Below are 64,719 nucleotides of genomic sequence, written 5' to 3'. Positions count from 1 at the left end.
TATGTTCTTTAATAGTATTATTTTGTTCTGTGGGAAGGGTAAGATAAAATTTTCAGTGTGTTTACCATTTAACTGTACTTTGCTAAACTGCACTTCACTGAACTAAGCACATGCAACTCTGCACATAAGCCTCAGTGAGAGGACTTTAGCAAAGCCCTAAGTAAATAATCCTGCAGTTATTGTTCCTTTTATATACTGTTGCACTTGTCTGGAAAGGCAAACTCAGATACCGGGAAAGGACAGAATAGACTTACAAACTCTGAGATCATAGGAAAAAACATTTTTGTAGTTTCAGGTCTGACAGAAAATGAAGTACATTTAAATGACAGCAACACTGATATACAATTTCTGAAATTTCAACCTCCCAGTGGAAGCTTTGAGGGATAGGGCGGTAGTTAAAGCGGAACAAGTTCTTAAAGTTGAGCAGTCCTCTTCCAGGGCCAAATTTCCAAAATTAACTCACTTTTTTCAGGCTATCACAAACACCCATGTTCTTAACTGGCAACCTCCCAGACTAAGGTCCAAACACATCCAAGCAGGTTACCTAAGCCATATTTCCATCGCTAATATGGAAAATCCCCTAAGTTATTTTTCAGCATCATGCTTCTAAAATCTAGTCTGTACAAACTTTATTCCCTTTAATATTCCAGTTTTTCAGCACTCTTACATAAAAGGCTTGAATTCTTTTCACAAACTAGTCTCTAGAACAGTAAAAATCACCACTGTGATGTTTTCATTACCTTAAGACTTTGAAAAAACTCAAGCAGAGAGAAAGTATGGCAGAGCTGGCACTTGAGAAGGAGCACCTGTGCTCCATGCAGCTTTCCTTTAAGCAGTAACAAAAGGCAGCAGGAACAGTGATCAAGGAATGTGGCTTTACACAGTGCCTGTGTCCTGATACAGTAGTTAAATTTCAATAGCCTGTCCATTTGGACTAGTGTAGCTGAGCATTTCTTGCTAGAATCTATGGGATCTATATTCTATATTCTGTATTCTTCTCCTTAAAAGTACAGGGAGTCTGAGCAAAACATACGGGCAGGTTGTTCTTGGGTGGCTAATTCTACCTTCCACACAAAAACCCCTAGGCTAAGGTTGCCTAGATTCCCACCTTAACTTGTTTTCTGCCCCATCTCTTAGCCTTTCTTTTGGTTTGCAGTAACTTTCAGTCATGGTGGACATGGTTACTGGGTATGTATTTCATGTAATTTCAAGGTTATAGAGGCTTCAGTATTAAGCATGCAGTGGCCTCTTCTGAAGAGGCACTTATCTTGGCACCACTTATCTTGGCATCCAGGAAGTGGGTAGATTCACCCAGGTAGAATCTGCTCTATCCTAAACTCCATAAAAGTTCTAAATATTAAAGCAGAAAACTCATATGCTTCCCTTTGCTCTGCTACCCCATATTTTTCCACCAGGAAGGTTGTTTAAAGTAAAACCTTTCAAGTAGAAAATCTCTAGGACCCAACCTCCTGATGAGATGACTTTCTATGCAGGGAGTCTCTCTTACGTGAGGAAGTGCCAATAGGTCAAAGAGACCTGTGTGCACGAACACCAATCAGCCGTGTCATTACTCCTTGTACATGGATTTTGAAAGATCTACATCTTCTTAAAGAAAAACAGAAAAGAGCAGCTGGACTCATTCCTTGCAAACAGGAATAACTAATGCCCTTGATTTGTTCACAAAAAGTCACGGAGCCCTATGGCAAGATGAGAGGTTAAGGAGATTTGTGTCCTTTCTAAGGCAAAATTTAAGAAAACATTTAACCACCTCCTACCAGAACTGAAATACTGAAGGCATTTGTCATGTATTTTAATGGACAATTAATGGCAGATATCCATTCCTTCCTTTCCCACTGCCTGCTACAGATCACCTTATATTAATGACATCTGTTTCAAACTGTGTGGTAGACACAAATCTGGTAGATTAAGTAAATCTTTAATGTATCTTTCCTAAATTCTATGATACCATGCAAAGGATTAAAAAGGATAATTCATGTTGTGCTTGAATTCTACTGGCAAGTACTGATTGTTATAACTACCAGTTATGTAAAATATTTTGCCAAAATCACTTTGGATGTTTTTTATCATGTGGATTATTGGCACAAACCTGCTTGACAAATGAAATTTTTTCCAAGCTAATATTACTTTGTTAATGGAGCACATACAATTTCTCTAGGGCTATTTTCTAGGCAGTGCTTGTAAAAAAACACCTTATAGTAGATACTCCTTTCAAGAAGCAGTACCAGTTTTGCCTAAAATGTACTGGGTAGTTAGAGGATTTCCAAGCTCAACCTCCCAGTGTTGAACTGACTCAGGATGGCCATAACTCTTTACAGCACATATGGGATCATCATACCCTTTTGACAGAAGGATATGATACAAACATAACTTCCAAACTTTAGTACAGTAGCTGGCTATGAAGGGCACTGATCCACCAGATACCTCCTACTTGAGTGTGCCTTTTACCAAGTTTGTAGCAAAAATATATTTTTGTGAGTCACCGGTCTATTACATTAGCTTCATGATGGCTTATTTTCAGTGAGTCAGTGGTGATAAAGAAACTGAGTTAATATTTACCTATTGTATTTACTAAAATCACATACCCTTTAATGGCAAATGATCCATGAAATGGGCTGTAAAGAGGCCAAGAGGAATTGTTCTTTTTGCTAATACAGCTGCAGAAGAGGGAAGGCCTCTTATCCTGCAGGGTCCAATAAAGGGAAGAGTTATTAATTCCAGTTTGTCACTGCGGGGGGAATAGTTATAACTTGTGTGCCAATAGCAATGATTCAGTGGTAAGTGATCAACACAGCCTGTAAGCTCCCTGTCAGTCTGCATTTCCTTCTGAAAAGCTTCCATGTATTTCTCCTGAAAACCTCAGTGTTTCCACGCTTGAATATAAAAACTTCATTTGAATTCAAATATCCTTCCCCTGTCAGTAGCCCTGCAATCATTGCAGAGGATTGAAGCAACCAGTGATTTCTAAGGAGTGTAGCCCGCAGTATCTGTGGAGAAGCCAGGAGCAGCAGCTCTGGTTATTGACAGAAACTCTGCTCCCCAAGAAATGGCAAAGGAATGGCACAAATGACAGAGGAGACAAGCAGAGGTAAGAAAATGGCTAGGTACAGAGCAAGAGGACTGGGTTTCCCATTTCTCTGAGTAGAGTTTTGCTCTTGCTTTTCTCAGGGGAGGATCCCAAATGACTGACACTACTATCTCTGCTGAGTAGAGCATAAGTGAATGTTGGTTCAATGAATCATTTGTTTTATTCTATCTTTTCCTTGAAAAGTTTTAACATGTGCTGTTCATGTTCTTCCCAGGCCCCTAAGTGCTAAGTGGGGCTTACAGGGGGAAATCATGCCTTAGTTCATTCCTCCTGCCCATCCTTGGATTACTTTGAATCATCCCACATGTAGAACACAAAGGGCTGGAAGTTGCAGAGGTCAACCTCACTATGTCTTTGTCATCAGAGAACTACCCCAGCCTGAAGGGTATCTTTGGCAAGTAGTTATTACATGGCTCCTGCTGCTTTTGTGCAGCTCAGTGGGAATAAAGGGCTTTTTTTCCAGAGTCAGGAATCATACTCCTAGAGTCTGATTCTTCCTTCTACTCTCATACCAAAATGAATGAAATAGGTACTTTGATTTCCTGGATGGGAATGGGAAAGGAAGAGGACAGTGACTAAAGAAACATGGACTTTATCTCAGCAGAGTTCTGCATTTGGATTTTGGCACTAGCATTGGTTTTGGAAAATTAGTGTGTTTCAGCTATCCACCTTTACCCTCAACTAAGCTGTCTTAGTCTGTATCTGTGGTCTACTGACCTATATGCTTTTCCTCCTGGGTATCCCAGCCCTTCCCCACACTTGCCATTAGCCCTGTTCTGTGGCCTGAACAGGAACTCAGTATAACATTACCAGGAGAATCTGTTGTATTTGAGTGTTGATATTTCACTGTATTCAATTTCAGATCATCCTCATATTTCCAATGTCATATTCTCATGGTTAAGTTTATCTACTAGATATTCTTCTAACTTACTTTGTACCTATTTGGAGAGAGATCAGGAGGGAGATGTGTTGTGATTAAAAGGAAAAGTAGCAGCAGTTCATGACTTCCATCACCAGTGCCATAAAGTCTGTTGGTTCTGTATTCCAGCCAAAATGGCAGGGCTTCAAGAACTACCTTCCAGTAGTGCCCTGCCTCAAGTGCGACTGACAATGGAATTAATGGGACACGGGCAGTGGCAAAGGGGTAACACGAACTCATGTTTCATGTCCTGCACAATGCTCACGCACGCTGGTGCAGACTTTTCTTTAGAGCAAGGGCAGCAGCAAATCTTCATCTGGCAGACACTGTCACCTGCAATTCTGCAAAGCACCTTGTGCCTGCATAGGGCTGCAGCAGCAGGCCAGCTTTGGGACATTCCACTTTGGCAATAGCACAAAGTCTGGCAAAGCAGTGAGCAAGACCCTGTTCCCAAGGCCCAGCTTGCTGCCTGCCAACCAGATAAAAGTCATTCATATTCATATTCCCCAATGGGTGCATAGGCAGGCTGGACCTGAGGCCTTGCAAAGCTATGCTGACCTTACACTGTATCTGTGCCCACTTAACTACTGGCAATCACTCTGACTTTGCTGGTTTCCCAAAGTGGGTGGAGCAGCTGGAAGCATGGAATGTCTGTTATCTGTGTTTGATTTTCTGTGAATAAGTGAGAGGCTTCCTCTCTTGTCAGGAGCAGTTCCTTCATGGCACAGATGAGGAAAAGAAATGCAAGGTCAGTTTGTGTCAACAAAGCAAGTAAATCTCCAGAAGGGATTCTAAAATTACTGATATCAAAATATCCTTGTAGGGTGTCCTACAAGGGGCTGTAGAGCTCATGACTGAACTCACTGGACTTTTTAGGGGTATGTGGTAAGATATTAAAGTACTTTGAGAGCACCAAGGGACTCTTTTACAGCAGCGTAAGTTAGGTGGTGAAGGAATGAACTGTGCTCTACATTATGACAGGACTTGGGCACTGGTCCCTTATGATGTTTGGAGAATCCACCACTTCTGTGTGCATAAAGAATAAGTGAAAACTGCCATTTGTGCAGTTGAGGTGAGAAGTTTTGCACTTTTGGTTTTGTTTCTGGTTTATTGAAGCAGTAAATCTGGCCTTTTTTTGTAAAATATTTTGAGTACACTTCTTAAGGGACAATGCCCTCCTGCCAAAGATTTTGCTCTAAATAAACCATACATTATGCTTGACCTGATAATACTTTTTTCTCTGTTTAGAAGTTGCCATTAAAGCTGGTGAAGGCAACAAACACATTTGCTTGGGCTGGGGGATTCTGCTGATGTGCAAGACAGAGAAAAACTCTGAAAGAGGACAGTGATTGCTTGTAATTAATCAGATGTTATAAAAAATAAAAACTATTGCTGCCAAAGAAATAACAGCTGTAGGAGGAGGGTGAGGGGACCTGTCTTCAAAGGAGGAAATTTGAAACAGACAGCTCTCTGGCCCCATAAAGCAATAAAGAACTGGATACCTGTTCAGGTTCTGGGTTTGAATGGGAGGTTTCTGGGTGTAAATAATGAATGACTGAAAGAAAATGTAATGAAGCTCCACCTTTCAGGGACCCTGCCATCAGTGTTCTGTTCTCATGCCAAACTCCTGGACTATAAAAAATCTGCCTATAAGCCAAGAAAAAACACTTCCCTGAAAGGATTTTCAAGTTACAACTTCATGGCAAGATGGAAATAAAAAACGGGAGATCATTTTGGATCTTCTGCCTAATTTGGAGTTTTTGCAAGGGCAAAGAACCAGTTCAGATAGGTAAGAAAAGAATCTAATTCTTGCATTACTTGCTCTCATATGGCTCTCCATAGGTGAGAAATAGAATTGACAAATGAAAATTTGTAATATATTCATATAAGAGATGTAGACATGCCAGATACTGTTAAACATGGTACATTTTTATCCTGATTGTCAACCATTTATGTCTTTTTTTCCTTCATTACTAGGTAGTGTTTTATGTTTTATGCTTTAAGTGATTAATCTTAAATAGGAGACCCTCTGAATGCAGTTTGCACAAAAAAAAAAAAAAAAAAAACCCAAAAAAAAAAAAACCAAACAAAACAAAATGGTGACACCCTTTTTAACACATTTCACACATATTCTTCCTAAAAGAAGTACTTACCATATCACCAGCTAGGCTTGATTGACCAGTATGAAATGCTGCATTAGCAGGAATCGCATTTTTTGTGGTCTGGTGCACTGCTACCTCCTAGTTTGATTTTTAATGTCTTACACTTTCTCCAGCTGCTTAATACAATTGATGTACCAATTGCTGCCTTAGTAATTCCAGCAGTTTCACTTCCAGGATAGCTAAACTTTCTCACTTGCCCTTACTCTTGTGTAGAAAAGTGCTAAATTTCCCTACTCCACTTCAGTGCTGCAACCATTTATGACACTAGCAGTCCCTTTAAAAAGCTGTTTCTGCAAGGACTTAGGAGGCACTTGAGTTTGGGCTGCACATTTATAACATAAGGATCTGAGTTTCTCAGTTCTTCCCTGCTGATTCTTAGGCAGGAATATTTAATAAAATTTTAGAGTTCACTGAGTAAATGAGTAACTGTTTTTGATTTGATCTGTGGGGGATGTTGCTGTGTTGATAGTCCTAAACATGCTACCTGAACAACACAAAGAAATTTGCCTGTTTCATTTGTCATTTTTTCAAAAGAAATGTTGAAAGTATTTTGTAGTGGGCATATATAATTTAATTCAATGTGATTCGTGTTTTCCTTGTGAAGCTCAGTGGTGTGAAAACTGCTTTCTGAAGTAATATCTTATATGCACTTAGACTATGTATCTATACCTTTGACAGAGGTAGAGCTTAGAGGTCCAAAACATGAGTTTTGGTTTAGAAGGAAAACCAAATATCTCTTAGCCAACAGCAGAAGCTGGTAGCAGCCTCAACCACTGAGATCAGCAGCTGCCACTTTGCTGTAAATTCATGCCACCTGTGATATCTCCTGGAAAGCACTCAACACAAAGTCTTGCCTGAGTTAAATGAGATTTAGACATCCAGAATGGAATTCTCATCACTTCACTTTAGATATCTGCAGTGCAAATATGTCTACAGCATGAATATAGACAGCCTTTCTAGACAATGGAGAGATGAATGTGGTTTACAGCATCTCCTTGCTAGGCACATATGTAAGATGAGAAAGCTGAACCTCTTCTGCTTTTCACTGTTAACTTCAAAGGAGACTGGGCTAATCTGCTCACATTGCAGGTGTCTCTGTACTTCAAAAGTCATGGACTTCAAAAGTTCAGTGAGATGAAACTGCTTCCCAAATGCTAGTATCTTGCAGGAGTTATAATTTTTGCCTTTGAAAATCTGCCCCTTTAATGTTTTTCAGCAAAAAAAAAAAGACAAGCACCTCATATGGGTGAATTTCTAAGCTCCCCTATTATGATTTTTCTTTAGTCCAGGTCTCTACTGTCAGTAGGAGCGAATGTGTCACCTGGGGCAATTTCCACTTCCATACATTTGACCATGTAAAGTTTACTTTTCCTGGAACCTGCACGTATGTCTTCGCTTCGCACTGCAATGACAGCTACCAGGACTTTAACATTCAGATCAGGCGCAGTGCCAAGAACAGCTTCCTGATCTACTTCACTGTCACCATTGATGGAGTGGTCCTGGAGGTGAAGGAGACGGGAATCACGGTGAATGGGAAGAAGTGAGTAAAGACTGAAATGTTGTTTTGAGCTGCATTTTTGTTGCTACATGTTAGGTGGTCTGACTGGAAAGCAGTGGCTGTGTATGAGATGTTCACAGCTTTTTGAACAGGGTATTGTGAAGAGTTCCCCCCATAGTGCTTGAGAAGGCAAGAGGCATTTAAACTAAACTACACGTCCCAGAGACCAACACCATCAAGTTAAGTAGAGAGCAATGTGTATATTATAAAAACAGAAGGTGTTTTAAGGTTTTCTTAATATTGCTTTGATTTGAGAGGGAGGGATAGAGGAAACCAACCATAAACCCCAACACCTTATTTAGATAAGGTTAGATCTGTAGAAGTTTGGTGGTTGTTCTTTTTTCTCAAAACATTATTTCTGTGGTACTAACCCTACGGTTTTATGTTGCTGTTCAGGAACAGATGGTTCTTTTAGGGATAGTTTTCCATTTCCAGATAGATTAGTCTAGAAAACTGCTGTGCCTTGCAGATCATAACTTACCCAAGGATCTTCTTATAAGAAAAGACAGAATTTTTAGAAGTCAAAATTCACACCTTTAATTCCAATTCAAAGTGAGCCACAAAGGAAACTGCAAAGAGATGGGTAAAAATATTCCCTAAGTAAAAATCATATGCAACAACAGCTGAAAGTTGAGCACAATATTAAGGGCAGTCCTTGTGAGAAGTGCAGAGTCCTGCTCCTAGCAAAGAATTATGAAGGGCCTAGGCAACCTTTGACTCTGGGAAAACCCCTCACATTTTGTTGAAGAGAAAATTGCAAGCATATGGGCTGTCTTGACAGCCTTCTAGAAACAACCAAATATAGAATAGCACCACTCTGTTGTAATTATAGCACCAAAGCCCATGTGTGTCTCCTAAATCAAAGGGGCAAGAAATCTCCTATCTTCTAGCCATTTTCTGAATTTCTAAGTTTTTAGACTGTTGCAAACTGAATGGTAATTGTCTTGGTAAGATGGAAAAGTAATGTAGGTCTGAGTTGCATGAGTGCATGTGTAACAGAACGGAGTTGTTTGCGAATCCCAGATATCAAGGAGGTCCTGAAAGAATTATGCTAACCTGCAGCGTTCTCATGTTGAGGGCCATTTTCCCAATATTGTCATCTTGCTCTTTATAAAATTTTGGGTTAGGTCCTTGGATTTGGCTGCTTTCTCTCAGCTGAGTGACTGATGTAGTACTGACACAAGACCAAAATGCATTGTGTAATGGATTAAGGTTAGTAAAAGGATACAGTGGACAATGTAATGCATTATGTGGATGAAGTCTGACCTTGCAAAGAGTATTCCCATGTCTTATTTAGTTCCTTTAACTCTAGTTTTCCTTCCTATATATCTGTAAGCATTTAATCAGTCTTTTTTTCACTGCAATCTGTTTTGTCCCCTCAAATTTCCAGGATTGCCATGCCTTTCAGCTTGAAGAGCATTCTGATTGAGGACACCTGTACTTACTTCCAAGTCACTTCCAAGCTGGGCCTGACACTCAAGTGGAACTGGGCTGACACTCTCCTAGTATGAACAGTCAGTTAGTTGTTTTCCTCCTGGTGAACCTCATCAGTAATGAAAAACAGGGCTGGATGCAAGCACTGTGTTGATATATGAAATTATGGGTGGGAGGTATCACTGTCCATAAAATTATACAAAAATACCAAACTGGGCAATAGTTTCACAGGGCAGGGGCATGGGGGCACAACCCTATGGTATTTCCAGCTAATTTTATGTGACAAAAGAGTTAATGCTGGATATAGCACATCTGCAGTTAGTTCCTTGCTCCATGGGGCACTGCAGCACCAGCCCTCCAGCCCTGCCTTGCTACTCTGTCTCATGCCCATATTGTGGGGGAAACTGATATGTGTGACCAGTTCAGACCTTGGCCTCTTTTATTCCAAAGCGATGTTATGTGGGAATTCTCCTCTAAACATCTACCTTGGAATATCCTCTTCTGTACCAGTGCATTTACACTTTTGTGTGTGAACACTTATCCTTTACAATCAGGATTAACTGAAATAGAAGTTGTTTGTCATGTTTTGCCATTCAGAGAGATAGAGAGAGGGTAAAAGGGGAACAGAGAGAAAAAATATCAGTAAGTAACCACGTGATATTGAAATTCTGATTTATTGAAGTATTTACTTTCCCCCTTCCCATGTACTAATTAATACCTAAAGCGTTAAAAGCAGTATTTGTACGTTACTGTAGAGTGGACACAACAGTAGGAAAAGCACTGCCTTTTTTGGGTTGACCTGAGTGGCACCAGTACTCTTCCCCAAACATGTAGGAGTGATAAGGTGCAATAGTTTTATCCAGCAAGGCAATAGTATGCTAACCTGACTGTTTATTTCCACTAAGTATGGGGAAAACAAGTAATGCTTGGCAGACCCACGCCTAGAAGTCCAGCATTAGAGCACAGTTATCTGACTTGCCCAGAGAGGAGCTGTGGTACCCTGAAAGATGTACCAAATGTCTGTATATCAGTGTCTTTATGCTGGAAGACACTTGTCCAGGGATTAATCCAGTATTCAACATGCTTCAGTTACATCTTTAGTGGGTAGAAACAACAATTGCTGGAGGATTCTCTTCCCATTTGAATTCAGCCTGTCTGCAGATAAGTTTTATGAGAGATTTGTACCAGAAAAGGAGATTGCTACAAACTAGGAATGAGCATTTCTGCCACTGCACTTTTCTGCTGTGAATCACTTTGCAACAAGTGCTGTTGATATGGGAAAAACCCTTTCAACTCTTGTGTTTCCTCTTTTGTAGCTGGACCTGGAAGAAACATACAAAGAGAAAATATGTGGTCTGTGTGGGAACTATGATGGCAATGAGAAGAATGATTTGATTTTGGATGGTAGGTCATAAATACAGCATATTCTACCCAGAACAGACCTCCTTATACATGACATGAAACATGATATCTGTTTCCTCTGAGCAGGCTTTCAGATTTCCTGACAAGCACATGAAAATTTGCACATACAGGAAATGTATTTTAAGAGGTTCTGAGATTTTTGTGATTTTCTGCTCTTTTCATATTTGTAAGAGTCTCCAACCTCTTTGACCAAAATTAATTACTTGGCTATCATGCAGCAACATTGCCAGGTTCCCCACTGACAATAACATACATTGTCAGGATATAACGTCAATATATATACAACAGGAACAATAACATCAGGAAATGCAAGAGTGCATTTTCTGTTCTTCTATTTTAATCATTCTATTTGTGATTATTTTTACCTCTATGATGAAATGAAAGCATCATGAAAAACACAAAATATCTTTGAAGAAACTGTGGTGCCATCCACTGACACCTGTAGATATTGCAAATAGCTTAGCCTCTAATCCTGCAGCAGGTTGTATGGATGAAGAAACCTTGATCCTGGGATATCAGCTGCAGGACTGAATCCAAAGTTATAACAACATTCCTTTATGTAATACCTGTATGACTGTTATACATGTGAGCAGAAAACTCTGTAAGATCAAACACCCCAGACAAAGAGAAGTCTTTGGAAATGATCAGAAGTAACAGAAATTTCAAGAGTCTTACATGATTTCAAATGCCCGGGCTGACAGCAGTCCTTGATACGAGTGTGCCAGATTCCTGAGTCTATCCCAGCAGAAGGTTATATCAGGCTGTCATCCTCCATAAGATATGGATGCTGGTTAAATTTGGGCATCTCATGGAGTGCATACTGCCTTTGAGTCCAAAGAGTAAGTGCATTTTTATAGCCCATTAACTGACCTAAGGAATTGTGGGAAGTTACTGAAATGCATCTGGGGTTTTTTGCAGGGTACAAAATGCATCCAAGACAGTTTGGAAACTTCCACAAAGTAGAGGATCCATCACAAAAGTGTGCTGATGTGAGCCCAGATGACCACACTGGAAGACATCCCAGGAGGAAAGACAATAGGTGCAGTACATATGTAAGTGTGTGGACCAAGAAGTGCAAACCCTCCCAACCTACAGTGTTGAAGAGACTGTTGAAACAAATCTTAATTACAGAGCATGCACTAAACTGAATATTTTAGAACTCTACATATGAATTTGAGCAAAATTATGATCTTATAGCTGAAAGAATATCCTATTATGGTATTAAAGAAATAGCTATTGGGAAAATGCCCAGCTGAATGACAGCTTCCAGTCCAAGACAAAGGACATTGTGGCAGAAAGTTAGACTGGATAATCTCCTGAGATCACTTCCAACTTGAATTATTCTGTGACCCTGGAATTGTATATCAAAACTTGGGGTGTATATTCAAAAACCTAAAAGGTGGTAAAATATCAAGTACTGCTTTTCTTTCCCCCATGCTTTTTTTTTTTTTTTTAATAGAAAAAAGGATGCAAGAAACTTATGTCCCGTTTTGGAAACTGCCCCAGAGTGGTTGCCTTTGATGACTACATAGAAACCTGTGCTGAGGATATGTGCCGCTGTGCAGTTAATTCTTCTCACTCTGATTTGGTTCCCAGCTGCATATGCAGCACTTTAAACCAGTACTCTCGAGACTGTGTCCTGAGGAAGGGAGACCCTGGGGAATGGAGGACCAAAGAACTCTGCTGTAAGTAGCTACTGCTCTGGAGATTTATTTCAAGTTAGATGTTTACACAAATATTCTGATCCCAGCAGAGCAAAGCTAGGAGCTCTGGTAACTGCCTTGAATCAATCTGTGAAAATACTTTGAACAAACATTGTTAATGGAAAAACTACTACAAATTTAACTTGATTTTGTAGAACTACACCTTGATGTTGCCCACCTCCTTCTTACAACTAAGTTTTCTCGAGGTTTTTTTTTTTTTTAATTTTACTCTGTGCAGTTAACTCATAAAGAGCCTTATTTCAACATGGTGAGAACTAGACAGAAGTAGTTACTGAGAAGAGCAATATGTTTGTACTTATCTTACCCTGTGTTTTCATAGTCAGTTGTCCAGTTACTGAGCAGGAAGTCTCTTTAAATCCAGGGGGAAGGCTACAGGTAGTTCACCCAAATTGCTGGTGTGGATTGGGATAGCAAATTAATGCCAGAAGTACTGATGCTTCAGGCAAAAATAAACTGTTATCACTACCTAAATGATTCTGGTGTTCTTTGCTTGTATTGAGACTTCAGTCAACCTTGAGCTAGTAAAGTAATATGAAATAGCTCACATTTCCCAGCAGCTCAGTTTTGTCCAAAAGATAAAGTGGCCATAAAACATTCCTTTAAGACATTAAACAAGCACAACATATCTGCATAGAAGGTCTTGCAAACAAGATATGGAGGAAAGGAGGAAGAAGGGGTTGGGTAGTTGCCGCCCTGATTTTATAAGACTTTGTTAAACTTTCTGATGTTTACATTCTTTCAACAAACTTTCTTACACACAGTTTTGTAAATAACTTATGTTTTGTATTCTTTTATGGAAGTGGAGAGAATTGATGGACTCTTGGTTTGTCCAGTGGCATTGGAGAGGTGGCACTGTCACCCTCTAATCCACTGTCACTTTTGGAAAACTATAAATGTTGGAGTTAGAAAATAAAGCTCTTTTCTTTTTTGTTCCCCTCGAGAGCAGCAGTGTCTGTGTCATCATTTCGTGCCTTATCACAACAGGTAGTGACACAACAATTTGAGAGATATTCAAAATACATCATTACCATATTTCATTTTGGTTTGGTCTTGCAGATCAGGAATGCCCAAACAACATGGAGTACATGGAATGTGGAAATTCCTGTGCTGACACATGTGCAGATCCAGAAAGGAGCAAGATTTGTAAAGCCCCATGTACAGATGGCTGTTTCTGTCCTCCTGGTAAGGCAGCTCACTTCTGCCAACGATCACACACATCAAAGGACAAAAAGGGAGCTTGCTCCCTTTCTTTACCATTTCACACAACAAATACACTGCTTGTTCTAGCATAATTTACCAACTTATTCTTCTTGGAAGAGTCAGATTTCTAAAGATATGAGATCCTGACACTGGTGAAGGGAGGTAAAGACTTCTAAGGACTAGACAGGGAAAAAATGGTGCAAATATGGAAAGACAAGAGGTGCTCTCTAGACAGTAAGAATGCAGGTGAAGATGTCTATAGATGCCTCCCTGCTATGACACTAAATCTAGCTGTAGCTTAAGTGACACAAAACATACATGCATTTCCAGGTATGTGTATGTGTAAATTTGCACATGAATAGTCTAAGGTGAGGCTCTGACTTCTGCTAGATTCACTGTTAGAAAAGGATGGAAACTGGCTCACACCCTTGCAAATCCTGCTCACAGTGAAAGATTTTGCAACAGGAAATGTTCTTTGAGTTTTGCATTGCTTTCATTTGAGTTCTAGTTAGAAATACTACCTATCCATTAACATCTGAAAGGGCCTAGTGTGGTGTTTTCCTTTAAAAGTATTCCATTCATTTTAAGAAATGCTGAATACTCCAGAGTTTTTTCTATATTTAATCTTCCTTAATGGTGTTTCCCAGACTCACCAAAGGAATAACTAGCCATTGTGTCTGAACAGGAACTATCCTTGATGACCTCAGCAGCAAGAAGTGCATCCCCAGAGACAGCTGCCCCTGTACATTTCAAGGCAAAGTCTACTCATCTGGAGGAACTTACTCCACTCCCTGCCAGAACTGGTACTGTTGTTGTATTGATTGCACTAACAAGGCAGAAGTACTTGTTTCAAAATATTGATGAGTTTCATTCTGTACTTTTCTCTTTTTTTTTTTTGTTTTAATCTTTTCCTGTCATATGTCTTAAATAACAATTCAAAACCTTGCTCTGAATTTCAACAGTGTAGGAAAACTTAGAGGTATTCCTCAACCACACATACTTATTACCCACCTTCACTTGAAACTGCTTGTGAAAACTGAGCTCAAGATTTCAGAATGTAGAAAAATGAGACTCTTTACTGATGAATTCAGAGACTTCTCACTTCACTAGAGTGAGGTGAGAAGTCATACCATGTTAATAAGTGGCACTTCCAACAATATCTGGATCTCCACAAGGCTATTTAAAGGCCAGATCTCAGAAGTCCTGATCCTTGAGAATTATTTGATTAAAAAACCTGTCTGCTTGAACCCATCTCCATTCTCCACTGGTGAAAGGTGATAACATCTCAGGTATATTACTCTCAAAACAGTTTTATTTCTTACTCTGTATGTGTTATCTGTGCTCCTGTAACACAATGTCATTTTCTGATGCTATTTTTTCCCCTATAGCAAAGTTATAACCATCAGTTATAGCTTTGCTATAGGGAGGAATTAAATGTGGTATGGTGCATGGCCAAACATTCTACAAGCCCCTTTAGATTATCCTGCATTTTGAGAAAATGCTCCTCAAATCCCAGAACTTTTGAGTAATTGAACTTAATGGGCTTTGTGTGGCTCCCATCTTGCCACATCCTCACTTACTCCCCTCAAAGCCCAAGCCTATGTGGCTGGACTGTTTTCTTCCTGTGTGCACAGATGTGAGAATTGCTCACTATCTCTGGCCCTCCACAATTAGCTCCTGAAACATCCCATCAGTGACTTGCTGAACAGTTGCACCAGTAGCACAAAATGTTGCAAGATCCTGCTTGAAGGGGTTCTTTCTTTCTTTAAAAAGTCAAGTAAACAATTTAGGCCCAGAAAACCATCTCTTGCTTTCCCATCTCAGTGTGTCTCTGAGGGACCCAGCCCAAAGCCCAGTGCAGTTAACTCTCTCACTGATAGGCATTCAATCCTCACACTTTAATGGCCTAATATAAAGGCTTCCACCCATAGGGTTTGAATAAGAAGCCAAGATAATGAGCTAAAAATACAAAGAGGCCACATCTGTGAAGATTAAAATGGTGCATCGCCTTTGCTCCCTTGAAGCTGTGTTTATTCTAACAGCTGCTTTTTGGATTTTGCACAGTACTTGCAAAGGAGGCCACTGGAGCTGTATCTCTCTGCCCTGCTCTGGAAGTTGCCACATAGATGGAGGATTCCATATAACAACATTCGATAATAAGAGGTTCAATTTTCATGGCAACTGTCATTATGTCTTATCTAAGGTATGAGCAATTTCTCTTTTCACTCCTAAATCTCCCGAGTAGCACGAGGCTTTAAACTGTACTGGAGCTTTATATGACTTAATTTAATTAAATGGCACTAATCCAGCAAAGCACTTCAACACATGCTCAGTCTTAAACCCCATAAATTTTTGAATTTGCAATGGATTGCAAATCAATTGCTGATGCTTAACTTCAAAGTTTTGCAGCTTCAACATACTTGTACTTTTTAAAAAATTAAATAATTTTCTTAATGGACGTATTAGTGTTGATTCAAGCATTTCTTTTGAAGCTTTCTTCATGTGTGACTGTCAGAAGGAAGTGGACGAACCAAAACTTCTGCAAAAAGATTGAATTATCTGTGAATGCCTCTAAATGAGATCCACACAAGCTGATAGCAAGGAAAAAGAGTGCAAAGGAAAGTTAGTGAAATTATTGATTTTGGCAATGAAATAAACAGTTTGCGTTAGATATCAAATACCCCAGTTCTTTCATTACTCCTTCTTAGCCTTTCAGTGACACATTTTTCTCTTCAAACTCCCAGCCTGTAACATGCTAACAATGTCTGCCCATACCTTTCTCATGTCTTCTCAGAACACTGATGACACAGTTGTGGTGATTGGGGAGATCATTCAGTGTGGGACTTCAAGGACAATGACTTGCCTAAAGAATGTATTGGTAACACTAGGAAGAACTGTGAGTAACTGTTTTTAATTAGCAATACATAGGAGGTCACTTCTGTTTTCCTTACATTCTTTGTTCTATGTCTGGACACTGAGTTACACTGACCCCACAGGTGATAAGGTTTTGAAGACACTACTTCTCAATGCTTAGTGAAGCTTGTCAGGTTGCTCTTGTCTGTCTCACATCATAGGCATTCATTACTGTGGGCTTTTTTCCTTTTCCCTGCAGACGATAAAAATATGTTCCTGTGGAAATATCTACATGAACAATTTCATTGTGAAGCTGCCTGTAAGAAAAGGTAAATCCCCTTCTTCATGTCTTCCACAGAATAGCCTACATCTTTTGCAGAGGGATTCCTGCTCCTTTCTCTGAAAAGAACATGATCCTACTCACTGTTGGGTGGATACTAGGTCTGGGATTCCTTGGGAATCTCTGTGTTACTGGATGCACTGGCAAACGGAAGTTCCTGTTTACTCAGTTTTGTAAAGATTTGCAAGTGCATACAACATTTTTTTCTTTTTCTCTTTCTTTTTTTAGATGGCATCACCATCTTCAGACAATCTACATTTTTCATCAAAATCTTGAGCTCAGCTGGAGTGCAGATCCGAGTGCAAATGAAACCTGTAATGCAGCTCTCCATAACAGTTGATCATTCTTTTCAGAATCACACATCTGGTAGGACACATAAGGCTAAACCCTTCAATGTGCTGAAGAAAATCTCTGTGATGTTTAGAGTGTGCAAATCTTTTAGACTCCTTCTGTTTAAACAGTCCATCATCAGAGACTTGTGAAGTGCAGACTATGTTCTTGGTTTTGCCACTAATCTCCTGTTTACACCATTTAAGATGTTTGTGTTTCTGTTTCCTGTCTCTGCAATGGGATTACACCCCGTCTCTCTGACCCATTTTGTTTTTCTTTTGCCATTTCCTTTATTTATAAGCCTTTGGGGAAGATACTTTCTGTCTGGCAGTGTTTACTGAAGCACATTTAGGCAGTTCCAATCCTTGTGCTATCACTAAGTGCTACTGTAATGCAGAAAAATGATAAATACACTCTAAACACAGGGTCCTATCAGATTTGTGGGAACATCAGGAAGTCTCTGAAGGAAAATGGATTTATCTCAGGCGACGTCCATTACAGAGCTAAGAGTGTTCATCTAGAAGCCATTCCTTTTTTCCTGCATCTAGCAATTTCTTATTTTCTTTTGCCTTTTTTTTTCTTTGCCTCCCACACAAGGTCTTTGTGGCAATTTCAATAACATCCAGACTGATGACTTCAGAACAGTCACTGGAGCTGTAGAAGATTCAGCTGCTGCTTTTGGTAACTCATGGAAAACTAGAGCCAGCTGTTTTGATGTTGAGGACAGCTTTGAAGATCCTTGTTCAAACAGCGTGGATAAAGGTACCAGGCTTTTCATCCCTGGCTTATCGGTGTGAAATAATTTTCACATGATGGATAATCAAAAAAGCTTTAGAAACCTCATAAACATCAAAACCCTCTGCCTTTGAGGCTATAACTAGAGAAAAAAATATTGTGTTTTGAAGGTCTTCAAGAGGATAGCTTTGCTTTCAAAACAAAAAGACAGCACTACTGGTGAAAGAGCCAACACATTCACTGTTGACTTGAAAAGCACACACAGCATCAATGACAGCAATTTAGGCTTAAGGCAGAGCACCATTGGTTGCCAATATTTGGGCAAGTTCTTCATACAGTCTAGGTTGTTACAGCTGTGCTGAAGTCCAGAGGAGGAAGCTATCAACAGTGCTGAGTTAAGCAAGCATTGCACTGCACTAGGTGTCCTGTCTGATTTTTCACTCTGACTGGATTTGTATATGTATATTGTTTGGACTGACCTCTCCTAGGTACTGCCACATATAATTAAAGTTGCAGCTCATAGCCACACAGCTCACTGATTATTACATGCTTGATATTATTGCTTGACTATAAGGAATTATCTGGCTGTAAAGAATTAAGAAAATTTGATGAAAAACAGTGAAAATGGGGAGGTTCTGTATATGTTCTGCAAATCCGGCTGCAGTAATAACACTTAACAGTTAATACTTAAAAGGTGAAACCTTTATTTTAGGAAAATGGCTGGTCATCCATCCAACTGTACTTATCTCTTTGATAAGTTAATGACCTGTATTTCCATCAGCGTTATCTAAACACTTCAGGACACTCTAGTTCAATGTGATATCTGATAAGAATATTGATTCAGACAGTAATGTGATTTAAGTGACTATGGACAATTATATTTTTTTCCACTTCAGAAAAATTTGCCCAGCACTGGTGTGCTCTTCTGTCCAATACAAGCAGTGTGTTTGCTGCCTGCCATTCTGTTGTAGACCCTTCTGTGTACATCAAGGTAAGGCACTGCTCCAAATGGGTGGTTTAATCTAGTCCAGAGACTGATCCCACATGAAGGTTGTCTGGCCTAGGGGAGTGAAATAGGTTACACTAATGACTGGTCACAAAGTTCACTGATGCTGATTAGAAAAATTCTAAAATAAGAGTTTGTGCAACATGGGCCTTTTTGGCTACAACCCCATAAATACTTGATTGTCATCACTGGCTTCTGTTGCATGACCCAGAAGCAAAATGAAAAAAAATCAGTTCAAGATTTCAAAGTTTCAAAGAGTGAAAACTGTTCATTCTTTGACTAGCAGAATCAGTGTTTCTGCATGGAATTGAATTGAAAGTTTTATCAGCCCCATGGATTCCCTCTGACTTGGTTCAAAATTCACATCGAGGAAGAGAATATGAATTTACATTGTTTATATCTCATTTACTACCTTTGAATCTTGTTAGTCTCCTTGTGTTTTGAATGCATGAAGCTGCCCATATGTTCTCTTGGTGTAAAGCTCTGTAATGTTGCTGAGAAAGTTGTCTGAGCTAGAGAGTTGCCACATTTATGTGGATTGCAAAGAAGTCCTTGCAAACACACAGAAAGTTCATGCAGGGTGTGTGTGTGATACAACTTCCTGAGAAAATATCTGAGCCTAAAATTTTGCCTAGAATGTGTCTTCAAGTACCTTTACAAATATGGCTTATGTGTTACCTCTCCCAGAAGAAAACATATACTTCAGAATTAATGTAAACTATAAATAAAATAGGATTTTGCAATTTTCAGTTAAGAAGAAGTAATAACCGGTTTCTTACAGATATGTCTATTACTCCTGCTGATCTCATCAGATTTTAAACCATGATTCATGAAAGCCTTTTCCACATCAGTAATGGCAGGCTAAGTCACTGTCTATCCAGTATGATCCTACTGCTCTAGAGTGACTAGCTGTATTTGTGTTCTTTTGTACAGCTCACACAGTTAAAAGAACCCAAGCTTTAAATTCCAGCTGTACTTACATAAATAGTTCTTAAAATGTCATTACACATGACTGACTCTCTATAAACCATCTTTTGTCATGCACCTGTCGTGTCATTGGGCGCATCTCATCTGCTTACCAGATGCCAGTCATCACTGTGCAATATTTTCAGATTATATATTTTGACAGATCCTAGATTGTACATCCTCATAGGAGGATGGTAAAGACATTTCTTAGTGTTTTAATGAACTATAGGTGCCTCTATATTTTTTAATATTCATCTGTTAATGAGAGTTAGACATAATGTCATTGCAGTTTCTGTAACTGATTTCTCAGGTTTGCATAGCAATTTCATTAGCATAATTTTCTCTTAGAGATATTAAATTTCATTGGTAATAATACTATTTAAAAATGTATTGGTTGACTGCTTTTTTAATTGCTACATGTTTTGTTGTTTCTTCTATGAGCTAGACATAATAATGCCCATGTCCTTTTCTGTCCTTTAGAAATGCATGTATGACACCTGTAATGCTGAGAAGAGTGAAGTTGCACTGTGCAGTGTGCTCTCTACTTACTCCAGAGACTGTGCTTCAGCAGGCGTGTCCCTGCAGGGCTGGAGGCAGGGTGTCTGTGGTATGTGAACTGAAATTCCTTGGGCAGGGATATGGGGGAACAGCTTCAGGACAGCCCCATTTGTGGCAGTCAGTGTCTTTTGTCTTTAGTCATAAAGTTAGAAAGCCTTTGAAAAACAGAAGAAGCATTTATTCTATAAAATTCAGTTTGTGACTACTTCATGCTCTTACAATGCATGTTCCTTGTGTAAAATCTCAGGTGAATTCAATACTCAGAGAAGCAAAATAGTACAAGGCATATTACTCAAATCAAAACAGAAACAGAGTTAGTTTTAGTTTAGGTTTAGTTAGCAATTAGCTTACTTTTGAACACATGGGCTTCCCCATGTATTTTAATTCCAATACCTTTTTTGCATTACATTCAGTCTTCTTGTCCCAGACAATACAAATGGCATCACTCATTAACCACATTTTTCAATGTTACAATAACATATTAATGTTTTTAACATTAATATGTTATTGTATTTATATTAACATATAAATATATATTGGTCATATTTGAGAATGTGAAAATCTTTAAAGGCATTTTCAGCTCACCTAAAAATGAACAAAAGTTTCTTGGACATACACATTGTCATCAAATCCTGAGTTCAGAGTCCACATATGTATGTATTTTCCTTTGGCACTGCCAGAATTTATTACAAGATGGCATAAAATCTGAGAATAGAACTCACTATCTTAGATTCTGAGTTTTGCTTCAACATTCCCAGGTTGTCATTGATGGTCAGATAGTTCAAGTGAGATTTGCCTCTGTAGATGTGAAAATAGATGTATGGGTTTCTTGACTAATTGCACATCTGAATAGACAACATAGCAATGATTATGTTTTTGGAGCTTGATGCAGCTATGATCTATTTAATTGCCTGACTTAGGGGCCAGCTGGGATACTTAACAGAGGCAAACAATGTGACTGGTGTGACGCATTGCCAGAGACATTTAAGACTGTGATAAGAACAATTTCACAAACCTGTGCCGAAGTAATTCAAAGGAACACAGTGTAGTCCACAGTAATTTGTCCTAGAATCCTGCAGAGTTATGCACTAGACATAGACACTGTTTATTGAAAGTTTTGTTCCCAACATAGAATTACTGACATTTTTTATGGCAAATCAAGACTGGTTTGCAGCATGGGTTTGGCTGAAATCTCTGTTCTTAAGGCATAGTAGGTAATATTGCCTCAAACAGTGCAGTAACGTTGAGAAAAATGCTCATGTTTTAATCAGAACATCATCTTAGGCCTTATTTAAGAATAAATAATCTTTTGGGAACATGGCTGTGATAAGAGTATGGTTGTTTATGACTCACTGTTCATGAGTGAAAGACTGAATGGGCCACAACCTTCACTCTGTGTTCTGTCCCATTGTGGGGGTTGGAAAAGCTGTTCCAGCTCCTGAAGCTGCATCCACTCTGCCAAGCTGCAGGCAGCATCCAAGGCAGGTTGTATCCCAAGCAGATGTCTGCACTGCAGTCAGCAGAGTGTGTGAAACAAACAAATCCTGCTAGTTAAACCCTGTGCATGCCTGTTACACACTCTTTAGCAGAAACATGAGCCATTACTGGAGTTGCTGGTTGCCCAGCAGATCACTGAGGTGAGCAGTCTTGGCACTGCTTTTCTAGAGCTCCCTGTGCAAGCTAGCTTGAAGGTATCTTTGGTATGCTCATGTTCTCTGCACTCCAGTTGTGATTTGTCCATCATGCTTCCAGTTGTGATTTGTCATCTTAGATGTGTGTCACTCCTGTGATCATAAGCACCACAATCAAATAACCTTTCTCTTACCAGTCTCACTCTATCAAAAGTGATCTTATTCCTCTACAAAAATTTTAAGAAAGTAAGCATGTTATTTTATTGTATTAATAGCTAACAATTGAGACAGATATAAATTAATATTCAACATCTTATTAATAATCTTTTTTATTTGACGTATTTTGACTTACAAATACCACTTGCTGTATCTTCAAAGAATAAAAAGTAGGAGAATATGCCTTGCCTGACTTACACAGGAGATATTGTGTTTGCTCCACAACACAATAGTAGTCTGGTCCTTCTGCTAGGACCAGAAAACCAAATAGTTTTTTGTGGTGGAGGTGCTGGTTTTGAATGTGTACACAAGCCTAGCACACTAACTAATCTAAAAAAAGTGTGCCATGGTCATGGACTGGAAAAACATACAGGGCTTTATTTAAGCATGGAATCTATTGCTGATAAGTTCTTAGCATTGCTGCAAAGCTGATTAGCACAGGTGCCCATGTTCAACAGCCCTGTACCTAGTGCATCTGTGTGTATCTGAAAAACTGCTGCAGGGTTAAATCTGCAGAATTAGAAAGAGGCCCAAGATGACTAGCTCTCCAGTTCTCACTTAATTTCAAAGAAATCTGCCAGACTTTCTTGCAGCCTTAATGTGGGTGATGTTTCCTGTCAAAATTTAATGTCATCCCTACGGGTCAGTACTGCAGATTCTATGGCAGACCTTTGATGGTGGTGCATACTGTCAGCCTGTGAAAATTGACCAGCTTTTTACTGTCTTACAGGGTTAGTTGAGCTCTTCAGATTTCGGTATTTACCTGTTTGGTTCACCCAGAAATCTTGGAAACTGTTGTTTCTCATTTCCCCAGGGGATGACAACAAGAGTTTTCCTCAAGACATCTGTGAGAACTGAAACACCCTTTTCTTGTTAGCATCAGTCGATTGGCAGAGTTCCTTGTCACTGCCATTTAATGTCAAAATTTCTCTCTTACAAAATATGGTAATTTCTTAAGTTATCCCCAGCCAAAGAAATCATTAGTAAAAGTCAGAAAATAAAATTTTAACAAGTCAGAAGTTACTGTTTTAGTTCTTAGCATAAGATAGAAATGTAAATTGTGGAAATTACAAAAATATACACCCTGATGAGTATTTCAGTGTTCAGTGTCATACAGTTTAGGCTATGCAAGTAAATTCTCCCAGAGTCCTGGGAGACAAGGTCTGGTAGTTGGATAAAAGCATTTTTATGGCTACCAGTGTGCACAAAAGTCATGCTAAAGTCATGAGAGATGATTGCACAAAGAAGGCCATACATCCCTTTTATTTCTCTTGCAAAGATCCCTCAGAGGAGTGTCCTGAGACTATGGTTTATAACTATAGTGTGAAGTACTGTAACCAGTCTTGCCGCTCGCTGGATGAACCTGACCCGCTGTGCAAGGTCCGGATCGCGCCCATGGAGGGCTGTGCTTGCCCTGAAGGCACCTACCTTAACGATGAGGAGGAATGTGTGCCTCCAGATGACTGCCCCTGCTACTACAAAGGCAAGATTGTTCAGCCTGGCAACTCCTTCCAAGAGGATAAACTCATGTGGTGAGTTGCTCTGATGATGCAAATGCTGCTCTGTGCCTGGGGTCATCAGGGCTCATGGGGGAAGTCTCTGCTCCAATCCATGAATAGCATCATTTTACAGTTAGGAATAATTGCAAATTTTTCCTAGTTTGTATCTTCCCCTGGCAGGAAGTGCAGCCACAGCAGATGTTAAGATCCCATATTCCTGCTAGCAAACAAGAACCTGAAAATATGTTAAGTAGAACAATATTTGTAATCTATCTCTTGCAGAGTTCATTGTTGTGTAAAAAATATCCACAAACAGTGGGAGCAAGTTTTCTAGAAGACAGAAGGCTTGGAGGAGTTTCAGGCTTTGAAATGAAAAAGCAAAGTGAAAACCATCACACCATCCTGCAGACTATTTAAAAAATAAAAATGGTCCATGAAAAAAAGTCACCCAATTCTCAGTTTTTAAACGGTTTTGGTTTTTTTTTTTAGAAAAGAGAGAGAGAAAACTGGGCGGGGGGGGGGGGGTGTGGGAAATAATAAAAATAGTGTAATTAACTTGCATCTGCATTGAAAAACAGTTGTCCTTATTCTCATTTTCAATTACCTTAGGGCATCAATGGAAACAACCACCAAGGGAAGGCTTCTTTATCATCTTTAGATGTTTACATGTTCTCTCTCTAGCTGTCTTCCAATTGAGTCTTCCAATTGAGGATTCTAGACTATTTTGTAATCACATATTCATTTAGTAATTTAAGAGATCTCTTATTTAAGAAAGTATTAGTCTTATCTCATGGAGTGGAAAATGGATGCTTAGGAAAAACTTGATTTCGGGAAAACACACAATAAACCAGTGCCAGATGAAGGAAGAGTATTTTAAGAGCTGGGTCTTTTAATCCTCCTTCTGGGGATGGTAAATGCATGTCTGTGAAACTGATAGCTGTAACAAATATTCATTTTGATAGGAATTTGTTATTCATGTGACAAGTGAAGCTTTGCAGTGCCTTTCTCCCTGGTGAGGGAGGAAAGTGCAAAGAGCTGATGTGTTTTGTTTTATGGAATCTCTTTAGCAAATGCATTCAAGGAAGATTAGACTGCATTGGAGAAACTGTCTTGGTGAAAGGTGAGATTTTGTTAAATAATGGCATTATGGTGTCAGCCGTATTTATAATGTTCTTCTGTGTTATCTCTCCCTTTCTGTAACATTTTAGTATTCTGCACATTTTCCATTCTCCCTGAAATGTGTTACTTATTGATAACATCTGTCTTTGTAAAATGTCACCAGACTTACTAGACTCTTTAGATTATGAGGATATTTCCCAAAGCTTAGAAGTTATCTGCTTTCTTCTCCCTTCACTGTTATTGGGCAGAAGCAAAACTATTAGAAAATTTAAATGATAGACACCTGCAGCCCTCTGAAATCCTCTAGCTGGTTTTGTAATTGCTGATGGCATCCTTATTGCTCTCTCTAAATTACCTTCCTGAAATTCTTTCTCCTACTGCAGATTGCCCAGCTCCTATGTATTACTTCAACTGCAGCTCTGCAGGTCCTGGAGCAACTGGATCAGAGTGTCAGAAAAGCTGCAAGACACAGGATATGCACTGTGTAAGGAGTTCGCCTCCCGGCAGGGGCACAGCACAGCAGGGCTCTGCCTGGAGGATTGCCCTTATCAAGCACTGATGGGAACATGCCATGCTGGGCACACACCAACTGCTTCACCGATAGATAACACAGCAGCTTTAGCTAACAACCTGCCTGTGATGTTTGTAGCATGATTTCCACTAGCTTGCAATTAAGGAGGTTTTTTTAAATATCCAAAACGTTGGCATCCAGAGCTAGCACACCTCTGCTGGTTCCCTGTTCTTTCTGTGCACTAACAAGTTGTCTTCTATATCTTCTAATGTGCAGTATGTCACAGAATGTGTTTCTGGCTGCATGTGTCCCGATGGACTGGTATTGGATGGCAGTGGAGGATGTATTCCCAAAGATCAATGCCCTTGTGTTCATGGAGGACACTTCTATAAACCTGGGGAAACCATCAAAGTGGACTGCAACACATGGTATGTTATCCCAGGGAGTCTTGCTTTATAACAAAGTTTGTTAGAACTGTCAGTCCATAGTGCACCCATGGGACAGGGTGTGCTTTCAAGCCTTCCTCTTCATCATGAGAGCCATTGGGCTGCTAGTAAAAATAAAAGGGGAAGTATTGCTCTGCATCATGCTGCATGAGCCTGCACTTGGAGAGAACAAGCACCAATATCTTCTGTTAAACAATTCTCATCTTTTTCTGTTTCCCTACCAGCCTCAGAAACATCAGCCTTGCCCTGGCTGGTGTGTGGTTGCTCATTCAATAAGGGGGAATTGAGTCTGTGTGTGATGGGCACAGCTGAACCCTGGAAAATGATTGAATTTAGTCAAAGAGGAATTGCAGTGGTCCTCCCTTGAGACTTGCAGTGCTTCCAGATGCATAGTTCTCAAGATAAACTAGTACTCTATTTGCTCAAATTTCTGGTGCCATAGATTTCACTGTTATTACTGATCATGGTGGGAAAAATGCTTTCAATCCTTATCCATTATTTAGCAAGGATGAGACTGTATAGTTCTGCCAAATAGATGCACAGAAAATAAGAGCTATAAACACTTTGGACTAATCATCATTGGTACAGGCAGTCAAGTTTAACCTGTGAAGTCAGGTTAAACTTGATAAGCTGTTGTTGCTATCACAGATTCATTAAGAAGTTTTATTGCAGTGAGAGCTTAGTTTTCTTACGAGAAGAGGACACACATGGGAAAGAAAATGCAGTCTCTGTGTCATGGCTATAACAACTAAATTTCCTGTCTACAGTCCTCCTGAACTAGAAGTGAGGTTTGTCAAGGTGTGGTGGGTTGACTTTGGCTGGACATTAGGTGGCCACCTAGCTGCTCTATCACTACCGTCCTCAGAGGACAGGGCTGGGGAAAAAATAAGATGGTCATGGGTCAAAATAAATCAAAAGCAAAGGCTGTGTGCAGAAGAAAAGGCAAACTAAATATTTATCCCCTAGTTCCCACCAGCAGGTGATATCCAGCCCATTTTCAAAGGTGTAGGGCTTCAGAAAACAAACATCATAACATACAGCACTCTGTTCCCACCCCAATCTTCCATTCTCTTAGCTTTTATTGCTGAGCAGACATCACATGGTTTGGAATATCCATTTGGCCAGCTTGGGACAGCGGTCCTGCCTCTGTCCCCTCCCAAAACCTTATCCATGCCCCAGCTTACTGGTGAGGGGGAGAATGCTGAGGAGACAGCACTGATGCTGTGGGAGTGCTGCTCAGCAGTAGCCAATACACTGAGGTGTTACCAACACCTTTGCAGCTGCCAATGCAAAACACAGCTCTGTGAGGGCTGCTGAGGGAAAAAAATTCTCTGCATCTCAGCCAGATCCAAAGAAAGCCAGAGATAATATTTGTTCATACCACTGTAACAGAACTGCAGCACGATCCCTCACAGGTTAAAATTCAGAAATGATAGAAATATTCAGTTCAAATTCCTTGAATTTGTCTTCAAAACCTCCACAGTCTGCTGCCAGGACTCAATTATTTAAAATATATTTGAAGAAAATAATAGAATAAATGTTTCAGTGTAGTAAACATGAACTTTCTGATTGATATGGCATCTCATGGCATGATCTTAGAACAGTTGAGAGGGCACTGCAAACAACAAACCTTTTAATTATTCTGCCCCTGTTTGGGGTTAAGGAAAGCCTATTTTTATGCAAACATTGTTATTCTTTGCATTTTGCCTCCCAGCACCTGCAACAAAAGGCAGTGGAACTGCACGGACAATCCCTGCAAGGGAACCTGCACTGTGTATGGAAATGGGCATTATATGAGCTTTGATGGGGAGAAGTTTGATTTCCTGGGAGACTGTGACTATATCCTAGCTCAGGTATCAATTTATTTTCAATTTCCCATCCATATGCTTTTCACAGCCCACAGTGTAGGCTTCAGTCTGGGTAATTAAAAGGCATTCCCATACAAAATAGCCAAACTAATGAGCAGAGCCTACTCCCCTCCTCTTGCACCTAGAGCTGATAGAGTGAGATTTTCCAAACAAAACAAAGCAAATTGACTCTCAGAAGTGACACAAGAGGGCACTGTGTGATCCCAAATGATTAACTCCTTGGTTGGACTGCCCTTTCCTGAAGGCATTCCAGCATTTTCAAGGGAAAGGAAAATGTGGTGTTGAAAAGCGTTTCCATCAGCCATCCAAGACTGACATTATTTTTGTCGTGATGGAAGCACGCAGAGATTAACGTGTGAGCCTCATATATAATAACTGCAGGTAATGAGATAACACTCAGTGAGACATTTTGTCATCCCCAAACTACAGTTGGTTTTGCTAATTTTAAGAAAAATATATTTTTACCTTTTTGGACTGTTGCTATGACAAGTTCATTTCCCTCCTTAGTTTTTCTTTTTGAAAATCCTGGTCAAAGATGCATCTACCACCAGGTCATCTTCCACCAGATTCTTCCAAAATTCTATACTTTCAGTAAATAAAAAAGTCAGATCACAGTATCATTCATTTAGAGCTCCTGAAAATGCTTATGACTGGTCTAGTTGCCTGACAAGATCTAACAGAATGTTATCTGTTTTTCTAAGGATTTTTGCCCTAATAACATGGATGCTGGCACCTTCCGGATTGTGATTCAGAACAACGCCTGTGGGAAGTCACACTCCATCTGCTCCCTAAAGATCACATTGATTTTTGAGGTTTGTCTAGAACTAGTTATAACCAAGGAGCTGTACTCTTGATTTTGTAGTAATTACTGTATCATTTTCTTATATTCCATCTCAGTTGCTGCTAATAAAAGTACCTATGGAAGTCAAACAGCCAGCAAACTAAGGCAGGGAAGTTGGGAAAGGCTTAGGTATTTGAATTTAACAGGGATTGAACGCTTCTGTGGACGAGGGGAAAGATGCAAGGAGTCAACAACACTCTATAAATGTGCATTTGTGTGTGTGTGTGTGTGTTTGTGTGTGTGTGTGTATGTGTGTGTGTGTGTGTGTGTTTGAACTTGTGACAGTAGGCTCTGTGCATTTGTGACTGTAGCTCACCTATCTACCAAGACAGTGTGAAGACGACAGAAAAATAAGACAAAGAATGAGAGACAGAGTGCCAGTGCTGTTGCACTAAGTTTTCTATTTGTTTTCCTTCCATGCAATGTATCTGTTCCTTTTTAGAACAGTGAAATAAGGCTCTTGGAAGGAAGAATTCAGGAAATAGCCACTGATCCAGGAGCTGAGAAAAATTACAAAGTGGACCTCAGAGGAGGTTATATTGTAATTGAAACAAATCAAGGGATGAACTTCATGTGGGATCAAAAGACTACTGTTGTTGTTCACGTGGCACCATCTTTCCAGGTAAGTAGGGGGTGGACTGGGAGTTATGATTTCAAAGTCAGAATTATGCATCCAGAACTGGAGCCCAAATTTTTCCAGGTTTTGGAAAAAAAGGCTTGGAAAAAGTTTAGTTTAGTGGACAAGAAGCAACAGCAAGCAGGCCATATCTTGTGTTTTATTGCACTGTTCAGTCAGTATAAAACACTCCAGAATATCTGGGGCTAGAAGTATTGGTAACACATTGGGAGTGTTTAGGTCACTTGAAGTGCAACTTTTTCTAAGCCTTTTTTTTTTCTTTCTGTTTAGAAATTTGCACCTATTTTGCCTTTACAGGTTCTATAGTTTATTTCTGTCAAAGAGTGGGCTGCACTCAAAATAATGAAAGCATTAACTGTGTCTACACACATTACACAGGGAAAAGTCTGTGGTCTTTGTGGGGACTTTGATGGCCGCTCAAGAAATGACTTCACAACCAGAGGGCAGTCCATGGAGATGAGCATCCAGGAGTTTGGAAACAGCTGGAAAATAACAAGCACCTGCTCAAATATAAACATGACAGACCTGTGTGCAGATCAGCCTTTCAAGTCTGCCCTGGGACAGAAGCACTGCAGCATCATTAAGAGTAACATCTTTGAAGCCTGTCACAGCAAGGTAATCCTGTTCTCTCATCCTCAGTAGTTTCACACTAGATATTTGTTGCTGGTTTGCAGCACTTTTGTGGCATATTTTTAGTATTGAAGCTACTACACAGTAGTACTCGGCTACCTCTCTCAAAACCTCATTTCACAGCTATGCCAATTAAAATCTGTTGCACAGTGGTGAGGAAGAAGCAGGGCCTGTTTTGAACAACTAAAGATAAAGAGGATAATAGTTGGCCACCAGAAGTAGAAAGTTAGGTATCTGTAAAATGTAGAGATAAGTTAGTCTAGGACTGTTTGTATGGTGATCCTTGGGAAGTTCATTCAAGTTATCTAAAGAGACTAATTATTTTGTTTATTTCAGTCACAAATTGAATTAGTTTAAACAGAAACAAGGCTACTCTTCTTAATTAGAATGTCTATACAAAGCTTCAGTGCACTTTAATAAAAAATTTTAAAAACAAACTTGGCTTAATTTCCTTTTTTAGTTTATGTTGGCAAGGGTTAAAAAACAAAAGACATGAAGTTTAGTGGAAATAGGATTTCCTTTCATACTCAATCACTGTCTCTCAGTTGAAGAGTGCAGACACCGTGTAGTTGTGCTAAAACAAAACAGGGTAGTTCAGTCCTGCAGAAATCACACTGGGAAGGCATTTTAAGTGTAAGTGGCAGCATTACACACATGAGAATAGGAAGATTTGGAGTCCAATTCTACCAGGCAGGTGAAAATAGAAAACTCCCTGTTACAAAATATCATGGCTCCTTCATGACAATCCCAGTCTGTCACAAACCATGTGCATGACAGAAATTCAGAGCCCTTTCCCTCATTAAAGCACAGTGCAGCAGACACAGCTGTGGTGACAGCTCTGTTGGTGTTCTGGCAGGTGAACCCAATTCCATATTATGAATCTTGCGTGTCTGACTTCTGTGGCTGTGACAGTGTGGGAGACTGTGAGTGCTTTTGTACCTCAGTCGCTGCTTACTCGAGGAGCTGCAGCAGAGCTGGTGTCTGTATCAACTGGAGAACCCCTGCCATTTGCCGTAAGTACTGCAGAAAATGACACAGAAAGAGTGCCTCTTGTGCTCAGGCACACGAGATACAGAATAACAGAACACCTACGCTGCTATGCATGTGTGACTGAACAAGCTCTTTTTATCATGTTTATCTTATTAAAATCTTTTAAACAAGATTTAAAAATAGTCCCTGCCCAGTTTCTGAGACCTAAATGCTTTTATTCTTCTGTTCCAGCTGTGTTCTGCGATTATTACAATCCACCTGACAAACATGAGTGGTTCTATAAACCCTGTGGAGCCCCTTGTCTAAGGACCTGCAGGAACCCACAAGGAAAATGTGGGAACTTGCTGTACAGTTTAGAAGGTAATTCTTCCTTGACTTTAATGCAGTATATGGGAGTCATGGGTATTAGTCTGGTTTAAAATGTCTGAAGCATCAAGGTTACTGAAAGGTTATCCCATCTGTCCCAAAAGCTTATTGACCATGCCTTGCTAATTCCCTGTGTGATGGTGCCATTCATAGCATCATTTCCCTGCTGCCTTTAAATATATGAAGAGATAAAACACCATTCAATATAAATTTGTATAGAATAATTATCTGTTGACAAGTGTAGTAAACTAAAACTTTGGGGAGAGAGGTAAAAAGAGCACTTGGAAAAATAATTGGTAGTAAAAAGAACATTCATACTGGAATCACATTCATTTGGGGATCAAATCTATATTTGATAGAGGCATTTATGTGCTTTTGAGTGCCTATGTAACTCAGACTAAAAACACTTTGTTTAATTTTCCAGGCTGTTACCCAGAGTGTAGTCCTGACAAGCCGTATTTTGATGAGGAGAGCAGGGAGTGTGTCTCCCTCCCCAACTGCACTTCATGGTAGGTCAGTTGATGGTGAGAAAGGTAGAATAGGACTTGAAAGGACAAACTAGGAGATGTTTTGTTCATGTTTATAGGCAGTGGCAATTACCATTAAATCCAGGATAGGTTTTTTGTAAAAGTAGTACAGTTACAGACACTGTTATTCCATATACAAATTAATTTCAATAAAACAATTCTTTTTTACTCTTTCTCTTCAGCGATCCTGAAGAGAAACTATGTGCTGAAGACTCCAAAGGTAACTTTTCACCACTCTCACCATGCACTGAGTGATGGCAGGACTGCAACAACCCAACATCACATGTTACTGCAAACATACTGGTAATAGAAGGCCAGACAGATAGTTTAATATGTGGGTGCAAAGCAGCACAGATATACTTTGATAAGCAAAATGCAGCCTTTGCCCTCGAGAACTGTGTAAAGGATAATCATGAGGAGGAAGGAGACTGGTGTGATATGCAGGATTTATCTTATGCAGGTTAATACCACTTTTTCACTTTTCCACTTCCTTGGTAGCCAGTGAAAACAGATAGATTGTAGTCTGTAGCAGGCCATTCATGGTACCTCTTTTAATAAGTACTTTTAGAAAAGGGCAAATCTTGTAGAAGTGCTGTTTCCTGACCATTCATTTAATAAAATAAACTAAGATAGCTATTTTATCAGATAAATGCTTGTGTGCCTAAAGGATGCATTTGGTTAAGGTGCAGTATCAGTTCATTCCCATATCTGGGAGAAAGCACATCCCAAAACACAGGATGACCCAGTAAATAACACATTTGCAGTTTAGCTGATTTTGTTACAGTAATAGATACACTTCCTTTGGTTCTCACATGTACAGTCTCCAAAATCTGGAGAGCTTCTCATATATTTAAATGAAATTGTGTATCACTGCATGCTCCTCATTTGTGGATGGAAATGGCTGTGCAAGACCTCCTGAGCCAGTGTTTTGTCACTCAGAAAGGCAATAACCCCAGTCACATTCCCTGCCCAGAGAGAGTTCTCCTGTGCTCCATGCTGAGTTAGGCAAGTATCAGTTCTCATGCTTTTACCAACCAGAAATTCCTCCATGCAAGCTGACTCCAAGAAACACCAGGAATCAGAAAAATCCAACACACTTTAAATGAGATAGACTCGCAGTGCAGGTCCTCAAATAGAAACTAAGAAAGTTTCTTAGCCAGGTAATTAATGTTTGATGTTGTGAACTTCAGAAGGGTAAATGCAGAGTTTGGTTTGCTTTTCACTTGTATTTATATTGCAAATGTCCTCTGTTGCCATGACATTTTCTCTTTTGGTGCCTCAGTTTGCCTGTGCTGCTACAATGGGAAGACCTACACCTTAAATGAAACTGTGTACAGCCACGTGTATGGGACCACGTGTGGTGAAGCTGTCTGTGGCCCTAATGGACAGATCATTAAAACCCTTACCCCCTGCAGAACTCCACCTACACCAGCACAAGGTACTAGATTGACAAGAGGCTTGGTGGTGATTCTGTAGAAGTCCACAATGGTAATAAGATTTATCCATCCTGGAAAAAGATTCCTGCAGCATGTCTAGGATAACAGCAGAATTTAAGACTGTTGAAGTTTCAAAACTGAGGGATCAGAGCTTGTGGATCTGGTAGTGAGGACCAAAAGTGCAATCTTATAGATTCTTGCTGACCTTACTGTCAGTGAGGTTAAGAGAGAATAGAAAGGTTCAGCAATTTTTTATACAACCTTTACAATAAGCTTGAGCATATCACAGTAGACACTCTGGTGTCATTAGTCTCAATATATCATACTTCTAAATATTTTTTTTTCTCCTTCTTATCACCCATAACACGTTCTGTTTTTTATTGTGCTGTTTTCTGCATTGAAATAAGTGAGTCTTATATGGGTCACTGGAATATGAAAATAAAGCTTCCTGGCAGTTAACTCCCGTTCAAAAGACATTTTCCAGCATGAATGGAATGTGAAAAATCAGAAAATTTCTTTATCTCTTTTTCTTAAAAGATATAAAGAAAAATTGGGAATTTGCCACATGATTTTTACAAATAAAAACAAGTGGCTAAAAATATATATATATGTATTATATATATATCATGCTGGTAGTAAATTATACAAGGGCAACAAAGAAAATGAAATGTTAGCTTCTCTGCTCATGCGAGTGGAAGAGCTAAATACTTGATGGTGAACCCATGTGTTTGGTATTTACTGAAAATGTTAAAAAATGGAATAAGTACAGTGGAGTAATACCTAGTAAAGGCAGGATTATTGAAAGCAGACTGTAGGTGGCATAGTAAAATGTCTACATGATCTATCTCTATTTAAACCAACAGTTTCTTTGAATGAAAGCACTAAAAATCCAAATGGAGTGCCACTGGAAATCACCACTCCAAAGTCAGGTGAAGTACTGCAGGACTAGAAACATTAAATTGAAATGAATAAATGACACAATAAGGGGTGTTTATTGTATTCTGTATTGGAAAAAAAATAACTAGATGTGGGAGGGTGTGTGTGTAGTATTACAGCACCATACTGTTTAACAGAGGGAGTGTTTATAAATACAGAGGATGGTTTCCATGTGGATGTGTACAGAATGTAGTGGGGGTAAAAAAAAGATTTTTTTTTGGTAGTTGTAGAGAATGTAAGAGATGTTGTAGGGCTTGAAAGTAGAGTAGTAGAGGATTTAAATAGTAATTTATTTGATTTCCTGCAGAACCACATATGCAATATGTAACATCTGCACCTCCCTCATCAGAGGTAGCCACTCCCTGCTTCTGCAATGACAATGGACAATTGATAAAAATGGGTGAGAAATCATGCAATTTTTTTTTTGCACCACTGACATGGAAAGATGTACTGAGAGATAAAAGTGCTTCAGCAAGTGGTCATTCTGCCTGTCACAGTTAGAAGTTGTTACATCTTTGAACTGTAGCTAACACCTTCAGAAGTACAGCTCTCCCATATCCAATAGCTCTGTTCTGGTTTGAATACCCCTTGTGTAAGGAAACTTACAGCAGTTGCTCATGTCAGCAGAGCCGTGAATCCCAAACAGCTGAGCATGAGCTTGTAACTGACAATAATATTCCAAAAGCAGGGGAGGAAAGACTCTTCTTCATCTGTTAGTAGCTCCTGCTTCACTTACCTCCTGGTGTTTGTGAAGAGCAGTTGCACTTGGTGATCTACTCAGTATTGGCTCTTCTTGTACTCATTTTCAATTCCTTCCAATGTACCTAGGAGCAGAATTTCAGATTAGACCTTGTGGCCCTCCCTCAGTCTTTGCCATTTGGATGAACTGCTGTCCAGTTCAGCCACTAAATCCCAGGAGCTGCAGACAGACAGTGCCCTGAGCATGGCTGTTGGGTACAGATAGTTAAATGCAGGGCTGAGAATGCAGCCTCAGGCTAACACTTGGGTTTTGCCCTTGCAGGAGAAAATGTTTCTCTGCCAGTGAATGTATCAGGTCGTTGTGCTTACTCTGTCTGCAATAAATCATGTCAGATGGAATTAATTTGGGCAGAGTGTAAAACTGGTCATGCTGAGACCCTCAAGATCTGTGATCCACGTTCTGAAACCTGTCCACCAACACCTGCTCCTGGTGTAACAAACCAAGTTCCTGCTCCCACAAGGACTTCTGTCAGTGACTGTCTTGCACTCACTCCTCCCAGAAAGGTGAGAGACTCTGAAGATGTGTTTCATCATTCCACCATTCATGCATTGCCTGCAGCCAAGGTTTGGTGTTCTCCTCTGATGCTGGTATCCAGCACTACAGCTGGACTGTAGGTGTGGCTGAATGAGATGATTTAGAAGTAGGCCAGAAACCCCTCACTGAAAGAATAAGTTGAAGATTCTTCTGTTCACCTGAAACACCTAAATTATTGTATGTGAGCAGAGCTACCTAAGCTGAACAAAGACTAGGAAGACACATCTGGCACTGTCCTACCACCAGAAGTTATCAGGACCCTAACATATATACCAAAAAAAGTAGATATCAAGGCTCTCTTTAATCCTATATGGTTCATATTGCCTGGTTTCCAGAGCCAGAGTAGACACCAAATTTTGCCATGCTAGACAATTAACTGAATGGAATGTAGTTGCTGTGTGTGATTTTAAAGATTTTGTGACATTACTTTGTTATTTGCCTCTTTTTTTTTTTTTTTCAATTAATCAATAGTTTAATGAAACATGGAATTTTGGAAACTGCCATACTGCCACTTGCCTGGGAGAAGGAAACAATATTAAATTGTCTGTCATGACCTGCCCACCTCAGCAACTGAAACTCTGCGTCAATGGTTTCCCAATCACAAAACACTCCGATGAAACCGGTTGCTGTGAAGTCTCTGAGTGTCAGTGTAAGTGCCAGGAGAATTCCTGAAATTTATGTTATGTTCAGCTGGGCCTCAAAAAAGAAAAGTCTCTCTGGTCAATATCTTTATTATGTTCATATTAATTCAGTAGGATACAATGGAACAGAAATCCCATCTGAAATCTTGGCTGTTAAAAGCAGATGTCCTTGCTAGAGTAATTTTTCTTTATTAAACTGGATATTTTGTCTCTGACTGGAAGTGAGTAAAAAGGTTAAATCCACCTTGTACTTACAGGTAGCTCAGAAGTCAAACTTGAAGCCTGTCATTCTGTCTTCTAGGTATTTGCAGTGGTTGGGGAAATGAGCATTATGTGACTTTTGATGGAGCATATTACCATTTTAAAGAAAACTGCACCTATGTCCTTGTGAAATCAATTCACCCTGACTCTCACAACTTCTGGATTCACATAGACAACTACTACTGTGCTGCCACTGGTGGAGCAATTTGTTCCATGTCCCTCATGATTTTTTACTCCAACTCTGTTGTTATTCTGACACAAGCAATGGAACATGGAAAAGAAACAAACTTGGTAAAGTATTGTGTTTAAATGAATTCTCAAAATTATTTGGCTGTAGTTATGTTACTGTACTGCCAAATGTCCTGTGATGACAAAGGATTAAGCTTGTAAAATATGGAATGGGTAAGAAATGCAATTGCTTTGCTTCTCTCTCTTTTTTGCTTTGTATCAATAGAATCTGTATATTCTAAAAATCTGGGAAATTATGACATAACTGAAAATTATGGTTTTCATCCTGATACGAGTATTCAAATATAAATTGCAACATATTGAAAAGGAATATTAGACAACTGCTTAAATGACTGCCTTTGAAAGACATCATTTGGTGCACCTAAGGTCTGAATTTGTCCTGCTCTGCTTTCCAGTTGCACTAATCATGTTCCTTACTCATTGAAGGAGCGTTCATAAAAACCTTTTGTTTCTTTTCTTTTAGATTTTGTTTGATGATAAGAAAGTTGTTCCAGACATTTTTAAGAATGGTATCAGGATAACCAGTTCTGGCCTTTATGCCATAATTGAAATACCTGAATTAAAGGTGTACATCTCCTATAGTCGACTTGCATTTTACATAAAACTTCCTTTCAGCAAGTTTCATAACAATACCATGGGACTTTGTGGTGAGTATCCTCATCAGCTGATAAAAATTAGTGCTCTGAATTTTCTTCCTTCTATCTTTCATTCTCTTGTAAAATCTCTAAATGCTTGTAACTTCACTATTTCTCACAAATGTGAGAAATATCCAGGACCCCACATGCTGCTCTCTTCACACAAGGAGGACAACTTCCCCCCAAATTTTATCTAAAAGCAGCTTCATCAGCATCAACTGCCCTTGAACTGTCATCTTTATATTGCTGCCAGGTACCTGCACCAACCAGAAGTCTGATGATGCTATGAAGAGGAATGGTGAGGTTGTCAAGTCCTTCAAAGAGATGGCATTAGACTGGAAAGTTCCATACCCTACCAACAGATACTGTAACCCTGGTGTCTCACGGCCATCAAAGGCTGAGTACCATCAGCATTGTGTGCCTTCTAATCTGTGTAAAATCATCTGGTAAGACAACTCCCAAAAGTATCAGAAAAATAAGGCCACAGGGTAATTTCGTTCTTCACTAAATGGCTTGGGTGAACTGATTCTAGGATATGAAGAAAATACAAAGTTTTGCATACCTTGTGAAACTGAGCAGTGAACTGATGCGTATGTTCTTGAGCTTGGCAGATATTTTTCCGCTGCATCAGCAAAATCAGGCCTCTCTTAAAGATAGTGTCTGCTGCTTGGCACTCCCTCTGCCTGTCACTTCTGGAGAGGCCAAGTGGGAATTAGCTATAATTCAGTATCTGAAAGCTCTGAATGATATGAAATACAGTCAGAATATAGTAAGCAAACATATGTGTCTGTTTTTAAAATAATTTCGTGGTTTAAAGCAGGATTTTCAAACATGCTAGCATAAAAACGTCAGTGTATGGACTTATAGCTATGAACTGTGCAGGAGCCTTTGCAGGTAGCAATCCAACATAATATTGTTTCCTTTCAAAGCATTGTAAAGAATGGCAGGTAAATCTCATTCTTTATTAAGCTGTGGGGATGTATTGCCAATGAGAACAATTTGTAGTTGTACCTCGAGGCTTTGCCTGGAGCAGGGGGGATGGTTTGGCTCTGAGTTGAATTCTTCCTTGGAAGTATCCCAAGGTTTTTCTCCTTGCTTTGTGAAGGACCCTGACGGAGTGCCACGGCGTGGTGCCCCCCCAGCCCTACTACGAGGCGTGTGTGGCCAGCGGGTGCTCGGAGGAGCACCCCGGCACCGAGTGCCAGAGCATGCAGACCTACGCGGCGCTGTGCGGGCTCCACGGGGTCTGCGCGGACTGGAGGAGGCTGGCGGGCGGGCACTGCGGTGAGCCTGGGAACGGGCCGTGAGTTCAGGTGGAAAACACCCCCTGCGGAGAAGCAAGTCAGGTCCGCTCTGTCCTACCCTGCTGCTCTGGACCTGAGAAAAAGCAGGAACAAACCAAAGAGGTTTTCCCAGCCCAGTCCTGGAGCAAAACAAGGGGGAACCAGGCCCACGGTGTCTCCTGCGTAGCTCAGCCGAGCAGTTCTGCGTGTTCCCGCAGCTCGGGCGCTAGATGGCAACGCACCGCTTCTCTCTGCGTGCTTTGCCCGCTCGGGCCGCCCTGAATCAGGGCGAGCACTGCTGCTCCTGTCGCTTGCACCTCGCCGGCCCCATCGGCCCCTCTTGCTGGAGCTGCAGGGCCCCCTTGCCGGGCTGTGCGGACCCGGGAGGTTGCTGCGGTAGCTGGGCGCTTTGTCCCTTCGTGTCCCTGCATCGAAGGGTACAGCTGGGTCTGGGGTTTTTAACTCGTTTGTTGCAATGCTCCACAGAGGCCAGCTGTCCTGGGGATCAGGTGTACAAGCCATGCGGGGAGCCAAAAAGAAACACTTGCTTCAGCAGGTGGGTAATTTCCCATAAGGCGTTTTTCAAGTCCATAATGTGAAGACTACTGGGGAATTTGAAGTTCACATTCCCTTGGGATTTAGGTGTCTTGATGGCCCTGGGCTCCGTTTTTCCCTCTCATTCATTCTCATTTATATTCTGATTGTGCAGAGGAGTCGTTATGGACACCCTTCCTTCCCAAAATAGCACATCAGTGTTTGTTGAAGGATGCTACTGTCCTGATGGAAAAATTCTGCTGAATGATCATGATGGCATTTGTGTGTCTGTTTGTGGTAAGAAATGGTGTAAATGGTACCATGGGAAGTAGGGGTAAGAGCCTGACTAGAAGTGCATATTAAGAGGGTTGTTTTGGGTACAGAGGAAATGGGGGAGACCTTGTTACTCACCCTTTCTGGTGAAGCTGGAAGCATTCCAGATTGAAAGTTTCTGCCTGCTCTTATATGCCAAAGATGCAACTTTCAAAAGAACAAAGAATAGCATGTTTAAGATGTTTTTGTGTTTACAACCTGTGACTTTTCACTCTGAATTTCTCTTTCTCTTGGTGGCTGTTTCTCAGATTTCAATACCTTCCTTCTGTTCCTGTTTTTCTGCTTCTGTTGTTTTCCCTGATGGAGTTAGTTACCTTTAAAGTAACATCTAATTCATTTTATAGGTTGCACTGCACAAGATGGGTCAGTGAAACAGGTAAGAGAAAGGAAAATACTGTCTTTATAGTTTATCTGTGTTCTGTGACCTTCTGCAAAAATGACTGCATAAGTTGTTTCTTTTAATTCTAAGCTTAAAAACCAGTGAACTGCAATGACATCAGGAGAAAATTGGAAGATTTTATTAACTCCAGAACTTGTTTAATCACTTGAGGTACAGAAACAGAAAGAGCAGTTTGTGGGAATCAGTTTCCTGGTAGAACTATCAGGCTTTCTTCCTGGAAACACATAAACCTGCAAAGGAAGATGGCAAATAATGACATTTTTTCTTACTCTTCCCTTCTTCTCCCTCTGGGATTTGAATTGCAATTTTCCTACACAATAAATTTGGTCAACTCAGTCCTACACTGGCTTGCAGCAGGCTTTCACTGATATAATGCTTCCAGGGTTTGCTCTCTGAACTGCTATCCCTCTTGTTTTTATAGCCTAGAGAGGCTTGGGAACATGACTGCCAATACTGTACTTGTGATGAAGCGACCTTGAACATCTCTTGCTTCCCCCGCCCTTGTGCTAAATCTCCACCTATCAACTGCACAAAAGAAGGCTTTGTACGCAAAATAAAACCGCGTCTGGAAGACCCCTGCTGCACAGAGACAGTCTGTGGTGAGTAGATCCTTCACTTGCCATAATACGACAACCTTTGCCTTCATCAGTGATCCTAAAGTGAGATGTGGTGCTCCACAGCTAGCAGATTCAAATAAGCACACTGGAGTGGTCATTTCTTCCATCTACACACCAGGTGCTCTTGCTAGCAGAAAAAAACTCCTCCAGTCCAGCTTATACTCTAAATTAGTGCCATGAGCTGACAGATATTTACACTGGAAAATCTCTTGTGGATCATTGGGACTAGCAGGTGCTCCACAGGATCCTTTGGCTCTTGTCCTTCTGAGATGAGAGGGTGATCCTTCCACAGAGATTTGTCCAGTAAGAGAGGATGTATTCATCTTCCAGGCTTTCCTAAGGCTTCCTGTGGAGTTTCCTAGCATACGTTTGCCCTCAGCTTTGCATTTGCACCCTCCCAGTCCCACATGTCCACCACAGCACAGGAGTAGCCTGCTCCTAAACGTGGCTATTCCCAGTATCTCTACCAAGATGCAGGACAGAGAATCCTGGCAATAGTAATAGGATGGTTTTTTCAAGCTCTGTCCACACGTTACACTGCTGGATGGGATGCTTTGGCTTACTTTGTCTCTGCTGTCTATTGCAGAATGTGATATAAAAACCTGCATTATCAACAAAACAGGATGTGACTTAGGTTTCCAGCCAGTGGTTGCTATATCCGAGGATGGTTGTTGCCCTATCTTCTCCTGTAGTAAGTACCTTGTTTCCTTAAGATGTTTTATTTATTCTTTGAAGTGTTTGATTTTTCTAAAAGAGTTAACATCATGGCAGAAGCCTCTTCCCTTCCCTCTCAGCCTTTACAATTGGCTATTTTTATTGGTTTTTTTAATTAGAATAGCTGGTTCAGGTTCTCTGTATTGAGTATTCAGGGAGTGTAAGCTATTGACCACATACTGAATGATGGTTAAACTGAACCCGTCCAGAAGCTCTGCTGCCAAATTGTATTTCCAGATTCACACACATAAGCCCATTAGCTTTGTTACCAGCACAGTGGTTAACAATAAAGAAAAGGTCAAGTAATTACAAATATGGGTAAAAAAACCACAAGGCAAATAGATTTTACCTTATGGAGAATACCAGGGTATTAGAATTATCCCCACTTGATGCATAACATCTAAGCAGATGCTACATGTGGGCTTCTGAATACCAAATAGCAACCATAGTTGCTTTTTTCCCCCCTCTTGTGTTCAGCTCTACTTTTTGACTTCTCTAAATCACTCACAATTCAGAGATGAGTACAGAAACTGCATCATTCTTAGCACAACCTTTTCATTTTTTTTTCCTTACAGTACCAAAAGGTGTATGTGTTTCTGAAGGAGTTGAATTTAAGGTAGGTCTTCTTCCAGACACTTCTTCCTACAAGTTAATGTTGCCTGAGTCAGAATTATCTGAAGTTCTTGTTTTCAACACTCATACAGAAAGCAGGATTAGAATGGCTTGTAATTCTTCCCTGCCAGTAGTTTCCCTCCCAACACCAAGCAATCTGTGATTCTGGGATAGGTTATTCAATAGGTAATGCTAGAGACCAGAAACTTGCTTACTAAAAGAGATCTTGCCTATGCTTTAGAGTCAATGGGTCAGAATTGTGATTGAACACACATTTTAAATCTCATTGAATGTTGTAAGAGTATTGCCAGGTCAATCTGACCAAAAATAGATGCTTGGAATTTATGAGAACTCATTTAACATATTGATACACTTGGGAGTGTCAGCCTTGTCTTCATTTTGTGATACCATTGGTGAAGTTTTAGAGATCTGGGTGAGTATTCATTTCAGGAAATTCTTCCAAAAATGAACCTCATAAGCATTTGTTTTTTCTATAGGCCAGGGGGATGTTTATTTCAGAACATTCTGAATTCTTGTCATGGTTTTCTCTCTCCCCTGTATTTCCAGCCAGGGGCAATGGTGCCTAAAAGCTCTTGTGAGAACTGTGTGTGCACAGATGAGCAGGATCCTGTGACACATACCAACCGTATCCAGTGCCTTCCAGTGCAATGCCAAACCACCTGTCAGCAGGTCAGCACCTCCTTGACCACAATGGCTGTTCAGTTGAAACAGGGACAGTGTAACTGCTTTATCTGTGCAACACTGCAGGATAGACTCTTCAATTAATTGTTTTGTAAAGTCCCTTTTAGGGTGCTGTTATTTTTGCTCCTGCAAATTTAAGAGGTCACCCTTGGAAAAGTGCCCTGAGGGAAAATGTTTGCAAACCTGTTAAAGTCTGACTGCTGAAAGATGTTTGTGTCATTCTGTTCATGTTGTCCATTGTCAGCTCATAAGTGAAGATTGTGAGGAAACTGCACAGTGGTTTATATGTTTCCAAACACTTCCACTTGTGGATGGGGAATACTCAATTACTTCTCAGTACTTGTGAGAATTAGCACTCAAGTTGTTCAATCTGTTACTGAATATAAGTAGGGTTAGTTGCTTTTCCATTCATGCCCAGATAAGGACAGATGTACCACCAATGTTAAAAATGGATGAAACCTTTCATTATGCTTTTTCCTGAAGCCAGCCACACCCACAGCCACCAGAAGACCAATGCATACCTAAAACAAGGGGAGAAAATCTTCACATGTCTGACAGCAATAGTTCTTGTAGATAATATCAGACCAAGCAGTGGTGGCAGATTTTGCAAGTAATCATGTGCTAAATTAATTTATTTGACCTCTTTTGTGTGTTAGTCTGAAGAGAAGAATAGTCAATGACGGGGGGGTCTTCATGGCAACTGAAGTACCCAGAAGTCATTATTCAGTAAGGCAGAAAAATTACCAGCTTTGATTGTCAGGCTTAATGTGGTTCCAACAGATTTCAAAAGACAACAAAATTGAAACCAGAAGGCTGGCTCATTTCCTCTGCCATCTTCAGTGTAGCTTTGATCCAAAGATGCTTCAGCAACAAGACACAAATTAACATGGATAAATGGAGACTTTATTCCCACAGGGTTTTCGCTATGTGGAAGAGAAGGGTCAGTGCTGCAGCCAGTGCCAGCAAGTGGCATGTGTGGCAAATTTTCCATTTGGCAATGTGACCATCGAGGTAAGCACTCCCTTGCTCTGCACACAAGGCTGAACTATCAAAAAGACCTCAGCATTTTTGCAACCAGTGTCATGCATTTCAAGCCTGGGAGGACCTCAAGGAGATGTACAAATGTCTGTGTTTCCAAAGTGAATGTAGATGTTTATACAGCTGTTCCCTGCTGTGTGCATCTCACAGGCACTAACATGTTCACAGTTATATTCTCTGGCAGGAATGGAAATCATGTTACCTTCACTTCTCTTGACATGAAATAGCAAGAAATAATTTAGAAGGGATGGTGACATGGTGTAATACTGCTCTTGCAGAGATACATGTGCTGGCTTCACATCACACTGCTCCCATCTGAAGCAGTTTCATTATCTTGCCCTGAAGATACAGGGATGCAGTGTGAGCAAGCTGATACGGCTGTGCTGCCACTGGTTCTGAATTTGCTGAGGCAGAAATCAAGTGACACAGCTGCTGTAGTGTTGTGTGACTTGGTAACACACCCAGCTAATACATCATGTCTTGTGAATGTAGTGTTGTGAAGGCAGGAGCTGAGACTTTAAAGGATGGGCTTGATGATCCCACCCTCAATGACACTATGGCTTGGTCTTTTCCACCCTTAATGATGCTATGATTCCATGATTCTAGCTTTTTTTGGTTTTATTACAGCCTGCTACTCCTGTGTATGGTTAATGATGCTGTTTGAGCTAGTGGCTTGTCTTACATGCAATTGCTTCTCTGATAGCTCTTGTGTTCTGCATATTTTCTATTTCATCCTTTTATTCCTTGATAATTTATCTTACAAGCTAGATTTTTCTGTTCCAATATACAGTTTTTATCTCTGCATGAGGAGGCTTTGCAGTTATCCATTAATCTGTATTGCAAGGACATTTTTTTCTGTTTCACTCCTTTTCATTTTCTCCCATCTATTAAAAAAGAAAACTGTTGAAATAATTTGAAAGAGTTATTTTTCTTTTATGTATATTTTAGCCCACAAACATTAGCACACCTACCTTCTGGCATTTCTGTTAATACCTTTATACTCATTCTGGCAATCTTTCATTCTTTCCCCCTAGGAGGCCACAGAAGTGATTTTGCATAGACTGATAGTGGGTGAGCTTGGTACATAATTTGTAGATGTGAGTTGCAGACATCTCAGCCCTTTCAGAGTGAAATGAGCAAACCAGTCTCTACCAGTTCACTGACTTCATTACTGTTTCAGTTTTCTAATTTATTGCTATACTCCATTGGCTTGCTTTTTTGTTTGTTTTTGTTTGCTTGCTTGTTTTTGATTTTGTTTTTATATTTAATTTTTTAAAGTATTTTATATTTAATTTATATTTTATATTTATACTTTATATTTATATTTAATTTTTTTCTGTTTTTATCAGGTTGGAAAGAGTTATAAAGATCCATATGACAATTGTACTCAGTACACGTGCACTGAATCAGCAGGCCAGTTTTCCTTGACTAGTACAATAAAGGTCTGCCTACCATTTGAAGAAGCAAACTGTGTGCCAGTAAGTATTTCACAGCCAGAAAAAGATTTCTGTAATGAGCCCTGATCCTGGCCTGGGAGTTATATTTGCTGTTTTGAATGAGTATTTCCTGATCTTTCCTTGTTTGAAGGAAATGTGCTTTTCCAGTCCTGAGTCCCATGGAAATAAGCCAAAAATATTTGCAAACAAGCCCACACCATTTACATTGTTGTAAATAATAATAAGCATTAGAACTTGAAAGAAAAGGGTATTGGAGCAGTAGCAAGGAAGGATTTTTCATCACTTGAGAAACATCAGTGTTATAAACCACAACTGAACAAGTGGTAACTCACCATGGATCCTTGGGGAACTGATGAATAAAGGGTCTTCTGATATGTGGTGTCCCATTATGTGAGGAAATGGAACATGAATGAGCAAGGGGTAATATTCATACCCAGGCTTTCAGCTGTTGGTGGTTTCCACTAACTTTCAGTAGCATTTTGAGACTTCACAGCAGATCAAAGCAGGGACTAGGACAGCCATATACTTGCATTAACTCTGGGGTAGGCTCTGCCCAGGCCAGGCTGTTCAGTTCCAGGGCAGCTGTCAGGCTCTGTCTCTGGCTGGGGTTTTTATGCTGGTTTCAATAGGACCTAAAATAGGATCGGCATGTATTACAGGGCATCTTACCTGGCTTGTGAGAGGATATATAGTTCTAAGAAAATTCTCTCCCTTCCTTGCTGGATAATTTGTTTTGGTTTGGGTTTTTTTAAGCAGCTTTATATATAATTGGTACACAAATAGTTCTGATGAGGAATTTGTATAGATTAGAGATGAGGGACTGTAACTGAACTCTTGTCATTGCTACTGTCTGCTTATCACTGCATGCATCTGAACTGACTGTTCTGGTTACTTTCAATACAGGGGACAGTTGAGGTGTCTTCAGATGGCTGTTGTAAGACATGTGAGTGCATTAAATCACTGCTTCTCTATTCCAGTACTGTTTGGTCCTTCCCTGATTGTAGCCCTGTTTCTGCATGGACTGAGAGCCTGCACATTACATAAACTGAAAGACAGTTTTCCAGCAGCAGAACTGTCTTATACCTCACAGCCAAGACTAGAAATCTGCCTTATTCTTCCAATGGGAGCACTAAATTTTTTTATCTCCTTTTCTGTGTTTTTAAATAACTGAAATACTGTTCGCTTGAACTGTACTCCTGAAAGGAAAAATTGCAGAAAATATTCTCTGTGTTCTTGCATCTGCAAATTGCATAGAAACAAAGTTTTGGGGTTTTTTTCTGTAGCATCCACTCAGAAATCCTAGGTTGTTATTAAGCCACAAGTGTAATTTATAGCCATATTAGAAAAACTGAAACCCTTCGTGTCTCCTTTAGGTCTTGATTCAACGGTATCTTTACATGCTAAAGCTAGTCCACAAATGGAAAAAGACATTGACCCATTTGGAGTAATTTTGCTGAATTTATGCCTCTTTGCACTCTCATTTGTGGTTTTGGTTGTGCATTTGAACTGTGAGAAATTTTACTAGGATGAATTGTCCTTGGTTTACTAGCAGATACCTTTCAAAACATTTGTTCCCCAATCTGAAGAAGTATTCTTCTGCCCAGGTATTGACCTACCACACAAATGCAAACGCAGTGTGAAGGAGCAGTACATCGTCCATGGCAACTGCAAGTCAGCTGCTCCTGTCCCAGTGCCCTTTTGTGAAGGGATGTGCAGTACCTACTCTGTGTAAGCAGGAATCTTTCTCTGTCCTCCTCTGTGGCTTGTCTTCCTGGGTTCTTGGGCTGCTGCTGTTTGTCCCCTTTGTGCTGTTTGAAAGGACCCAGTTGGGAAACTGGTTGTGCAGAAGAAAAGTCATTAGCAATGGCTTCAGTGTGATAGAGTGCCTTATCTTAGTCGGGAAAACAGATCCCCTGGGAAAGACGTCAGCTAGATTTATTAAACATGCTCTTAAACATGTCCTTGTATGGTTTTTGAACAGCTCTAGGAGGCTTTCCTGCCTTTTGTTCTCTGCATGAATTGCTCCTTTCTGTCTTGCTAGAATGGGCTTAATCCAAAATCTACTGTTGTTACTGGGATTTTCCACACTGGTGTTAAAGGATCTGGCCCTGCATGGCCAATAGCATCCTGAGGAAAGGCTGTTATGAATAAGCAGAAAAATAGATAGGAAATTTTGCTCCTTAGTAGTACATGCATTTGGAGCAGCAAATACAGATGAGTTTAGGAAGATAATAGGCGGCAGACTGATATGAAAAATCTCATTTCTGTAGGTATTCTTTGGAGGCCAGTGAAATGGAACACAAATGCACTTGCTGCCATGAAAAAAGAAGTCACAAAGTGAAGGTGGAACTGGTTTGCTCGGACCATAAAACAGTCCAGTTCACATATGTGTACATAGATGAATGTGGATGTGTGGAAACAAAATGCCCAAAGAAGATAACATGAGTATAAACTAAAGGAAACATTTCATCTCCCATTTAATCCTTCCCTAGCAAGTGAGTAGTTTAGAAAACAGCTGTGAGTAACCTTCAAATGACCATAGTAGCGCTTCTTCTTTCTGATATTATATGCAGTTATGGAAATTAGCTCTAAATGTTTGTAGAATAAACTGCATTTCAAAGAGGACTTGTTCTCCTTTTTCAGTGATGCTGCTAATGGGGAAAAGTGGCTGATGTCTTTAATCTCACCCTGATGTATAAACCAAGGTTATTACAAGACACTCTAGAGACAACTGATGCCTTTCAAAAGTCCTGCCTGAAGAAAGTGCACATTTTTAAACCATAACCACATGTATTTAATGTCCCTTAGAAGTGAAACAACAATCACTTCCACAGCTGCAGTTCAGGCAGAGGCAGGACTTGGCTCAGGGCCACATTTCTGTTCTTCTCTCCAGTGGTCCCAAATCTACTTTGGCTGTGATTCTGGGTCACTGGAGGAAGTCCATGTGTTTTTTTTTCCTTCCTCAGAGTGAGCCTTTCTCCTATATCAAGAGTGTAAAAACATGGATCTTACATATACACTGCAAAACGAATATATTTGCACCCTTATTAGGAGTCCTTATCTCACTGGGGGTTTTTATTGTTTGCCAGCATCAAGCTCTGATCTGTTTGTTAGTTCGGTCTCACTACTGGTTACATGACTATGATTTGTATTACAAATAATTGATTCCCAGCTAGCATGCCCAGTGGTACTGGTGACAGTATTTCATGTGGACAGGTATCAAGATGATCCAACAATACCTTGAGAGTGCACAAGGAAGGCAGATAGTTCTGTTATTTGAGCAATTTGTCTTTTGTGACCCAAAAGAGAACTGAAGACTGTGACTTTGTTAGTGTCCTGCAGCCTGCTGTGGAGGCTTTTTGAGAATTGTTTTGCAGGGAATGCTTTTGAACTGACCAAGTAGATGTGATATTCATTATACTTTAGCTTTCCATTTTTAAATTGTTGCAGCTCTTGAGCCCCAAGGAATCTTTAATTTTCTTATTTTTCACAATAAATCCTTTCAGCAGATGCCAGGTTTCTTTGATGTGTACTGTTTCATCATGGTGTTACTGATCTTACAATTATGGGGATCCTTGACATTGCTTGATTATAAGTTATAGGAACCTCCAAATAATTCACTTAACTCTCTGTGCAATGCAGCTCCCTTAGAAGGCACAATTGCTTCACTGAGACTTATGTACAAATTTCACATTAGTCCAGAAAAATGTTTTTACTGATACAAATCAAGCACACAAATGCTTTTGCAATGCAAAGAACAGCACCACAAAAAAAAAAAAAAAAAAAGACATCCCCTTCTTTCCTCCTTGCCTTTCCCAAGGGGGAGGAGGTCATTCTTGAGTGCTTTTGTCATCAGAATATTAAGTAGACTCTGTAAGTAGCCATATACACACTCATGCAAATCAACCAGCCAACCAACCCTGCAAATCAATAATTGTCAGCAAGATGACTTAGCAGGAACAGGATCAGAAACCTTTCACATTTCTGCATTATCTTCAGGTGGGAGAAGGGAATAAGCCACAATCTAATCATACCAGCTGTCTTTAGATTTCTATTCTCTTGTCTGTTTCAGTGATGATGAGATTTTACACAGAGGCTGAGAATGGCATTGATTTAGAGGCATGCTTTCTTGCTCATTTTTGGCATGAATTTTGCTTTTCAGGCAAGTGAAACACTGGAACCAAAGGCATATTTCCATCTCCAGGATGCTTTTGATTGTGTGAAATCTGACATGCTCCTTCTTCATTCCCAGTTACACCTGGCACTCCATTTACTCACTCAATCCAGGATCTAACTGGCCTATGTGATACTACTTAGAGGCCTGATGGCCAGTTTTAAAGAGAGCTCTCAGGTTCTCTGTTTGGAGGTGCAGACTCTAACTTAGCTGGCAGCGAGGTAAAGCCTTTTTAACGAGAATTTCAGCTTCTTCAGCTAAAAGACAGTAAATAAAGACAGTCAGTAAATATTACAGAATCACAGAATGTGCTGAGTTGGAAGAGACCCACAAGGATCATCAAATTCAGCTCCTGGCCCTGCACAGGACATCCCCTGGAGTCACACCATGAGCCTGAGAGCATTGTCCAAGTGTTTCTTGAGCTCTTTCAGGCTTGTGCTGTAGCCACTTCTCTGGGGATCCTGTTCCAGTGCCCAGCCACCCTCTGGGTGAAGAATAATTTTTGCTAATATCCAACCTAAGCCTCCCCTGACACAATTTCAGGCCATTCCCTTGGGTTCTGTCACTGGGAACAATGAGAAAAATTGTTCCCAGTGAGCAATTCAGTGCCTTCCCTTTGTCTTCCCCTCACGAGGAGGTTGTTAATGCAGTGAGGTCTCCACCCAGTCTCCTCTTTTCCAGGCTGAACAGACCAAGTGACCTCAGCCCCTTCTCATACAGCTTCCCCTCAAGGCCCTTCACCATCTTTGTTGCCCTCCTTTGGACCTCTCTCTAATAGTTTAATATAATATATTCAGTGGTGACTGAAACTACACACAATACTCAGGTCAATGGGTCAAACATCTCCCTACCCACCACAAAACCAAAAATCATCCTGGAGGCTGTTTGATCAAGATGCTGACATGGTGGCCCTTCTTGGTTAGAGCCTGTTCCTCTGCATGCAGCAGCAGCACTGCTGCTGGACTGCAGCAAAAGTCTGGGTCTCCTTCTTTAGGCTGTTGCCACAAGCTCCCCACCAGAACAGGCAAAGATAAACACAGGTGACTTTGCCTGAAAGAGCTTGATTTGACCATGATCCTGCTGCTGTTGCTGTGTGGCTGCTTCTCAGGTGTGCAGGGTCAAGCCTTCATCTGTAGCCCAAGGCCATCTCTTCCGGTTACTGGCTGGTCTCTGCAAGTCAAACATTTCCCTGGTGAAGAAAAATCAGTGGCATGACTCCAAGTACTGTTTCTTCCTTTTGCGTGAATTCTTTACACCAGCACAAACTTCAATAGGGTAACCCCAGGAGAACCAGAGCTCAGCTGAGCCAGCTGGGCCAGGGCTCAGCTGGTTTCAGCCTGTAGCAATTCTTTCCTTATCATGCGAGGATGGTACTCCCAACTCACTGAACAGTTCTGAGCCAACACACCAGGAAGTACTGTCACATATTGCTAAAATAAATATTTGTCAGAGATACTGCCTCATGTCAGGTGAACAATTCCTAAGACACTTTATCATTTTACTAGTGTGCTCTGAGTCTGGATTGCTCTTATAAGATGAACTCTGACTTGCCTATTGGTTTGAGCCTTGGAAAGGTCAGTTTACACACTACTTTAATGTAGTTTAGCTTTTTTTTTTTTTTTTTTTTTTTTTTTTTTTTTTTTCCCCTTTTTTACTTTTTGGGGGGGGTTACCACTTATTGACATTTGCGAGGAGGAGAAGAAAATTCAGGTTGTACTCTGAATTTTTATTTGGGGAGAGGCGCTATTCTTTGACCTAGTTCTCTACTGAGCCATCCCCTGGCTGTGGAATCCGACCTGTGGTGTTATCTGTGATGTGCTTTATCGATATCAATCTATTCTGATATCTAGAATCTCGAGTTGGGAACAAAGACTGTGAACTGTAAATGCACTCTGATACAGAAGGGATTGTTTAAAAGAATGCTGCACCTACTTTGTTTCAGTGTACCAGCTTAACAATTGGAAAGTTGCAAGGTAAACATGAAAAAATTTGTCTAAATATCACTCAGGAAAGTTATCTGATTAGTAATGAACCGGAAAAGAAAAAAAAAATTGGCAAATTCGATGGATCATCGTTTAGGTAAGGGGGAGAATAAAGATTGAGTGGTCTGAGAGCTGTGCCTGATGCTTCTACAGATTCGTGTGTCCACAGACATGTTCTTGGCCTTGTCTATATTTCCCTCCTGATCTAAGATAAGTACAAAGGTAGGCCTTTGTTTCTTTTATGGGATTGTTTCTTTTCTATGATTGTAACATTTAAGTTCATAAAGCCTTCATGCAGTGATATACAACATGGTATTTGCTACTTACCTGGCATCCAAAACATCCTTTAGGAGAAAAACTGTGACAATTTTCCAGAGACACCAAGACAAAGGTATCAGTTGTGAAAATCTTTCTTGTTTTTACACTTCAAAGGATCTGATTATTCAGTATCTTTAGGGCAACAATAGAGTCTCAGTTTACCTCGTACAAGGCCATTCTCACAGCCATTTAAACCCCTGACAATCGAAATGCCTCTCTCAGGAAAGCAGCCTCACTGGAGGCCTGCCTGGCTAATTGGCCTTCTGTCAGGGGTAGGCCACAGTTTGGTCATGAAGCCACAGACGGGTTGTAAGTTCTTAAAGCCCTTTACTTTCCTCTAAAAAAAAACTAAAAGCACAATTTCCATCAGTAGTCTGTAAAGCAGTTAATTGGTACTCCCTTGCTTTATTTTTTTTCAAATTCAAATACAGTCTGTCCCGTGGCTTACAGTGACTGTGGATTGACCTTTGGGTCACACATATCCCTGTTTCACTCGAGCCTGATTTCTCCAAAGGCCTGTTTTTAAACTATCTTTCTTCTTGTTGGAAACAAAATTATTTAACTACAGATTCTCCAGAGCATCCAGTCCGGAAACCAAGAAAGACTAATAGGTAGGCAATGGTTCATCCCATTTAGCTGAAGAGTCTGTATGAATCAGGACTTGAAGCACTGTACTCTTTCTGTTTAGTTACTGGAAATTGCCATGCATCTTACCTCAGCCTTTTCTGGAAATGTTCCTACCTCTCCTTCATTTGACTTCCTAGTATAATGTAAGTACAGCCCTACCTCATATAAATCCTTTAAGCAATGTAAGGATTTGATCCCAAATGCCAATATTATATATTTGTGACAGGAAGCACCAGATATTCGCCACAAATTCTGCCAACCCTATATCCTGCTTTGAACATCTCAACCAGCAGCACTTTCAGCGAAAAACACTTTCACCCTGATTTTTACTAAGACTAATGCTGAGAACAGTTTCGTAGCTTGTAATAGCTTCTTTGTAAAGGCTTAATCTCACTTGCTTTTAACATTTGTAGTCATCTTCTGAGTTTTCCCTTCACTGTTTTTTTGGTGTTTTAAATGTAGTCCCTAGAAACTGATCTCATTCTCAACCCTGATACTGAATAAGTCATATTTTGACCTACATTAATGTCCCTTAGCATGACTCCAGCAAATCAAAGGAAGCTTAAAATTGGGCTAAATTAGCAGTGAAGGTAGTGCCATGCCTATGTGTTTTATTTATAAGTTAAATTCAGCTTCAATGTATGAATGTCTCTGAAGAAGTGCATAAACTCTTTCGTGTTCCAGCTCTGAAATGGTTTGCTTCATGTCACCATCTCTCCCTAAACTGCTACTCAAAGAGAATCTTGAGGCAAGTCCATTGCCACTCCTTTACAGCATCTTGACTTCAGTTCTTTGCCTATCTCAACATTATTCTATATTGACTGATGTATTTCCTGTAATGCCATAAAAACCTGGCTTAAAACCAGAGTTTAATCTGACCTGCAGTGCACATTGTTCTATAAACAAAAAGTTACTAAAGTGCACTGTAGCCATACCAGCTGCTACTTTATGGCCTGGAATTAGCCTTTCACCAAGAGCTATTTCTCTCAAGGACCAGTGCACAAAATTTAATATCGCCAAGTACCTCAATTTAGTTCTAGCATGCCTGCTTGAACTTTCTGTTTGCTCTTGATGATGTTTTCTGTTTTTTTAGACTTCAGGTTAGGCATGGAATAGATTTCCTGGGTATGAGATATATGCTATAAATCCATCTTTCTTCACTGTTGCTCCAGGAAAATTTTTAGGAAGTGCTATAATTCATCACACTGTTCCTAAATAAGTAGTTTGGAAAATCCTTTGAATTTTTACAGCATGCAATGCTGGTCTGTATGGGGAACTTCTTGTAGGTGTCTGTTTACTGAGAACCAGAATAGCTCCCATAGCTCCTGTGGATTTCTGTTCTTCTCCATCACCAAATAAATTGGACTGGACATCCTCCAAGAGATGCCTGTGCCTTTCCAGGAGCAAGTAGCTGATTGGGTGACATTTTTGTGTCTATGTTGTGCTACTGTGTGTTCACAGTAAATCATAATAATGACCCTTACAGCCATTATAGAAGGGAAAGCGGTTTCAAAGACATTGTCATCCTACATCTACACTTTCTTAATGGAATAATTATTCAATGCAAAGCTTTCTGCCAGATGGAGAAGCTATGCCTATTAATTCACCTTTCCCTCAAGCTCAATGACTTGAAAAACATCTGAAAAATAAACCCCAATCAAGTTGAAAAAAGCAAACGTTTCCCAGCGGTCTCATATTTTGCTTTCAGTGCAATGCTCTCAAATGTGCTCGACTTTCCTGACATGTTTTTATTAATAGCTAATTAATTAAGCTGCTTGCTTTTGATGTTGATTTTTCACTGCAGAATATGACTCAGTGCAAGGAGCTTCTTTGCACCCTAGGCATATTGTGGGATGGCTTAGCACTTCTGATAACAAAATTGTCTGTTCTATAAAAATGAGTTGTTATTTTATCTGATGAACAGTTCTACAACATTGTGTAATATCATCCTTGCTTGTAGATACTGTGGAATTCCATAATACAGTTCCATTTCAATGCTTCTTTATCACTTTGAATTCCCTAGTTTATAATACCTTTTGGGCCTGATTCTCTTCTATTTTCTATTTTATTAATATGTGGTAATTCAGGATTTTTTTTTTCTAAGCACAGTTTTTTATTGCAGCTTTAAAACTCAGCTACATTTTTTTGTTTTTATTTTCCTCATAAGGTGGGCTGCCTTGCCTGAGAAAGTCTTCTAACAAAATAATAACAAAGTTTTTCATTATCATCAGCAAAGATGAATTACTCTGTACATGGAGCTTGTAAAACGCTGCAGGCTCAGCTATTTGAACAAAATAGTCTGTTAATAATGCATGCAAGGGATTATTAGTAATTAAGAACTGTTTCTCCTTGTTCCTGCAGTCAAAACAAGGGAGCAAACATTGAAACATGTTATCTTTGTTGCTAATGAATGCTGTGTGGACTAGCAGGTCCTGCTTCATCTGCGCAGCTTTCTTTGAAAGAAAACAAAATTAGTTCTGTATCCAGTCTGCAGTACAGCTCATGCCCTGAGATGGGTCAGCACTGTCCTTTACAGTGCGATATATGCTTACACCAGCAGAATCTAAAAGTGAGAAAAGCCTTTGCTTTCTCTGAAAATCCCAACCTGTCATTTGATACAAGAAGATATTGAAAGTGGTATTATGATGTGACAGAAACGTCTAACAGGATCCCTAGGCAGCCAGTTCACTGAAGTGGCATGCTTTGGAAGTAAAAAGGGCTCTCCATTACCAAAAAAAAAAAAAAAAAAAAAAAAAAGGAAAGAAAAAAAAAAAAGAAAAAAAAGAAAAAAAACCCCGAAATTTTTCAACCGGATTTACTAGAGTGCAGAATAATAATCTGCATTTGGGATGACCCTGAGAGGGAGTGCAGAGCTCTGATTGAATCTGTTTTAAAAGATTTCATTAAATAGGTCTCCTGTGAGCTCTGTTTATGAAGAGTAGGAGCTTTCCCTCAGTCCAGCCCCTGCCAGCCCCTATGATTTGCCAGCTGTCTTCAGGGTCCCTGGGAAACCCTCTTCTGTCCTTCACCTCTCAAATCTGGCTTTGGGTCTGCCCTCAGCTGCAGGGAGCCCCTGCTCCTTCTCTCCCAGTCTACACTCCTGCTGCAGGCTCAGCTCCTGTATTTCATACCCTCTCTGCATTCATTTGCCCTCCCAAACCTTCCCCCAGATAAACCTGTGCAATTAGTCTCAGGAAAGGAGCCATCTCCCTGAAGAGGGATTACTTCAGGCTGCAACTAGTACTGGGCAATTCCTGGTATCTGTGCAATCTGTGTGGTTAATTAATGGCTAGTTATCCCTGCAGAGAAGGACTGAAGGATACTGGGGGATGTAAACTTGGAAATGAGCTGGCAATGTGCCCTTGCAGCCCAGACAGCCAACCGCATCCTGGGCTGCATCACAAGAGGTGTGACCAGCAGGCTGAGGGAGGTGATTCTCCCCACTACTCCATCCCCTCTGGTGAGAGCCCACCTGGAGTGCTGCATCCTGCTCTGGAGTCCCCAGCACAAGAAAGACACAGATGTGTTAGTTCCAGAGGGCTGGAGTACCTCTCCTATGAAGAGAGGCTGACGGGTGAGTTTGTTCAGCCTGGAGAAGAGAAGGCTCCATGGAGACCTTACAACAATCTTTCAATATATAAAGGAGGCTGATATGAAAGGTATAGAGAGACTTTTTACCAGGAACTATAGTGACATGACAAAGGACAACAGTTATAAATTGACAGAGGTTAGGTTTAAACTGTAGATAAAGAAGTTTGTTTGGTTTTTTTTTTTAATAGCGGTGGTGAGACATTGAAACAAGTTACCTGAGGAAGTTGTGGGTGCCCCATCACTGGCAGTGTTCAAAGTCAGGTGAGACAGCACTTTGAGCAACCTGATGTAGTGCCCTTACAGGGATATTGGACTAGATGATCTTTGAAGGCCCCTTCCAACCCAAACCACTCTATGAATATATGATTCTATGTTGCTCTCCTCTCCAGTGACACACTCTTTATCAGAACATGCAACAGCAGTTAACTTTCACCAAACTGAAAATCTGTAGTAGTTTCTTTGGGGTTTTTTTTTTGTTTGGTTGGGCTTTTTTTGTTTGTTTGTTTGTTTTTTTAATGAATGCAAAGACCAGTGAAAAACATGGCAGGGTTCTGCACCCCTTTTTGGCAGAGAAAGCTACTCCAGTACCTTCTGCCACTGCCAAAAAACCCTCCTGCTTTTCTCTGGGTTTGTGGTTCTAACCTGCCAGGGCACACTAACTGACTTTCTAGTTGTTTAACTTGCAGCTGGTCTCAACCTATTTGCCATACCCCTGGCTTTTGTGCCACAAAATATTAACAAAATAACCACAAGTTATAGTAATTTCTGCTGTTATAAATTTTTGTGCATAATTACATCACTGGAACAGAAACCCTTTTGCAAGTGTGTCTTTCCCCTTCAGTGATGTTGTTCCTACAGGGCTTACACAAACACTGAACATGGCATCTTTTTTACATAAATCCTGGTTTTCTTTGAGCATAGGTTTATGTCAGAAAATAACCTTGGTCTGAAATTTTTGCAGTATTTTTAAATATGACAAACTGGCAAGGTGTAAAAACTCATAAAGTGATTTTTTAAAAGCTCTTTAACTTAGATTGCTATGCTGCTATATTCAGAATAGTTTTTGGGCTCTGGCTTTTGAAGAATACCAGTAGTAGGCATTCCAGAAATGAAAATTTATACAGTGCCAGTTCATTCACTCTGGTAGGTCTTAATTTTTCCCTTACAATATCTAAATATCAGAATTAAAACAATGAAGCTATTAACAGAACAAATTAAAAGTCAAAAGTCTATGTTGCACATAAAAGCACTGAAATGCTTTCTCATATTTTGATAGAGTATTAGACTAAACTGCATCCACAAAAATTGCATTCCAAAAAAAAAGCACCACAGTTTGACCTCATGTCAATCCTAGGTTAATATTTTCTTGATTTACTGGAAATTTTTTTGGATTTAGGAAAAAAATATTTTTAAGCCAGTTCTGAAGACAACATGATGTTCTTCAATTTCATTAAGTATCAGAATATTTAGCATTATGAGAATTTTGTTTATAATCGTTATAGGTATGCTTATTGTTCTTAAATTGTCTTTTGTTTCTGTATATAGAATTTATGATTTCCTAAATGTGTTTTGATAACCATTTTCCCCTTTTTTGCTTGCATCAGTCTATTGCCCTCCCATTGCTATGATATTCTGTAAATACATTTGCATTATCAGTTATTGAGCATAATAACTTCACATCAGTTTTAGCATAATATATATATATAGTGAGAAAGTATCGCCCATCAAGCACTGCTGATTGTCTTTAAGTCTATTTGAAACAATCCTGTGTTGCTGTTGTAGGTGTTACTGCTTTTACTTAGGCCAATATAAGGCAGATCAAAATTTACTGAAGTCAGCAGAACTGTAATGAGAAGAGAAGAAAGAAATGTGGGAAGAGAGAGTTATTCTTTTGTTTATAGTAAAGTGTTAGATTTGTAAGTACAACATCCGTTTGATTGGATACCAATCCTGTTATTTCATGTGTTTTGCATTACAGTGCTCCTAATTCCTACTTACAACAATAGTCCTTCTATTATGTGCCTGTAGAAATGAATGTTTGTAGAGAACCAAATAGATCTGATGCTGACAGCTTTCTCAGATGCAAGGTAAAGAGTCCATTTGCATATTTTTATGCACATATCATCTGTATCCAGAAAGTCAATACAAGAAGGGTGGAACAATCAACAGGTTTGACAGAGCTATTTGCTTTATATTCCTTAATCTGAAATAAGACATATTTTTAAAGCCATCAAATGTGTAAGGCCCTGTAAAAATTTTTTTTTAGGAAATGGCAAAGGTAAAAAACCTATTTGGTTTAAGGCAGAGATCAATAAATTAATGAGGGATTACCTGATATGATTCTTTCTAGATACCAGAAGGGAATCTGGTGATCTCAAAACTCTCTTCCACTTGGGGAGTCATACTAAATTTCATGCATAAACAGATGCATGAATTTTAGTGGCATGAGTCAAGAGGCCACCTTGATACTTTCAGTGCACACTGAAGTTCATATTGCCTGTTTGAACAACATGTTCCTGACCGTTGGTGTATTTCTGTCCAAAGAGCCAAATTAAACTTCGTCCTCTTGCTTTCAGTACATGATTTGACATAAATCATGATGGTAGTGGCATGTCCAGGACCTTTGCCAGACTGAGCACTTAACATAGCTCATGTCCTGAACTAGTGTTCCTTACTCAGCTCCCACACTGGATTTTTAGCATTAGCTTTATAATTTATAATTAGCTCTATAATAATTACAGTAATGTTGCTGAATGTCCCCTTATTGAATCTGTGACTCTTTCTTCACCATGAATGTGACAATCTCAATGCCTGAAGTTAAATCGAGTACCTGGATGTTTTTGCTGTGCCTGGCAGGGATTTGTGGAGGCTTGTAAGACTGTCTCTATTTCATGAATCACGTTTGAAATTCACTGTCACAAATTCAGGCTCTCTTTGGTGTTCATACTGCAGAAAAGTTGACTGCACCTCCTTTATCCTAGCTCAGTCACATTTTCTTCTCAGGATTACATATCCTCTGGGACCAAGTGTTACTCCAGTGGTATTCTGCCATGTTTCGTGAGGTCCTAAAGGAAAACCTTGGAGAAGCAAACTGCTGTGTGTCACTAGTGGTGATACTGCACTGAACAATGTTTGCTTTCCAAAACCCATTTTCAATAGAAGTAATAAATCATTTAATTGCTTTCCACAAGTCTACTGCAGCACAGCCAACCTCCTGCTTAACTGGCCAGACAAACTTCAGCAAACACTCTGCACAGGACAGGTGAAAAGGGGCCCTAACATAATGGTAGGAGAAAATTTGTTTCTGTGTTGGCAAAAGCAACTATTTCTCCCTAAATCACATGCCAGTACAATGCAATCACCCCAAAATACAGCATATTGTGCTGCTCTTAGGTTGTAGCATGGGAGTCTGAGCCCTCATTGTTCTTTCCCATATGCCAGTAAGCAGTAGTGTTTACTGTACAATTTCCATGGGTTCAGCTTTTGTGCCTAGTTAATTACAAGGAAGCAGCTACAATTTAAAGTCCCTACACTTCTGAAAGCAGGACAAAACACTACTGGACAAAACTTAGATGTTTTGTGACTGAGCAAGTTCTTTTGTGCAGCTTTAAAGGACTGGGATTTTCATTCTTCCTAGACATGTCCAGCCCTGAGTCTTTTTCATCACATACCACTGAATTCCACAACAAAGATGAACAAATGTAGGGTTTTGGTAAATTTGCTATGTCAGTATAAGTGACAGGAGCTACCTGGTGAGCAGCAAATCTACAAGGGGTCTGGAGAAATCCTGCAGCCTGTTGCTCAGAACACACACAGTGGGAGATCACAGGGGCCAGAACTGCAAAAAGGTAGGGATGCCAAAGGCTTTCAGTGTGTTCACTGGAGATGATAACAAAGCAGTAATGAGACAAACCCAGCTCTACAAGACAAGGACTGTTTTCCTGCAAAAATGATCCAGAATTAAAGAAGCAACTTTTCAAAGACAATGCAAAGACAATGCATTGTTACAAAGACAATGGACCCATCTCCTCCTTAAATTGTAACTCTGGTTCACAAACCAGAAATGCTACTGTGCAACACAATTTCTAAGAAATAGGCTAAAACTAGCTGCAGTAATGTTTTTTCCTCCTGATGTTACTAAAGATTCTGTAGAATCTTTAGAGAATTTAGCTTTTGATAACTCACCAAGAGTGAGTTTCTGCAGTGGCAAGAGTTACAGCAGTCGCTGCAGGGTTTAGCTCTGAGCATAGTAAATAAATCACCCAATGTCCTGAGTGGTTCAAGTGTATGATAATTTTGCAACTATTTTATGCCTTGGTTCTTTATTTTTTTTTGACTGAGCTTATGAGCAAATATTGGCCTGTTAAAAAATAAATGTTTCTGATGTAAATTAGCATGGGAGCAATTATTTCATTCTACTTTTGACCTAAATTAAATGTAAATCCTGGAAAATTAGGTTGTGAAACCACACCTCCCATTCTGCTTTCTCCATTTATAGTGGTTGATTAGTGAACTTAGAGAAAGCTTATCTCCTCATGGAAGTGAATTTGTATTAAGGGTGTGTATATGAATTTAAACTGTGCTGCTTCTCATTGATTGGCTGAGGATATTGTTCTTATCTGGGAAGTGAGATGTCTGTATACAAAACCAATCCAGAATAAGACACTTTTACAGCTTCAGAAAGCTTTATTTTCACATTTGCCTTCATCTGCAAAGTACTGGGTCAGACAGGGTGTAAGTCTTGGAATAAGATGTTAAAAGAGGCAGGAAGGGTTGGAAGACTAGGGCTGTGCTATTGGCCCTAGAGAGCATCAATCACAAACCCACATCCTTTCTGATAACCCACAGGAGCTGATAATAGTTGAAAGTGTTTGCTGCTGTTGGGTGTCTATAGGCCTGTGAGTAATTTGCAATCTTGGACAACATTTAAAGTTCTGCCTCATTTGTGGTGGCCAATACCGTATTTATGGTGTTTTTCAGAGAGCTCAAAGTGCTAACACCCTGGCATCCTGGATCTATTCCAGCATGCATACTTTCAGTTTGTTTACCCTTGCTAGCCCTGTAGTTCCATGTCCTGTGGCCAAACCATTTGCTGCTTCTTGTTCTAAACTGGAAAATAAATGCCATGTTGTCAGCCTGTTGACTCACAGGGCAGGGCATTCCTACAGCTTGCACTGTTATTACACCTGTCTTGTAAAGAAAGCTTGTTATATCACACATGCACAAAACATTTTAGCTGTCACCATCTTACCCTCATTCTTTTAACTACTCAAACATTTACCTAAGGAATGGTCATTTTCCATTCTTGGTCAACATGAAGTTTGGGTTTGGTTTTGTTTGTTTTATTTTTACTGGAAAAACAGTTTCCAGACATCGGGGTTTTTTTAGAAATGCAGTTTGACTTCTTCCTCTGACTTTTTGTCAGCATGAGTGGTTGACATTCTTCCTCTTTTTTCCATTTTCTGTTTTTTGCATATGATTAAAAGGGCCAATAGGTGCAACTAACAAATTAACTCTTAGATCAGAAAAAATCTGCACCAGTAAGAGTAGAAATTGATTAAATCTTGACACTGGGCCTGTGAGCAGTGCCAATATTGACTACTTCTACTATCTACATTGGCTAAATACAATAATAATAACGATAATGATAATAATAATAAACTCAAACATCCTAAGAGAGAAAAAGATTAATAATTTCTCCGCATTCTCAGGGTAATACTGATCATGTGTTCTTATTCCCATCACTCAGAAAAGCTGAGGCAGTAAAGGGACACACTCTGTTTACAATGACTTTAGGACATACATGGTGGAAAGCATTTCACTGCCCAGTATCCAACAAATTCCTCTACAGCACCTGTGTTTGATGCTTCAGCAGAGAGGAGTAATTCACATTGAGTTTGTATTGATATGAGCCTTGCAAGGCTGTCTAGTTTATTGAATCAAGAATTAAAAGGACTTTCATTAGTTCATCTACATGAGGATGTAGGGAATTTTTGTTTAGTTTTTTTTTTTTTTTTTTTTAAATTGAGATATCCAGGATGTATAGTCTAATAATATTTGGCAGCAGCATCTGCTTTTAAGAGTGTTTTTCTCAGGGTTGACCTTTTCTTGACGTGCTGAAAAGCAGCATGAACCTTCCTGCTTCATTCAAGACTGGGCAATGAGGCCTTACTTCATATTTTCTGCACACCCAGATTGTCAGCAGTAATACCTGAATAGAACTACTGAAATACTAGTTTTGTTTAGTAAGGAGTCTCTTTTTCACCACTGTTTTTTAAATTGTTATCTTGAAAGTCAAGGGAAATCAAAATTACCCCGACTGCTTGCAGCAGTGAAAACAAATGTAGAGTTCCCCTAGGAAGGTTGCCTAATGCAGCAGATTTCTCACATATTCATTTTGGTAGAAAGCATCTGGAGGAATAAGCAGAGCCATATTTAACAATAAAAAGGCACTGAAAATGCCATAGATTGGTAGGAAAGTTAATCTCCTTATGTTTTAAAGCATGATTTACAGGCAGAGCTGTGAAGTCAGATATATTTTCAGTTAAGATAGTGTACACACAGTACAATCCTTTTATTTCTTAAGAGCATTAGGATTCTTGGTGAAGAAAGGCTCTATTATAAATGCAACACTATTATAATTATTAATATGTTAACAATTGTAAGAATTATTGCAAAGGAAGTAAGCTATTTGTTCAAACAATATCATTTTATCATCAGTTCCTATCTATGCACAATATAAATGGGATTGAATCCAGTCCATAATGTCAAAGTCCAACTGAATTTCATTTACAGTGCATTAAGCAGGAAAGAAAGATAATTTGGGAAGTGTGGGATGTTTGCACTTTGCTTACTTTGGCAAGACTCATTCCTGTATAATACTTTCCTGACTCTCTCATTTTTGCAGTCAACATATTTGCGGGTCTTTTTAAGTGCCAGGAGATCAGTGTGCTTCTTACAAAACAAGCTTACATAATGCTCCTAACACATGTGTGCCAAGGGGAAACCCCCTTTATTCCATGTCCTACAGCCTTTTAAAGCAACTGTTGGCATTTTTTCCATTCTACTGCATGTGGTTATTTTTTTTAACTTGCTGTAAGTAAGGGGGAAAAAAAAAAAAAAAAAAGCAGTCCAGTGTTTGCAATGAGTGCACCTAGCAGAGAACTAGGTGGTGCCCAGCCTGATCCATTTGTGCCATACACTGAGCCCATTTACTTCAAAACTTCCCAGGCAGATGGAGATATTGCTAGCTTTATCCTTTGTCCCTCAATTGCATGTTCTTGGCATGTCCTCTCTCCCAGAAGGAGTGAAAGAGCTCCACCACTGCTTTTTCATCAACACCCCCGGCATCACCATCTGCTCTGCATGGTCTCCAGCCCAATGGGTGCTCTGGATTTACAGCTATCCCAGTCAGTTTTTGCTTAGACTTGTCAACACATTTCCTCTTTAAATAGCACAAAAATCTACATGGTGGGAAGAAGGGGAGGAGAATGCACCCCGAATGATTTTGCAAAAGCCTGATCTCCTTTCCCTGACCAGTTGGGAGCACTCTGAGAATGATTGCTGCATCCCAGCTGCCTTGTTTGCATGAGACTGGAGTGTTTAGTGGAGAAGAAAGGAAGGAAGGGGCAGCTGCAAACTCTTGAATATTTTCCAAGAACCTTCTTGCAGGCCATGGATTAATTTCTGGCATCTCCAGGTGTAAGCAATACAAGCACTACCTGGGGTGCTGACCTTCTGGGAGCCCTGTAGGCCATCTCTATCCGTCACCAAATTACATCTGGCTACCAACTTCACAGCATGCATGGAGACTCATCCCCCAACTTTTTTGTACTTGGTACTTTGTATGTCCTCCAGCCCAGGTGCCAGTGGGTTGAAATTGCTGTGGGACAGCTGCAGCTAAGGCAGGGACCTGCTGGCTGTACACTGGCTCACATCTTGTGGTACTTGTGGCCACTGGGATACTTCCTGGAATTTCTCCTGTCTAAACAGGTGTCTTCTTCCTTAGAGAGGTGTGGAACAGGAAATGTGACGAGGTCAGAGTAGGAGGAATGGAGAGTCAGTGGTGGAATGCCTTGGGCCTTGTGTGACCTGGACAGGTCTGGCCAATCCTTCTGGGATTTCATCAAAGTTCAGATTCCTGGGGAACTAAAGGCTGTGCCTCTTGACTGCAGCAAGTACAGGATCTTCACTGCAGCTGATCTTTTAATCATTGACACACTGCCCTGCAAATAAATTTTATTTGACCTTGATTGAGGCTTCTAAATGGACAGAATTTACTTGCTCTCTCTCCTCTTGCTATCCTCAGACATTCAGTATTATAAGACCTGTCACACATATCTGGGGATTTTTGTTCTGCTTTTAGAAAATTCCACTGTTCCAAACTCCAGCCATTTCCACGAAAAGGAAAGTAAGTGAAAATTGGTTATCATTAAATTTTAGTCATTGTTTAGTCAGATCTTAGACCAGCTGCTAACTGATAGTTTTTTGTGCTGGTCCCTTTTGAAATGAGAGTTGTAGCTGCCACTCCTTTCCTGGTTAGTGCAAGCAGCAGGAGGTAAGAGGAGAAGGTAGAGAGAGATTTAAATTTAAAAAAAAACCCCTCATGATGCATTTACAGAGGAATTTCTCTATTTCTTAAAGGCTCACAGCACACAGTTCTGTGACTTCAAAACACAGAGTACCAGGAAGTTGATTACATTTTTGCTGTTACCATATCAAAAATATTAAGTGCTTGATGGACTGTGTCTGACCTAATAATTAAAAAATGCTTTGTCAATGTATTGCCTTTATAGATCCTAAAGCCAAGTATATTTCAGGAAAAAAACCCAACATTTTTCCTTTAAAAAGGTAACTACTGAGCTCCTAGCCCATCCCCTCTTGATTGAGGTTTGTTCGAGTCATGGAGGGTTGGTCTTAAACAAATATCCCAATGAATTTTTTTACGTCAAAGTCATGTTCACTCCATTGTGTCTAATGCCAAAGGTATTGAGGAAATTCCATCAACAAAATCATTTTCCAGTCTCCCTTCATTCATTGCCAAGAACAGCGTCAGCACAGCTGATAAACAGAGCTGCCATTTTCTGTAACATTCCTTTCAAAGGAAAACCAAGAGCAAAGCCAGCAGAGTCACTGAAATATAAATGAAGAAAATAAAAAGCTTAAAACATCAGTTTTGTAGTTCTCTGTTGAATGAGACTTTATGTGATGTTAGTGGAATTTAGGTCTAAGTTGAAACAGATGCTAAAATTTGCTTCTTGAATTAAGACCCTGCCTTGGCTGGGACCTGCT

At 39.9% G+C, this 64,719-nt stretch overlaps 1 protein-coding gene across 1 annotated transcript; it reads left to right on the top strand.

Annotated features, from left to right (window-relative positions):
- The first annotated feature begins 5,715 nt into the window (after nucleotides 1-5,715).
- LOC121360972 (mucin-5B) lies at nucleotides 5,716-47,359 on the top strand. The gene is made up of 47 exons (XM_041481211.1): nucleotides 5,716-5,814; nucleotides 7,472-7,727; nucleotides 9,136-9,250; nucleotides 10,496-10,583; nucleotides 11,520-11,653; nucleotides 12,061-12,286; nucleotides 13,382-13,507; nucleotides 14,211-14,328; nucleotides 15,590-15,728; nucleotides 16,320-16,421; nucleotides 16,638-16,707; nucleotides 16,947-17,084; nucleotides 17,646-17,810; nucleotides 18,680-18,774; nucleotides 20,236-20,362; nucleotides 23,440-23,692; nucleotides 24,727-24,779; nucleotides 25,162-25,262; nucleotides 25,566-25,717; nucleotides 27,450-27,588; nucleotides 28,305-28,415; nucleotides 28,887-29,066; nucleotides 29,460-29,696; nucleotides 30,568-30,724; nucleotides 30,933-31,061; nucleotides 31,492-31,576; nucleotides 31,777-31,814; nucleotides 32,877-33,032; nucleotides 34,274-34,366; nucleotides 34,988-35,229; nucleotides 35,732-35,909; nucleotides 36,203-36,453; nucleotides 36,875-37,058; nucleotides 37,300-37,492; nucleotides 38,152-38,330; nucleotides 38,816-38,885; nucleotides 39,039-39,160; nucleotides 39,541-39,572; nucleotides 40,018-40,195; nucleotides 40,800-40,904; nucleotides 41,503-41,543; nucleotides 42,107-42,229; nucleotides 43,157-43,252; nucleotides 44,629-44,757; nucleotides 45,640-45,679; nucleotides 46,341-46,464; nucleotides 47,007-47,359. The coding sequence occupies exons 1-47, from the start codon at nucleotides 5,733-5,735 to the stop codon at nucleotides 47,179-47,181; spliced, it is 6,327 nt and encodes a 2,108-aa protein (XP_041337145.1). The 5' UTR covers nucleotides 5,716-5,732; the 3' UTR covers nucleotides 47,182-47,359.
- The last annotated feature ends 17,360 nt before the right edge of the window (nucleotides 47,360-64,719 follow it).

Source organism: Pyrgilauda ruficollis, unplaced genomic scaffold (genome assembly GCF_017590135.1).
Source record: "Pyrgilauda ruficollis isolate IOZ18807 unplaced genomic scaffold, ASM1759013v1 scaffold55, whole genome shotgun sequence".
In the NCBI taxonomy this organism is placed as follows: domain Eukaryota; kingdom Metazoa; phylum Chordata; class Aves; order Passeriformes; family Passeridae; genus Pyrgilauda; species Pyrgilauda ruficollis.
The sequence above is the reverse complement of the archived record's forward strand: the minus strand, read 5'-3'. Positions and strand labels throughout refer to the sequence as shown.

What these genes read in the sequence shown, in the direction of transcription:
- LOC121360972 (XM_041481211.1), top strand. Translation starts at nt 5,733, where the DNA reads ATGGAAATAAAAAACGGGAGATCATTTTGGATCTTCTGCCTAATTTGG. An exon ending in TGGACAATTGATAAAAATGG is followed by an intron (nt 34,367 to 34,987) that starts GTGAGAAATCAT and finishes TTGCCCTTGCAG; the next exon opens with GAGAAAATGTTTCTCTGCCA. An exon ending in TTGGCAATGTGACCATCGAG is followed by an intron (nt 43,253 to 44,628) that starts GTAAGCACTCCC and finishes TGTTTTTATCAG; the next exon opens with GTTGGAAAGAGTTATAAAGA.